Consider the following 72089-nt stretch of genomic DNA (forward strand, 5'->3'; position numbering starts at 1 on the left):
GCTTATATGAGCAAGCATTAAAAAATGGATTTGGCATACATATGAAATAAAAAGAGTTACCATGGTTAATGTACCCAGAAATAGATAATACTTATTATTTGCTATCTTTCTTAGCTATGATGATAATATGGTAAAAATATACTATTTTTCACATTTTATAAATGAGGATATCAAAATTTAAATAATTTTTAAATTAGTTTATAAAAATTATACAGTGAGTAATGAATCCAGGGTGTACCAACATAGAGAAAATACAATAACTCAGTGGAAAATTATTACAAAAGAAATTTACAAAGAAATACATATAGATATGAAACATAACAATTATGTAAAATTAGAAACAATATAATATAATAAGATAATCATTTACCCTCTCTAACAGTTGCAAAATTGAAAAATATATAAAATTTAGGTTTGCCTTTAGAAGCAATCACTGTATATTTAGACAAATTTTATACAACAAAACCTAAAAGTTTATTATTAGATAAATATTATGCAAGTATAAATCACCATAAACATTTTTTAAATTTTTTTAAAGATTTCATTTATTTATTTATTTCTAGAGAGGGAAGGGAGGGAGAGAGAGAGAAAGAGAGAGAGAGAGAGAGAGACATCAATGTGCGGTTGCTGGGGGTTATGGCCTGCAACCCAGGAATATACCCTGGCTGGGAATCGAACCTGGGACACTTTGGTTCCCAGCCCACGCTCAATCCACTGAGCTATGCCAGCCAGGGCTAAATCATCATAAACTTTTCAAAGGGTATGGTGTCACTGCTTTATATATTAAAATATGTCTAACTTTCTTGCATAACAACTTTATTTTTAGAAATGATTCTTTCTGAAATATGCACACAAGTACATAAAGATGTAGGTATAAGAATATCTCATTTTTTAGATAACTATAATAGGAAAAATCTAAAGTAGTCTAAATGTCCATCAAAACTTTGGAGAATGTATCCTAAGAACCCCAAAACACCAATCAGAAATAATATATGCACACGTATGTTCATAGCAGCACTATTTACAATGGCTAAGATCTGGAAACAGCCCAGACGTCTGTCTACCAGTAGATGAATTGACAAAAAATTGGGACGTTTACAAAATGGAATACTAAAATGGAGTTTTATAAAGCTTTTCAAAAAGATTATAAATCTGCATACACTGACACATAAACATGCCTATACCTCTTAAGAAAGAAAGGAGTCAAGTTAAAGTACAAGGTCTATCTGAAAAAAGTCCAACCATTGTTAATATAATGAGAATGAGATCAATTTGTGTGACATCTATATAACCTAGCAGCCAAGGGGAGTAGACTGGAATTTGCATGTGTGAAAAATAACAACTTCACCATCCTAGTCGGTGGAGGCAATAGATTCCACCAAGTGAGCATGTGTACTATGAGGCCATCACATTCAAAATGATGTACGGAGAAGAGCAATGAATCTGCCTCAAATTTTGCATTAAGCTTGAACATTCCTCCTCAGAAACTATTCATTCAGAAGACTGGCAGCAATGGGCAACTAGTGATTGGCAGCTTCATCACAACAATGTACCTGTTCATACATCACATCTAGTGCAGAGCTTGGAAAGGAAACAAGTCACTCATGTGACTCAGCCCCACTACCACCCAGATTTGGTGCCCTGAGACTTCTGGCATTTCTCAAAACTATAATCACCTTTGAAAGGGAAGAGATTTTAGTCTATCATTGAGATTCAGAAAAAAATGATGGGGCAGCTGATGGTGATTGGGAGAACTATGTGAGGACCCAAGGTGCCTACATTAAAGGTGACTGAGGTGCCATTGGTCTATGTACAGCGTTTCTTGTATTTTCTTCAATAAATGTCTATTTTTAATATTGCATGACTAGATACCTTTTGGACAGATCTCATATTAATAGTTTGAATGCTAGAAAACATGATGGTTACATCATTTACAGGATTCCATAAAAAATAATCTCATATCTCATTATCCCAACTTAATGGGGGTAAAATGTACTTAAAATTCATTTCCAGGTTCCAAGGGGGGAAGATGGCTGGTAGGTAGGTGGGAGCCCACTTGCTCATGCACCTAACTGGGATACCTAGCCAATCTTCTAAAGAACAGAGTGAATAGCCAATAGAATCCTAGCTGATATGGAAGCCAAAGGTTGCAGAGGACACTTAAAAATGGATAATAAGATTTTGGAGGCCAACAGGAATGTCCCTGGGCCTTGCACCAGAGACTGTGGCTGCTTCAGGAGCATTAGAGGACAGCTAGGTCAGTGATTGCAACTTCACATTCCCCTCCCCTCCCACAGTAGGCAAGTCACAGACCTGCACCAGGATAGACCTGGATGCTTGAAATTGCTGAGGACATAAAGAGGCAGTAAGAGACACACAGCCAATGACATACCCTGGCTGGATTTGTGGTCCCTGGCTGTGACACAGCCAGAGAAATCTGGGAGCTGGGTGACACCTGAAGCTGGGGGAAGAGATGGGCCATGGCTGACAATGACTCAGATAAACTCTGTACTGGTCAGAGAGTTTGTCTGTATGGAAAGCCAGGTGCTTGTTAGGAATCGCAGGCTGCACCCAAGGGGAATTTTTTTCAAAAAAGGATCTCAATTTCTTTGCAAGGATCTCACATGCACAAAGACATTGCACACACAATGTCCTCATTTGCACAGGGTCCTCGGGTGAGAAGTTGCCTGGCCATAGACGAGGGAGAAGGGTAGGTGTGATTTGCTCCCACTCAAAGCACCTCACAGATTGATTAAAGGGAGGCAAGAAGGGGCTCAGAGAGATAGCATCCAGAAAGACTTCTTTCAATAGGGGAACTGAGCTGCCCTGAAGGGACTTTGAGTGGGCAGAGCACCCAGGCCAACAAACAGGGAGGAGGGGGACACAATTTGTTCCTATTCAATGTTCCTCAGGACTGATAAATGTGGTGCAAAATGAGGTGGATTGTGCGCAGAGTAGACAGTGTGGGCTGCACAGCGCTGAGGACATGGCTGGAAACTGGACACCTGGGATTATTTTAGCCCACAGTGAGCCCCCATTCTCAAGGAACCACAGGAAAGGAGAAAATGGAGCCCAGATCCCTGGGCCTACAGGATCCAGTAAGCCCTTCAAAGTCCATTTTGTGGGTTTCAAGTCAGAAGGGGGCTTCAGACCCCCACCCTCACTGACTCCTCACCAAGAGTAGGACAGTAAGACCTGGAGCTGTGAGAAAGCCAGAGATGGATCAGAAAAAAGGCAGAAGTTGAACACCAATAGCTGAGATAAATTTCACCTTGCTCTTCTTCAGAACTTGCATGTTTTTTATTTCTCTTCTTTCTTTTTAATTAGTTTTTTGTTTGTTTATTTTATTGTTTGATTTGTTTTCTTTATTCCTCCTTTCGCATTGCATTTTAATTTTTCTTCTTTCACTTCACCCATACTCCAATAATACAATAATCTTGTTTATTTACTGTTTATTCTTTTATTCAGATTATATATTTATCACATTATTATTATTCCAAACTCCACATAGCACCCTTTCCTGATCTTAATCCATTTCATCATCTTGCTGAGCTTTATGACTGTTGTAGTTAACTTTATTTTCTCATACACTACGCCAAGGTTCTATCCCTTACTCTCAATATTTCTCCTCCATCTAACCTCGCATAAGTGCTCTGTTTTCCAAAGTCAACTGACATTCTTTTTCCCTTCTAATAGCAGTCTCATCTCTTTTTCACCTATTATAAAAAGTGGCTAGTTCAGTGAACTATCATGGTAACTGATGTAATTTTCCAAAGGACCTCTATTTGTTCACTACTTGTTAGTACTATAAATCCTATAGAAAACTCGCCTGCTGTCTCACTCCATTTCACCTTTGCCCTAGCCCTAATCAGTTGAGTAAGGAATTTCATCTCACTGTTTTCTCTCTCCCTTTTTTTTTTCTTCTTCTTTTTTTTAATCTCTCTTTCTTTTTTCCCCCTCTCTCAACCTGGGCTTTGCATCTTACTCTTATTAGTTAGCTTCCCCCACTTTCTCAAAATAATTTCCCTTTACTGTAGACCTTTCATATTCACTTTTTGCTTTTCTACAGTATTCTTATTTCCATTTCACCCTTATTAAACTCCATTTAAGTGTCATTGCTATTGACCCTGCTGTGGGTTTTCTATAGTTTTGCTCCCATTAGCACCTTTTCAATTTTACTTCAAACCTCATAGTATACTTTTCCCTTTTCTTACCCCATTGTTCCCATTGCCCTTTCATGTTTTATTTACATTGTAAATTTTTCTGTCTGCCTTTCTTCACCTTGATTCTATCACAATTGTTATCATTTCTCATCCCTCTTACCACACAACAATGTTTTACCCTCTTTTAGTCATGTCGTATTCCTTTTGTCATATCAAATAATTTCCACAATGTCTCTTCACCTTTACTAATATTAGTTCTATTGTAGTTGAGACAGCTGATGTGGTGGGGGGTTTCTTTTTCCTGGCATAGGTTTGGTGGTCTGATAATACTGCTTTGTTAATCAAAACCTGTACAACAGCATACAGGAAAAGGTGGGAGTTGTGAATACTGGTAAATCTACTAGAAGGGAGAACCCACCAACAAAGGAGCCACCCAAAGAGTAAAGCCCAAGTACAATAAGAGAGCCCACACAAACAGAAGAAAGGGCAAACCTAGAGCATCCAGACAAGGAGATCAAAAAGACCACACCACTGAGTCCCACAGAACTCCTAATAAAGAGTTCACCCTAGGAAGACAACTGGCAAAGCAGAGCAATAGGAAAAACAGACAAACAAAAAAGATGCACCTAAAATGGAGAGACAAAGAAAGAACCCACAATCAAAAGGAGTGGAAGACTCCTCAGTAAGAGAGGTAAATGAAATAGAGGCAAGCAAACTATCAGACAAAAAATCCAAAAGTATGCTTATAAGGATGCTCAAGGAACTCACTGACAACTGCATGGAACTGAATGGGAATTACAACAGAATGAGAATGGAAGTAGAAACTATAAATGAGAACCAAGAAGAAATGAGGAATACAACATCTGAAATAAAAAAAAAAATACACTAGAAGGAATTACAAGCTGCCTAAATGAAGCAGAGGGACAAATTAGTGAGCTGGAAGACAAGGTAGAAAAAAATACCCAGGTAGAGCATTGGTATAAAAAAAGACTAAAAAATGTGAAGATAGCTTAAGGGAAATGTAAGACAACATGAAAGGCAACTACACTCGAATCATAAAAACACCAGAAAGAGAAGAAAAGAGGAAAGGGATAGAAAACCTGTTTGAAAAAATACTGAAAGAAAATTTCCCAAACCTGGAGAAGGGAAAGCCACACAAGTTCATGAAGCGTAGAGGGTCCCAACAAGATGAACGCAAAGAAACCCACTCCAAGACACATCATAACTAAAATGCGAAATTTTAAGACAAAGAGATAATCTTAAAGGCAGCAAGGGAGAAACAGGAAGTAACATACAAGGGGGCCCTGATAAGACTAGCAGCTGACTTCTCAATGGAAATGCTCCGAGCCAGCAGAGAATGGCAAGAAATATTCCAAGTAATGAAAACCAAAGGCCTTCAACCAAGACTATTCAATCCAGCAAGACTGTCAATTAAAATTGAAGGCTAAAAAAGGAGTTTCCCAGACAAAAGAAGCTTCAAAGAATATACCTCCTCCAAACCAGCTCTGCAAGTTATGCTTAAAGGACTGGTTTAAAAAGAGGAAGAAAAAGAGTGAGAGAGAGAGGAACACAGATACAAATGGGGAAAATCAGTAAGTACCTATCGATAATAACCTTAAATGTTAATGGATTAAATGTTCCAATCAAAAGAGATAGGGTAGATAAATGGATAAGAAAACATGACCTGGGTATATGCTATCTACAAGAGACCCACCCCACAAAAAAAGACCTACACAGACTGAAAGTGAAGGGTTGAAAAAAAATATTCCAGGTAAATGGACAGAAAAAAAAAGCCAGGGTAGCAATGCTCATATCAGACAAAATAGACTTCAAAACAAAAACCATAAAAAGAGACCCAGAAGTCTCAACTCAACACCTCATACTACTCAAGGGAAGAATCCATCAAGAAGACATAAACATTATAAACATACATGTACTCGACACAGCAACACCCAAATTTATAAGGAAATTCTTGGAGGACTTCAAGAAAGATATAGAAAGCAACACACTTACAGTAGGGAATTTTTAACACCCCATTGTCAAAAATGGACAGATCTTCCAAACAAAATATCAGCAAGGTATTGTGGCATTGAAGAATGCCTTAGATCAAATTCACTTAACTGATATATATAGAGCCTTTAATCCCAAAGAAGCAAAATACACATTCTTTTCAAAGGCACATGGAGCATCATCAAAGATAGAGCACATGATAGAAGACAAAACAAGCCTCAACAAATTCAAGAAAACTGAAATCATATATCAAGCATTTTCTTGGACCACAAGGGCCTACAACTAGAAACTGACCTCAAGGAAAAAGCTCAAAAACACTCAAATTCATGGAGATTGAATAGTATACTGTTAAACAATGAATGGGTTAATAATCAGATCAAGGAAGAAATCAGAAGGTTTCTGGAAACAAATGAAAATGGGCACACAACAGTCCAAAATCCATGGGACACAGTGAAGGCAGTTCTGAGAGGGAAGTTCATAGCAATACAGGCCTACCTAAAAAAAGATAGAAACATTTCAAATAAACAACCTAACCCCACATCTACACAAACTAGAAGAACAACAAAAAATAAAACCCGGAGAGAGTAAAAGGAAGGAAAATTCATTTCAAAAAATATTTGCCCTGGTCCAGCAAAGAATTTTTGTTATTTATTGTTTACTTGTATATACAGGGTTATTCATATATTGTATTTGCATTGTTATAAGCACACATAGCTTTATTTGATTTAAATTTGGATCTTTATTTGCCACTTAAAAGTGCTTAAAATGTTCCACTCTGTTCACTATGAGTAAACATTACTATAAAATCATCTACTTAAAATGTTAGACAATAAGACTTAAGTTAATAGATATTACCATATATCTTAGAAAAGCTCAAGTTTCCAATGTTCAGAAATGTTGGGATGGCTATCATTTAAATAACTAACAAAAATTTTTGGTCTGATCTTCAGTATAATAACGTCACTGTTACTAGACAGTTCCTTCAAGGTATAGATAACCATAATCCTGGGTAAAATATCAGTCAAAAAAAGTTTATGACATTGGGCAAGAGACATAATAATAGTATAATTCCTGAGAAGACGGAGGCTTCGGTGATCTCTGTAATTGCCTTTACTCTCTACCTGGGGACAATTTTCCAACTGTGGGCAGAGAATTGAACTTAAGTAGGACCCAGCATTTCTACTAAGATCAAGAAGATCGAGAATTTGAAGGAGCTGAAGGGGCTGGGCAGAGAAGCAAAGAGAAGTGAGTCAGGGGACTGAAGACTGTGTGAGGTTCACTGCAATTTCCTGGATTATGACAGGCTACACACATGTAGAATGAGATTGCTGTTAACAAGGGCTATTATAAATGTGCAAGGATGCAGAAGACTTAAAAACAGATAGAATCATGCTATTTTCCTGACTTGAAGATGGAAAATGGGCACAGGAACTAAGAAATACAAATGGAGTTCAAAACTTGGAGAAGCAAGCTTTTCTCCTGGGGCTTCCAAAAGGAACCCAGCGCTGCTGGCACCTTGGATTTTTCCCAGTGAAAGCCATGACCCGCATGACTATAAGACAATAAATTTGCATTGATTCAAACAAATATGTTTGTGATCATTTATTAGAGGAACAATATTCATTCATTAAACCCAGCAATTCCACTTGTAGGTATATATGCAAGAAAAATAATTATATCCACATGAAGACTTGTACACAAATGGTCATGGAAGCATTATTCAGGATAACCAAAGAGTAGAAACAACTCAAATGCTTATTAAATAATAAATAGATAAACAAAATATGAAATTTGCATATAATGTAATACTATTAGCAATCAAAATAAAGTACTGAAGCTTGTTATAGTATGGATGAAGTTTGAAAACTTTGCACAAAATGAAAGAAAACGTCCACATAGGACCATACTTTATATGATTCCATCTATTAAGTATCCAGAATAGACAAAACCATAGACAGAAAAAGTAAATTAGTAGTGCTGGTGGGTAGTATTGTGGAATGAGGAGTGAATGACTATGGATATGGTGTTCCTTTTTCAGACTTTGAGATGTGCTAAACTGATTCTGTGGTAAGGGTTGCATAATTCTACATTTTCTTTAAAAAATCAAATTGTATGCTTTAAAATCATGAATTATTTAGCTTATAAAGTTTGTGTTAATAAAGATGTTAAAAAAAGTACTTTAAAAATATAAAGAAAAAGTTTGCACAGGCTGGTGTGGCTCAATGGATTGAGCACTGGCCTGTAAACCAAAGGGCCGCTGGTTTGATTCCCAGTCAGGGCACATACATGGGTTGCAGAGAGGGTCTCCAGTGGAGAGTGCGTGAGAGGCAACCACACATTGATATTGCTCTCTCTCTCTCCTTCCCTTCCCCTCTCTCTAAAAATAAATAAATAAAATCTTTAAAAATATGGGAGACCATTCTGTGTAGTGTGGGCCCAGACAGGACCCATGCCAACTGATCGGTTCTCCCATGGGAAACCAGGCATGCATTAGACCTAGACTGCTTTGAGACTTGTTTTTTGCTAAAACTCCCTCACCCTGAATTGAGGCAACAAGTGCTACTGTAACTTCCTAAAGTCTGTGTTAAACCCTCCTAGAATGAACGTAACCAGCTCAGCCACTTTTCCCTTTGCATTTGCAAATATCCTTCTTCTGAGATGTTGTTAGCCGCAACCTCTCCTTTGTTTTCTGTAAAAGGTAACCACCTAAAGTGAACCTGTGCATAGTAAATGAGGACCATCATGCAATGTGCCCAAAAAAGCAATAAAAGCTTGTCAAGGGAAGGGTCAAGGCGCCCTCCCCTTGAGAGTGGCCAAGGTGCTCCAAGGTTTTTTCTCCTCTTGAGAGAGAAGCTGTGCCATCTCTTTTCCTCCACAGGACTTGGTAGTCCATGTGAATTTCTCTCACCTCATCCACAATGCCACAGACCCCATGAGCCGAGGTCCACATTAAAAAATATAAAGAAAAAGTAAATACAGTCTTAACAAGTAAGCAGATATGGAAAGTTAATAGAGGAAAGACAATTACAAGATGATGGAAATTCTCAAACAGAAAATGAAATGAATAATTCACTAAATGTGTTTAATGACATATATAAAAAGACAAGTTTTAGTGGACTTGAAAACAGATCAATAGAAAGTATTCAATCTGAAAAAACATAAGAAAGTATGGATGGATTGAGATACATATGAAACGATTTCACATATATGTAATAGGAGACATAGAAGGAGAGAAAAGAAGGAGGCAGAGGTATATTTGGTAAATAGTGGCTGAAATTTTTAAACAAGCTAAAAAAACATATTTATTTTCAGATTCATGATGCTTAGAAAATAAGTACGATAAGTATGAGAAAAATAGACCTATACACATCATGTCCAAAATATGGAAGAAGAAAGTTAAAGATCAAATTCTGAAAGCTGTAAGGGATAGCAGATGCATTACATATGTGCAAACATATTTGGAAAAACTACTACCATTTTATTAGAAAACATTGGAAAAACACCTTTAAGCACTTACAATTAAAAAAAAAACAAAAAAAAAATATTTTTTTCAGTTTTCCTTGAATTCTGCATCCAGTGCAGATATTCTTAAATACAAGCACAAAATAAAGACATGTGCATTAGTTAGCTAGGGCTGCTGTAACAAGGTACCACAAACTGGGTGGCTTAAACATCAGATAGTTTTGTCTCATAGTTTTAGAGGCTAGGATTCTGAGATCAAGATGTCATCAGGTTTGGTTCCTTCTAAGAATTATGGAAAAAAATCTGTTGCATAGAACATAGAAAAATTTCTTACCTAGATCTGGTGGTTTAATGACAATTTTCAGCTTTCCTCAGCTTATAAAAGAATCACACCAATTACATAATGTTTTCCCTGTGCGTGTGTCTATTTCTTCCCTTGGACTTTTCATCATAAGGATACCAGCCATATATTGGATGAGGAGCCCACCCTATTCCATTATGACCTCCTCTTAATGAATTACATCTGCAACAACCTATTTCCAAATAATACCACATTTTTAAGGTTTGGGGTTACTACTTCAACATTGAACTGGGGGTACACAACTTATTCTATAACAACATGTATAGGGAAACAAAACCAGGGTGCATTTGCTATCAGCAATCTGACCAATAATAAATAAAAGGATGTTCTTTTGGCTGAAGTTAAATCATGCCATACAAAAGGAAAGGAAGGAAAGAAAAACACTAAGAAAGGTAAATGGAAATATACATCTGCCAAGCTATTGTATTTGTTAAATGTGGAGTGGGATGTTAAATGTTTCAAGCAGAAACATGGATTTATGAAGTGCTATATTCATCCCAATTCTCTTAGCCAAGTCTTTAAGACTCTTTTTTATCTTATTTTTATTTTTATTTTTCTATAGCCAGACTATTATATCTCTATATATAGTATTTCAATAAGATTACAAGCTCCAAAGTCAGATTTTTAAAATCAAATACGTCCTTTACCACTGATAAATTGTGTGCCCTTGGACAGCTCATGAAACCTTCCTCCTCTATTTTCTCTTCTGTGAAGTAGGGACAAAAATAATACTTATCTCGTAAGGTTATGGTGAGGATCAAATGAGAATTCCCCACTGAATGTTTTTATCAGTGTAGTAGATTGTTATTAATGCTTGCTTACTGTTATTACCTAATATTAATATAGACATTCATGTTTTTGTGTGAGATTATATCAGTAATATCTTTATAGTTATGACCAAAATATAAACAATTATCAACTTTTAACTATGTGTCAGGCAGTTTAAACACTTTATACAGCTTATCGTATTTCTCACCATAATTTTTTAAAGTTAGACATAGTACCCTTATTTAGACCAACATATTAAAATATTTAAGAGGTTCCCTAGCCCATTTAATATATAAAATAAGATTAAAATCTAAATCTCCTTGACTACAAAATTATTATACCATTTTATTTCCAAGAACAAAATATAGCATCCTGTATTCAAAAAACAAAATTGTGAAGTTATACACTCATCACACTGAACTACAGGAAAAGCAAGTTGGTTTAAGCCTCACCACCTTTAGCTAAAAAAAATTGGCATCTTCTGAGCATTACCTATATTTAAACACTTTCTTAAGTGACCCAGATTACAGTTTTGACATAAAGCATTTCTTTATTGGCCTCACAAATTATGAACACTGGAAAATTCAACTAAACTTCCAAACATTATCTTCTAACATATACTTTCTCTTACACTGAGATATAGCAAAAGGAAAAAAAAAACACAAAAACAACTGCAACAACAATAATATTTTCTCACATTCTGTATTCTTCTTTGGGATCACAACATCTACATTTTGTATACAAAGGTACCCTTTAGAAGAAAGAGGCATAACTTGGGCCAAAATGCTGGCAATAAATATTTTTGGATGATTCAGAAGATGCAAAACGAAATGACCACAGGAAACGCTCATGTCATATCTGTATTGCTTATGTAGTACATATCACCTGAAGTGCAATAGGCCTCCCAGTGCAGTGGGGGAAGACCCCTTCAGCCTGCTCTGTTCTCATTTGCCCTGCTCCCCATCCTCCAGTGGCAAGTCTTTCAAATCCCAAAGTACTTACATTTCCTGAAGACCTTTAGGAAATAACCTTATAATAAGATTTGATTTTAATAAAATTATATGGGATTTGTACATACCTCAGCTATTCCAAAAACCTATTTTCCCCTCAAACTTTAAATACACCATAGCGATGACTATGATGAGTCACTATGTTTTGAACCCTACAGTTTAGAACCATGTCTCATTCCATTTCATTAGCTTAACTTTCTTTCTCTTTTACTCATCTATATATTTTTTCCTTCCAAAATACAATGATGACAACAAAATGTCTGATTAGTACAGAGGGGAGATATTCTTTATGGTCATATTAATATACTGTTTATGGTCATATGGTGATACTATGTCATATTTTTGACATAGGCTTTTTGTACCTTAAAGCAAAAAAGTGGGATTTAACTGAAAATGATAGATTGTATAAAAGAGGACATACAGTGGGTCCAGAGATATATGAAAAGGTGCTGAGTATCACTAGTTATCATAGAGATGCAAATTAAGACCACAATGAGATACCACTTCATACCAGTCAGAATGGCCATCATAAACAAAGCAACAAACAACAAATGTTGGAGAGGATGTGGAGAAAAGAGAACCCTAGTGCACTGTTGGTGGTGTTGCAGACTGGTGCAACCACTATGGAAAACAGTATGGAATTTCCTCAGAAAACTAAAAATGGATCTGTCTTTTGACCCAGAAATTCCACTGCTAGGATTATATCCTAAGAACTCTGAAACACCAATCCAAAAGAACCTATGCACCCCAATGTTCATAGCATCACAATTTATAATAGGCAAGTGCTGGAAGCAACCCAAGTGCCCATCAGTAAATGAATGGATCAAAAAACTATGGTACATTTATACAGTGGAATTCTACACAGCAGAAAGAAGGAGCTCCTACCCTTTGCAACAGCATGGATGGAACTGGAGAGCATTGTGTTGAGTGAAATAAGCCAGGCGGTGAAAGACAAATACCATATGATCTCACCATTAACAGGAACCTAATCAACAAAAGGAACAAATAAGCAAAGTATAGTCAAAGACATTGAGATTCAGAACAGGCTGACAGTGATCAGAGGGAAGAGAGGAGGGGATAATGGGGGAAAATGGTGATGGGTTTACAGGAACAACTATAAAGGACATATGGACAATAACAAGAGGGGTAGAAACAGGAGTGGGAGATGGGGAGGGCTGGGGTTGTGTGGAGGGGTGGAGGGAAAAGGCAGAAAAGTGTACTTGAACAACAATAAAAAATTTAAAAAGTGGAGTAAATAGCAAATAGTAGTTATTTATTTATTTTAAATCAATTATACCTTTTGGAAATTGAAATTGAGTATCTTACACTATTTTTGGCATCCAAAGACCATGGCAGGTCCATCATAGCCAATCATGGACCTGCTTACACATTATTGTTCATTTCAAAGCTTTGATAATCTCATTCTTATGTTTTATGGACACATTCTCTTCTCTGTGGATCAGACATAAACATGCAGCTGCTGTGCACATCTCAGTCTGAATGCATTGTCTCAGCAAATTGTGAGCCTTCAAATTAGGCATTATGGAGCATAAGCAGGCATAAGAGAGCATTTGTTTTTCAAATGTCTACTTCCAGACAGTCTATTTTAATGACTGCATTTTGTCTTTGATTCCATAAGGGAAAGAAAGAAATAAAAGAATAAGAAGGAAGGAAAGAAGGGAGGGAGGGAGGAAATAGTTGGCCACTATTTGAAAAGCAAAATAACTTTTTTTTACATTATTTTTGAAGGTATGGAGCCAGTTTCTTGACAGAATAAAATCATCAAGTCTTTCCCAAGTTTATTCCTATTAAGAGTTTGTTTATCCTTTACCAAATCCCCACTGTCCACTCTAAACTCTCTCCCATGACAGGCACTCCCATTATCATGCCATGCAGCAGCTATCATGATTTCCACAGTCAGGGAGACTTTCTGCATGTCAGGATTATTTATTTAGTTGGTCAGTACTTATTGGAAACTTTCCTCATGTCAGGGTCTCCTAAATATTGGTGATAAAAGATAGAATGTGATTTCTTTGCATTCAAGGGATTCACATTCCAGTAAACCAGATATTCTGTGGTTAATTTGAAAGAGGTAAGAAGTGGTTATCCTACTTTATTTAAATTGTGAAGAACAAAATTAAAAAGTACAATTTTAAAAATAAATTTATATTTAGATCAAATTTCTAAACCTCGAAAAAATAACTTATTGAAACAACATATATGCATTTTAAAGTAAGGGTTGGGTTTGCTTGCTTAATATTGAAAGGTACAAAAACATAGAGAAGCTACATTAAGAGACAATGATGCATCTATTGGTAAGAGAGGGAAAGGTAGTTTGGCTGCACATGGAGCTAAAAGAATAAAAAACCTTTTAAACAAAGGAAGCTACTTTCCTACAACTCTTAGGGTAATGTGATCTCATCTTTATTTCTCTTGGTTTCATTCTTAATTATATGCTTACTGTCCTCTGGGCTCTGCTATGCACTTGGGAAAAATGTTTGCCTCAGCTAGGAAAACATATTTTTTCTATTTTCAGCCACAGGATTGGGGCACAGACAACTGATTTCTAGTCTTAAAGCCCCTTTACAAAATACTGAGACATAAACTGATTAGCTTTAGGGTCTGTACTTTGCCTAAAGTTGATGGTGGTGGCAGCAGGCTAGGGTTTGAGGGCAGAGTCATGGAGCACAGACATGCTTGCTTGTGTGGGCTCGGTGAGAATTACCCAGCACCATGAGGTGGGGCTTGGCAGAGAGATTCTAGCACAGATCTCAGGGAAGATAGGTCTTGCTTTGATGCAGCCCCTTTCTAAAGAGTACAACACAGAAATCACATCATTTCATATACTTGTGATACTTCTTTCATTTCTTAAGGGAAATTTAAAGGCTAATCAAAATCCACAAAGGTGTAAATATATACACAATGATACAGAGGAATAAGTGCTATAAGAGAGGCAGATACAAAGCACAGCCATCAGAGTAACTGAAAAACTGCATTTCACAACACAGATGTACACACTTTTGCAGTTTTATTCTTTGTTTTATCTTTGCTTTATTAATAAAGTTGTGATTAATTCTATGTATGGGGTCCCCTTATTTTTAAGATTTTTAAGAGCCTATACTGACTGACAGCAAAATGTACAAATAGTATGTATAAGGCTAGATGAAGGTTTATGATGAGCACAGCCATGAGAAAAACATTACCAGCACCCTGGAAGTCTCCCTCATGGATCTTCCCTGTTGGTACTCCCTAATCTCCACCTACAGGTAACTACCATTCTGTCTCTTGTCACCAAGATTATGATGCCTGATTTTGAAATTCATATGTAGGTCTGACTTTTTAACATTATGTTTGTGAAAGCTACCCCATGCTCTCTTTTGTAACTGAAGTTTGTGAAATTTTACTGCCATACCATATTTCACTGTTTGACTATACTGCAGCATATTTATCCATTACACTCTTGATGGATATTTGGATGGTTTCTATTTTTGAGGTCATATGATAAATGCTGCTATTAATATTCTTGTATATGCTTATTTTACAAACTATATAGGAATTTGTTTTAGTAATTACAATAGTGTGTAGTAATATCTGGAATTTATTTGATAATAATATCTGATAGTTATTTGAATTTGCATTTTCTGATGACAGATAATATTGAGTAACATGTTGACAAGTTTGTTGGCCAATGCTTATCATTTTTGATGAGATAGTAAGTTTGCCATTTTAAAATATGAGTTGGTTTTCGTTTTCTTCTTCTTTCTTTTTGAGTCTTTATTAACATTAAAAATTTCTATTTACCTATGCACACAACTGTGAGGCTACATATAAGGGTTGGGGTTGACTGAGGGAGCTGGGATAGGGTGGGCAGGGCAGGGGAGAGCAACGAGGGAAAACTGGAACTACTATAACTGAGCAATAATAAATAAAAACACCTTATTATTTAAAATATAAAATCTATTTACCAAAACCTGATTCTTAGTCAAATCTTTAGAATTATGTCTGTTACATAAAATAATAATGCCTCTCTAAAGATATATACAGATTTGCAATGTGATAACAATATTCCATAGAGAAAAATTTGACTCAAAGGCTTGTATTTTCTTTTAACTTACATAAGAGATCAGTAGTTAATATAGTTTGCATATAATATCAAAGATAAAAGTCTTTAAAAACTTTTTCTCTGCCTCCACCTCATCAATTATCTTTTTGATAATTCATAGAAAAAGCGTCCCTCAAGTCTCAGAACCAGAAAGATCTATCCTGGGTAGTTGGCTTTGTTCTCTCCCATAGGCACTGTGGCTTCTGTGGCACATTATGCCCCCTCCTCCTGGCATTGTTTGCCAGAAAATGTTTATCCCACATGTATAAACTACAAAGAATTCTCAATATTTCTCTATACTAATCCTGTCCCTGTCTTGTCTTTGCCATTTTCTGCAGATATTTCTACTACCTTTATATAAAAAGTTAGAAAGAAATAAGAATATTCTGTATATATGTTTGCATGTAAATACACTATATATTTTATACACATATACTAATCTAAACATATATAATGTATATATCTAACTAAATATATATACACATAAGTAAACACATATATACTAAATAAAATATATAAGGCAAATGTATAATATATCATTATATATACATACACACAGGGCAATAAGTTTATATATTTGATCAGACTTATTTTTGTAAGAGAAGCATAAATAATAATTTTACAGTTAATTACCTTAATAAATAATTTCCACTTTTATGTCTCATGGCATAATATTTTTTCTCCAGTCTTCGGTGGCTGCATGCTTGCTTAACTTTTGTTTCATGCTACAAAGTGCAGATTAGTACTTGAATTGAAGCTGCCTAAAGTATTCTGTGTACCATCTTATTTGTTTGCAAAGTTCTTGAACTATGAATAAGGATAAAATTTTAAAGCCAAAGCATGAAAAAGAAGACTGGAGAAAAGCATTTTTATGCTAATGACCATAGCTATGATTATAAAGCAGAGTGCATGCAGAATGCACCATGGAGATGCTAAATAATATTTATGGAGCATATGGGCCTTGCAAAGCAGAAGCAAAAATGTTCTTACATTTGTTTTGCAAAATTACTTTGGACATTAAGGAAAATGCTGAAGTTTCATTTGAACTGTGCACCAAAAACCCTGACCAAGAACAGGGCTGGGTTTTGTGAGATGATATTTTGCTCACAACAATGTCAGACAGGACTTGTGACATGCCAGAGTGATTCCAGATACACTGTCTTTTACTTCTGTAAGGTGCTCTGAAGGCAAAAAGTGGATCAAAAAATAACAGTTTTAGAAATTTTTAAATAGAAAAGTTCACAAAGTTCTTAAGATAGTATGAGTCTAAGGGACTCATATATTTTTATGCAAAAACAAGTACTTTTTATGCAAATTTATTGCTCTTAATTTTATTGCAATAATACAATGCATCAACAGATATTTTTGATAGCTGGAAAACACATTTAAAATGAAAATGCATGGATATCTCATTAGTCATCTCTTACACCATTTATTTCTGGTTAAGTCAGTGTTGGTCAGTGAAGAGTTCATTTAATTTATTTATAGTAAATGAAGATTTCAGATAATAGTAATAAGCAATTTCTAAGTGTCAGGTACTGTGCTGACATTTTTTTTACCTCTAAGCATTGCAAGATAGATTTTACTCCACTGGTTTCATAAATGAGAAGTTTGAGATTCAAAATGTCTAGGAAGCTTGTCCAAAGTCACTAACAGTAGTAAAACTAAGGCTGAGTTCTGCCTAACCAAAAAGACCCTATCCTTTTCAATATACTACTATTTTGTTATAAATATAAAAGAAAAGTAAGAAACAAAACAACAAAAGACCTCCAAAACCAAAATAGATCAGTCTTAGAATAAATCACCAAATTTCATGACAGATTCCAAGAACTTTCTATGAAAAAGCATTGGGAAGATAGAACATCACCCCCAGTTTATATTCTGTTTATAAGAGAAATTTATCAGGATAATTATTGGATGACTGAACTCAGTTTCTAAATATTCCTGAGTATTTCTAAGCCCTTGATCACTTTTAAACTATGGATACTGTAGACCTGGAAGTTTACTGTCCTTGGCTAAAGTCTAAAAGTCTTGGTAATTTTGAATGAGTCTTGGTGAGAAAGCCAGCTCTTCTGCCCCAAACAAATCAGTCTGTGTATAAAACGGCTGACAACTCTGGGTTTTAAATAGTTAAAAATATATAAAATTATACATTCATCAGAGCTTTTACATTTTCAAACATACTTTCCAAGTTTGTGGGACAAAGCACATTTCTTCCTAATCCTAAAAAACCAAGGCAGAATGACAGTTTCCATCAGAAAATATGTAGCTATTTTCTCTTTTGAGGTAAATGAAAAATACCATTGATTCTCTAAACTTCATAATATATCTGACTAAATTTTTAAAACTTTTGAAAAAGATATGTACAGAAGGACATACTCACCAAACTATTCTTTTTATCTGAGATGATTCTTTATTGGGTTTCATTAAGTTAGTTACATGGAAATTCACTCCTACTCCCTGGGAAATTTAAGTCCATAATTTCTGCTAGTGTAAAACCTAATGTAGTCATTCTTTCCTTGATCATGTATATAAAAATAATCGAATACTATGACTTTTATTTGAAGTAAATATTCTTTTTATTAACAATCTGATAAATGTACTACTAAATAAAACATAATTCATTTTTGCCCTATTTGTTGAAAACTTCATAATAATAAATATGTTTTCTCAAAGATAGTTCTGTCTGTTTGTCACTACCAGGTAAAAGAAAGCATATTTTATTTGGAAAAAAATAATTACATTGCTATTGTTCTGAAGACTTTCCCATTCATGCTATAGGTCTAAATTTACACCAAACTTAGCATTGTTCCTGTGCATGCAGTCCTAGTAAAGAAAAACACAAACACAAGCAGTTCATTATTGTAGTAAAATTTTCTAATTGAACTAAAGTAATGCACACATGGAGATGAACTTATATTTATGAGGAAAAGATAATTGAAAGAGCATAGACTTAATAAGCCTGAATAAGAGGAGACATGGTTCAACTTTCCTGGTATTAGTGAAAATATTTACCCTCTGTGGACAACAGCAGTGAGAATTTAATCCCAAGTAGGACTTAACAGAGGAGAAAAGAGACTTCCTTTGACTCTAAGAGTGACTTCCTTTGCTCACTAATACTGAAACTGTGCAGGAAAATTAGAACAAATCTAAGCAGAATACAGCAATATGCTTTTAGCATTTCCAGTTCCCCCTCCCAGGAATGCTTAGGTGCATATCTAACTTTATAAAGTTTTTTTTTCCCCTCAGAATATCTCTGCAGTGTTGTAAACAAAGTAGACTTTTTTCCCCCTGGAGACTCAAAATGCAAGAGCTCTTCAACAATGATAGACAACTAAATAATAAAAAGAGAATGACTAATAGTTATCATTGTAAACAGCAAATTACAGTCTCCATAGCTATTAAACATATATAAATTCATTTTTTATCTTCACAACTAAACTATGTAATAAGTCATGGAGATTTATTGGCCCCATTTTAAAGATGATAGAACAAAGAATAAAAGAAAGGAAAAGAAAGGCAATTAAAACTTGCTTAACTTACCCTGCAAACCAGGAAATGTGCCAAGTATTTTAGATAATTATTTCATTTTTCCTCATTGAATTTCTTGAAGTTGGTATAATTTTCTCCACTTCGGAGGGAAGTGAACTGAGTTTCTAAGAATAAACCACAGATGTTCAAAAAGTTATTCTGGAAGATATCTTTTATTTTCCAACCTGAAAAAAATATTTAGCTTATTTAGGATTATTTATCTATACTTAAGTATTTAGTATTTAGGATTACTATTTATCTTCAAAGGATATAGCTTCTGGAATGATCACTAGGTAATGCACACCCAAGGTGAATATCCATTTCATGAGAATGTGCAGAGACATAGATGTCTGAACCATATGATGACACACAAAACCACCCACATTAGCCTCTGAGTTCCAAAACTTATTTAACTCTGGGTTTAATACAGATCTAATAACAGAAAATCTAAGAAGATGAAGAAAAACAAAGTATTTTCTTGTCCTTAAAAATTTTTGGCAATGTTATCTAGAAGACTATAAAAACTTTCTTTGTGAAACTTCTGAATTCAGATTTTGAGAAACTGCACTTCAGTTGGTCAATTAATCACTCAATGGAAATATAAAACATATATTGTCAACATCTTAAGCCATCTAAACAGATTCCTTTGCTGAATCAAATATATGGTTGCAATCTCTCAAGTTTTAAGTGAATCATTTAATTTAATCTTTTCTTCCCTAATGACTTTGTTCGTGTATCTGAAAGTAGGTATGCCTAAGAAAGTAACGTTAGTATTCAATGGTTTGATAAATATCAATAAGTTTTGTGGATGATTGTAACCAAATTACCTAGAATTCAGTCTTCAAGGTTAGATTGCATGAGTTTGAATCCTTATTCCTATAGTTTATGGCTAATTACCTTCTGCATGTTTACTAATCTCTCTGTTTTATTCCTCCTTAAAATAGGGCTAATAATAACACCAGCATCATCAAGTCGTTGTGAGGCTAATCAGAGGTAATGCTGTGATATACATTGTGTAAGATAGTGCTTAGCCTACAATAAACATTCAACAAATATTCATTATCATTACTTTAGTGTTACTATTACTTAACAAATATTTTAATAAAACATATGGCTATTCTGAGATAGAATCAGAGAATCCCATGCAGCCATATTCTCACTAACCTAATTCAGCATTTGGACTTCACCAATCCCTCCACCAAGCTTGACCTAAATCCCTCGTCACCTCCAAAGTAGGTCCAAAATATTTTCACAGTTAAAGTTCTAAGAGGTTTTTTCCTCATATTGAACTCCAAACTGCCTTCATGAAATTTGCATACATATGGCTGGGTTCTGCCTCCTGAGACTACATGAATACATAGAATGAATCCAATCCCAGAATTAAGAAACCCTCCAAATAATTAAAGACAGATAGCAAGTTCCTTTTGAGATTTCATTACTTTAGGCTGAACATTTTTCATTCTGTTTGTTTTTCTACCAACTGACAAGTTTATATTGACTTCCTCAATATGAACTTGTTCTTGCTTATTATACTAGAATATTTTGTGTCATTATATTAGAAGAGACAGCAAAGTATAGAGTGTAGCTCTCAACCACAGCTTCACATGAGAATATTTGGAGGACCTAACAATACCAATGCAAGTGTCTATATCCAGAGATTCTGATGTAATTGGCTTGGGATGCAGCCAGTCATAGAAAACATTGGTGTAGAAGAAAAAGCACAAAATCTATCATTGGAAACATCTCATGACTGTGTAACATTTTGAGCAATTACTTAACCTTTTTGGGTTTCATAATCCTTTTGTTCATTTAATCCACAAATATTGTTAAATGTTTACTATGGGTCAGTCATTGTGTTAAGCAGATGGAATCCACAGACATAAAATGTACTTGCTGTTTGCTGGTGTCAAGATAGTAATAATCAATGTCACAAATTAGAGTATATTATACATTTAGATGAGTGCTATAAAAAGAGTCATGGTTCTCTGAGACTCAAAAACAAAAACAAAGCTGGTTTAGTCGGTATTACAAAAGGGAAATAGTCTGTGTTAAGTCCAGCAATAAAAAGGCCTTCTGACCAGGGAAAGAGAAGCTTCTGTGATTGAGTCACACAGGTTTATAAGAAGTAAAGGACCTTTCTTCTTAAGAAACAAAAGATCAAAAAGAGATCCCAAGTGGTCCCCTTCATGGAAAACAACTATTTTTTATCTCCTTAAAATTTCAAAAATTTCAGTGATGAATTTTCAGTGATTTTCAGTGATGAAGTCTGCCTGGAGACTGAGCTTTGACATAAAAGTGCTTACAGTGAAGTTTGTCCCTCTCCCTTAGGAAACTTCCAAATGCAAACCTCAGAGTAGGAAACAGGCCAGGTAAGACAGTGAAGCAGCAACTCCTGCCGGAAACATTACCTGGTTTGCTGGCCTCTGACCTTCAAGGGGAAACTAGATGAAAAAATGCCTCCACTGGAAAAGGCATCCTCCATGCTAAAAATATTTGTTATGACTTGGAGAAAAAGTGGACATTAATTAGCTGTTTTCACCCAATTTGGGGAGAACAAGATTTTTAAAGTTAACAGGGTTTCAAACAAGTGCTTTGCAAACTTTAAACTGTGTATCTGTCTTATTAAAAGCATTTTCTGACTTAGTGATTCTGGAGGAAGGTATGCTTGAGATTCTTCATTTACAACCAATTCTCAGGACGTTCATCAGCAGATCATGCTTTGTGTATAAAGGATGAAGCCATTTAATACTCTGCCTCATTTTGCTCATCACAAAGGGTTTGTTCAAAATAATTGTCAAAAGTATCACCTACAGGAATACTAGATTCTGCCTGGTACTCCAGGAATTAAACTGTATGCCCTTCCTGAAAAATCTTTGAAGTATGAACATATGAATCTGCTTTCCCTAACATAGAAATGCATGAATATTCACCTTATACCCCTCTACACCTGAGTCATTTATTTTATTAGTTTAATGGTAATACAATATTTTAGGGGTATCAAACCACTTTAAGAGTTCTAGGCACTCTTTCTATAAATTTACTGGATTGTAAATTGATTGTAAATTGTCAGTTTACTGGTTTTTCTGGATCTTCCTAGATTTTCTGTTATTAAATCTGTATTGAACCCAGAGTTAAATTAGTTTTGGAACTCAGAGGACCATGTAAGTGGTTTTATGTGTGTCATCATATGGTTCAAACATGCATGTCTCCACATGTTCCCATGAAATGGATATTCACCTTGGGTGTGTATTACCTAATGATCATTCCAGAATGTCGTGACCACTGACTGAATATGCTTACCAAATCACTGATCACCAGTTATTCAATGCACTCTGAAAAACTGCAGCAATTATTGTATCTACAGCATACAATTACTTAGCCAGAAATTGATATTGTACTTTTAATGTTCCACAGAACTACTGCTTACTCATCAACTCTGGAGAGGAAACTAGAATTATATTTAGGTACTTAAAATTTGTGTCATATGCTATGTAAATGAAGAAGTTAGAATATTATTTTTTAATCTGGGAGTTCATATAGTAACCATTCTCCCTTTACAGTGTAGGATCCCCCAATTGAATTGCAGAAGTAGCCCTGCTAGGGGGTCAAAGCTCTTAATTTGAATCTGTACCTCTAAATTAAGAAGGCAAGCAACCTTACTAGAATATCTACAGATGCAGTCACAGAATATTAGGACCATAATTAATTTAGAAATTACCTACCTGGCTTCCATATTTGGTATTTCAGATATAAAAGTAATAAAAGGCTGAAGAATTTCTAATACTTGGCCAACACATTAGTGACAGAGCTGGTGCTATCATAAGTTTCCAGATTTATAGTTCTGGTGACTAGAAATACAGAAATAGGAGTTTGATCACTGTTTTTTCACTTGTAACTTGAACATTAAATTATATAAGACCCAATTTAAGTTGAGTATGTTCTGAATGCATAAAAATCAATGTTAAAAGAATAATCATAACTTTTGTGCTTACTCATTTTTACTTTTGGACTGACACCATACAATCTGAGTAGATATTTGAGGAGTAACAGAAAGCTCTCATGAGTCAGTAGGATGAATGCACTGCTACCTGCATATCACTGGATTAATTTTTAATTTCATAATTCAATAGTTCAATTGAAACTGATACTTAATTTAATATTATCATAAATTATGGATCCCATCAGAGATAATGAGTAGTAAATTTATGACAGACAAAAATGTTATCTGAAATATTTACATTAAGTTAATAAAGCCAGAAGTTCTGTTTCCATATACTTTAAATATTTAAAACAAAAAGTATGTTAAAAGTTGTGAGGTATAGACATCTATGATCACCATGTTCATACAATGTCTGTAGATATTTTTTCATTTTATAATACATTATGGTTAAGTCCACATTCATACAGAATTTTTGTGTGTATGTAGGAGACAGAGTTTAGGGAAGTACCTATTTGTTGTTACAAATTCTATTGTGTGCTAAATAAGAGCATTGAAGAATTTCCCAAGATACCAATAATGCATATCTCCCCAGATAAAGCATTTAGGTAACAGATGGGACACAAAAAATCTACTTTCTCCTTTACTCTCTGGACAGGTAAGAAATGTTCAAAGGTATTTTTTCAATGAGGTATAGAGCCATAAGGAAGTGAATATTATTCAGCACAAATCCCCAGACATGTAAACTGCCCAAATGAGAAAAAACAAGCATTCATTTTACTCCCATGGATTGCCTCTTCTGTTTACAATGGGGAAAAATTGATCTTCTTGGAGCTATAAAAACAATATGGTGTCTCATTACCATCCCAGAAGGGAGTCAAGGACTGTTAATCAAAGAGTATGTCTGGAACATTTCTTAACATCCCCAAGTTTGTGATTTCCTATATATCTGTCCATTTCCCCATAGAAGAAATGACCTAAGTATGTGGTTCCCATAGGCATCAAGGAGAGACTGGAAAGATGCTCTCTATATACAGTTAAATATGGAGAATAACCCACAGGGGATATATATGGGTGGTGAGGACAGCAGGGTAAGGAGGAAAAGCATTTGGAATGTTAGAACTTACAGGAATGTTAAGGAAACCATGTGGTTCCCCAGTTTTTATTCCCATATTTTATTCCAAACTGAAAAACTGAGATAAATGCAGAATTTCAGGAGGGACAGCCTTTCAATTATTGAAATGAACTACTTACCTGTCTAGACTCATTAGAAAATTTTCACACTCCACAATGCACCAACAGAGCATCCTTAAAAACAAACTATATCCTGTCTTAATCTCTCTGAGACAAACACTTCAAACTTAATCAATTGGAGAATAAAGATGAAAGTCTTTATTCTTTTCTAGGAGAGGGAAAAAGGAACTCCTACCACTGTCTGATTTTGATAGCATTATTTGTTAGATAAAAGCTCCAGTTTGAAAAGAAAGCCAGTAGTCTGCCTTTGCACATTTACAAACTGGAGGGAATTTATAAAACCATACAACTTGTGGATATGAAAGTGATGTCAATGCCCCAAAGTCTTTGTTGTTATCACTGCTTTATTGTTGTTTCTGCAATGTGACACTAAAAATTATGATCATTAAGGGAGGTGACCTAATCAGGAAGAAAGACCTCAGCAACCAGCTGTCAAAGTGTGTGCCTTGGCGACACACACATTTATATGGAGGCTTCCTGCTGTTTGAAAATTGTCCCCTTCTTTCCAGGTTAGCCTTCTTCATTCTGCTCTCATCCCCCAGTTAGCTTTGCTTTTCAAAACACACTCAATCAGAGAACATTGTTTATCAAAACACTTGAAGAATCTGGATGAAGGCCATAGGGTGTGTTTTGCATACCGATTCAAAAAAAAATGCCATTTTAATCAGCAGAGGATCTTCAATAAGTATGATCCCCACAGGATTCCAAGTGAAGAGGAAATCACGCTCCATGAATTTTATTTACTTCCCAGTGGATTCCATCTTGACAATTAGATTGTTGTCTTGAGTCCATGTGAGTGTGCATGTGTTTGAACCTCTACACCAACTGACAGTCTCTTAAACTTTTATTATTATTTATGAAATAGTGGGTAGAATATTTATTAAGTAACAGAATTTTGGTGAGGATCAGAACAAGAAGGATGAAAAAACTATCTTGTCTTAGTGTGTTGAGGTCATTACACCAAAACACCATAGATTGTGTGGCTTATAAACAAGGAATGGTTTCTTTAAAAGTTCTGAAGATTGGGAAGTTCAAGATAGAAGAACCAGAAAACTTGGTGTCTGGTAAAAGACTGAATCCTGGCTCATAGATAGCTGTCTTCTCTTTGTGTCCTCAAATATTGGGATAGGCAAGGGAGTTTTCTGGGGTTCTATATAAGGACACTAATCCATTCTTGAGGGCTCTACCCTCATACACATAAGAATTCTGGGGGAGCACAGTCTATAGCAGCACTGTTAACATTTAAATCAGATTTTTACTTCAGACTTTTTCCATGCATATTTTCAAGATAAGTAGCATCATGTTATACATTCAAAGTTACAGTGTGTTTTATTTCACTTTAGCATAAACTAAACATTTATTAAGCAAAATATTAAAAATCTAAATTACTTTTTGACTTTAAATATTTTTTTTGGTTTTCAATTGTAGTTAGCATACAATATTAGTTCAAAATGAACAACCCAATAATTAGACATTATATAACTTACTAAGTGATCATTCCCATAAATTTTATACCCATCTGATACCATACATAGTCATTACAACATTATTGACCATATTTCTTATGCTGTATTTTATATCCAGTGACTATTCTTTAACTACAAATTGTACTTCTTAATCCCTTCACCTTTCTTACCCATCTTCTCAACCTCTTCCCATCTGACAACCATCAAATGTTCTCTTACTTATAAGTCTGTTTCTCTTCTGATCATTCATTTATTTATTTTTATTGAATTGTTTCTAAATATGTATTTATTGCCATTTATTATTCACATTTTTTATCTTTTCTTCTTATTAATAAAGAAGACCCTTTAACATTTCATGTAATACTGGTTTGGAGGGGTGCTAAATTCTGTTAGCAACTTCTTGTCTAGAAAATTTTTTCTGTCTTTCCATTCTAAATGATACCTATGCTGGGTAGAGTAATCTTGATTGAAGTTCCTTGCTTTTCATCGCTTTGGATATTTCTTGCCAATCACTTGCAGTCTGCAAAATTTCTGTTGAGAAATCGGCTAACAGTCATATGGGACCTCCCTTGTAGGTGACTAACTTTCCTCTTGCTGCTTTTACTATTCTCTCTTTTTCTTTTTGCATTTTACTTATGTGATGCATCTTGGTGTGGGTCTCTTTGGGTTCATATTGTTCACGACTCTCCACTTCATGGACTTGTAATTCTATTTCCTCCACCAGATCAAGGAAATTTTCTTTCTTTATTTTTTTACATAGATTTTCAATTCATTACTTTATCTCTTCTCCTTCTGGTGTCCCCTTGATATGAAAGTGGTACACTTGAAGTTATCCTATAGGCTACTTACACTACCTTCATTTTGTTTGGGTTAGTTTTTCTTTTTGCTGTTTTTATTGTGTGTTTTCTGCTTTCTTATCTTCCAAATCTCTGATTTGACCCTCTGCCTGATCTGTTCTACTGTTGATTCCCTATAATATATTCTTCATTTCTAACTGGCTCTTTTTTATAATTTCTAATTCCAGTTTTATGTTTTCTATTACTTCATTGAAGTTCTCACTAAGTTCATCTACTCTTCCCCTAAGTACATTGAGCATCTTTTTAACCAGTGTTTTGAACTCAGCATCTAGTAGATTGCTCAACTCCATTTGTTTAGTTGTTTTTCTGGAGTTTTGTTCTGCTCTTTCACTTGGGACATGTTTTTTTGTCTCCTCATTTTGTCAGCCTCCTTGTATTTGTTACTATATATTGGATAGAGCTGCTATATCTCCTGGGCTTGGTAGAGTGACCTAATGTAGCAAGTGTCCTGTAGGATCCAGTGGCACAGCAACCAAACTGGGCATCCCACGTGTGGCTGTGTACACTCTCCTATTGTAGTTGAGACTTAATTGCTGTTGACATGTCATTGGAAATGGTTTATGAACAGTGTTAAGGATTGCAAGGATTGGGTGCCACCCCCATGGGGAATCTTTGCAGGGTCCCATCCTATGGAACATGACTTACTTCAGAGGGACTCTGGTGCCTGCTGAGTCTACCTAATGAGTGTGTTACCTATGGAGGTTGTTGCGTAGTGCTTCAACAAGATCTGAAACTATCTTTTTAGTGTATTATCTCTAAGGCCTCCAGGAAGGTGCAGTCCAAGGTCAGCCACCACCTGTGCTCTACCCAGTTCTTCCTGACATAGCTACAAAGGGATCTGTAGACGCCTGATACATGTGCTGGGATTGGAGGTGCCCAGGAGATGCCAAGCTGTGATATAAGGCAAGATGCTGCTTAGGACCAGCCTAAGTGGCCTTAGGGCCACTTAGCAAGAGGCATGGGGCATCCTGAGGCCAGAAGCTGATTTTCTGAGAAATTTTAGGAAAGTCTAAAGCATAAGCCAAAAGAAACCATTCTAGGAAAAGCACTGGAAACAGTTTGGGTTGGGCCTGCAAGTTGGGTATGACAGGGTCTCAGAGAACAGTGATAGCCAGGTTGGTGAAGACTCAGATGTGGAATCTGCCTGCTGACTCTTTTATGTGAGGGCTCAGAAAAGAAACAATGGCTTCTTCCATCACTTTTATCTAGGAAAAATCTGCCCCTTCAGATCTCATCCTGATGCCAGACAACTCATTTCCTCCTCATGAATCCCTGGTATTTTGTAAGTTGTTGTTTAAATGCTGGAGCTCAGAACAAGTAGCTTTAAGTAAGTCCATTTGAGAGCTCTTTAAAAGGAACACTTAGGTCTCACTCAGCCACAATTCATGCTGGTTTTCACAGCCAGAAATTATGGAGACGTCTCTTCCTGGCACTGGAGCCCTGGTCTGGCAGGCCTGATATGAGGCAGGAATCCCTCACTCCTCAGGAAATTCTCCACAGCCAGGATATACCTCCCTGTTTTTCTCCACCATCCCTGGGTATTGGACCAACTTGTGTTTTCACCCCTCATATCAGTCTTGATGTGGCTTCTTCTTCATATCCTTAGCTGAAGGACTTCAACTCAATTTCAGAAGGTTCTAAATAATTTTTTAAAATAAATTATTAAAACACTAATAATTATGATTATATAAAAATGTAAGAGTAGACATATTATATCACTAAAACATAATACAGGCATAGTTATTATCTAAGATATTTGAAACACAAAAAAACAAATGACTGGAAAATAGAATATTTTAAAAATCAAGAATAAGACAATATAAAATATAGGCAAATAACGCTCACAAAAGAAAATTTGAATGGTCAGTAAACCCAAGTGAAAATGCTGAGTTGGGCCACAATAAACATATTTAAAAACATACACAAAGAAGAATCATTCACACTAGGATATTAACACAAATATTAAAATCTGAAAATTCTAAGTATAAGGTTTTGGTGAAGATGTGGTACAATAGGAAGTCTTCATCACAGCTATCAGAAGTGCAAACTAAATTGTCTATTTTGGAGAAACATTTCTTATTGTGTAAAAGTGTAAAAATTGTACATATTCTAAGACAGCATTTCCACCTTTATATGTGTGTACTCTACAAAAAATGTTATACATGGGATGAAAGAATGAACTAAAGAATATTCATAGCAGCAGTGTCTTTGTAGCAAAAAGGTAAAGTTAAAAATGTTTAATAATACAAGAATCAATAATAAAAGTGTAGAATATTCACATACTATAATACTGTAGTGAATTAACTGGAAATGATTAATAATAGCCATGAGTATTAGCATGAATAAATCTTATAATATAATATTGAGAGCAAAAAGTGAATTAAAGTGAATTATGAAAGAGTGTATACACACACACACATATTAGGGTAACAGTTAAAGATTTAAATTGCAAAATATTATGTACTGCCCATATTCTATATTAATATATATTACATATATTAAATTTGTTGTTCTCCTCTATATATTTATATATAGCATATATATTTCTCTTTCTATATATATGTATATATATATATATATATATATATTATGTCCAGAAGGTATCCAGCCATGTAATATGAAAAATAGAGACATTTGTTGAAAAGATACAAGATATAAAAAACATTGTACATGGGACAATGATGCCCCAGTTCCCTTGAAAGCAGGCACCTTGGGACCTCATACAGTTCTCGCAACTGCCATTAACTGTCCCATCATACATTTATGAATTTCATCAGTGGTTTGAAATCTCTCCCCTTTCAAAGGTGATTTTAGTTTTGGGAAAAGCCATGAGTTGCAGATGCCAAATCTGGGCTCTAGGGAGCACTGAGTCACCTGGGTGATTTGATGTTTTGCCAAAAATCTCTTCCTGAGATGAGGCTGATGAAGCTGACAATCATGAGTTGCCTCTAGTTGCAGCCTTCTGAATCATCTGAGTAGTCTCTGTGGAGGAATGTTCAAACTTAACGTAAAATTTGGTGCAAATTCACCTCTCTCCTCACTCAGTCATTTGGAATGTGGTGGTCAAACAGCACACGTGCTCACTCAGTGGCATCTACCACCCCCACTGATTAGTACAGTGAAGTCATCATTACTCACACATGTGAATTCCAGTCCTTTCTCCTTGGTTGCCAGATTACATTGATGTTGCACAAACAATTCTCTTTATATTACTAATGGCTGGACTTTTTCCAGACAGAGCATAGTGTGTGTGTGTGTGTGTGTATTCAGTTAAAGATAATAGATACTTTTGGAGTGAATGAAAAGGGATTTATAGAAGGAACATTTGATGATTTAACTGTAACTACAAAGTTTTATTTTATTTTTTAAAATATTTTACTTTAAGAGAGGGGAAAGGAGGGGGAAGGGAGACAAACATCAATGTGTGGTTACCTCTAGAGCACGCTCTCTTGGGGTCCTGATCCCTAACCCAGGAAAGTGTCCTGACTGGGAATTGAACCAGTGACTCTTTGGTTCACAGGCTGGTGCTCAAACCACTGAACCACAGCAGCCAGGGCTAAAGTTTTATTGTTTAAGTAAGAATGGAAATACCTACACTGTGCTTCACTAAATGCCAGGCTATCATGTGATTGTTTTACATATGTTAACATAGTATTTATTCCTCTCAATAACTCTAGGGTTTTGTTTCCAAATTTACCCTTATTTTGCAGATTGGATTTTTTTTTGAGAAAAGAGAGGTAAGCAACTTGTCTGAGGTCACTCAGCTAGTACATGGCAGTTGTGCTTCAAATTGAGAACTCAATTCTCAATCCTCTGTTTTCCTTACTGCACACTCTGCCTCAGTCTGTGCTCTTCGGTAACACAGGTGATGTTCAATTATGCACATTAGATTTATAAGAACTTCAATATTATAACTTGTGGCCCATCATTGAAATTTTTGCAGCTTGAGCTCTGAAGCTGCTTACAAGGCATACTTTGCTTTTTTTGGACTCTGAAACTGCCAACAGGGCAGACAGCCCTCCTGTGCTGATTGTACTGTTTGATAAATCACACCCCATGTGTGGTTGATAAGCAATAGACCCCATACAGGAACCGCTTGACCAAAAAGCCTTTGTTCTGTGAGGCTGAACCAAAACTAGGATATTGATAAATGCTTAATTATATTTTACTCATTGTTCTTGCCATTGAAAGTTCAGTTGCTCCCACTAACCAGGAAATGAATGATGTAAGTTTACATCCTTGTTTCAGTAGCATTACTTCTCCATTTAAAAATGCTGTCGTACCTTTCATCTCAGAATAGCTCTTTGGTTCATACCAAGAGCTATGTTTTCTGATTTGGAAATTATATGTGAATAAAATTCACTTTTATTTTATTCTATAATTTTTGTTGACAGGTCCTTCTGTACCTTTGACATGTCTGAACTAGCTCATAATGTGAAATATCCGTAAATGAGATATGGACACTAATATATAAAACTGAATTATTCATTAAGGCCTTCAAATTAATCTATCTCTATCCATGAAAAGGACAGTGTTCTAGAAAAGCAAGGACATGAGGTGGGAGTGAAACTGGGAGTTTTGTGCCCAATTTGAGTACATAAAGTTAGAAAAATTAAACAGTCAATGGTTCTACACGAAGTGTGATAATGAGAATAACTTCCTGGCCTGGATCCTATGAATTCAGTACAGTTTTACAATTAAAGGGAGAGTTAAAATTTGCCTTTTATGAATCAAAATAATCAAAATCAGTTAGGGACAAAATCTGAAATCTATTAACCTTTTCCCATTTGGTTCAGAGGGAGAAGTAGTGTCCAGTGGAGCAGTTTCAGTAAGCATCAAAAGAATGACCATGTTGGGTGCTTTCATATTGCCTGGAGCCTCTGCACGCCAGCCCTCCCATTCACTGCTAAAGGCCACAGGTGTCTGGTGAGTAATCTGTAAGAGGTTGTCAGAATTAGAGCATAAGGAGACATGATGAAATTGTTCTCTTGGGCAGACATAGAAAGGGAGGAGAAGGAAGAAACATTTCCTCATCTACTGTGAATTTTGTGGACAATGAAAAAGATACACTCAAGCAGCATTTCTTTTTGTCATTTGTTCCTTCTTCATCTATGAAGAATCATCTCGTTAAGCCACCATCATTGCAGCACGCTTTTTACTTAAATATTTACTCAGTTGCTTATTATATTTCTTGGTTTATCTTAAATCTGTACTTTTCCACAGGAACCTTCATTTTCACATAAACGTGATTATGTATGATTCCTTCACAGCTATGTGTAATGTCAATTAAATGTTCAGGAAAATTAAAGCATTTTTGAGATTTGCACAAGAAGGGAATGCATGTGCTTGCATACAAATGCCTTTTTCTTTTAGGAAACATTTTCTAAATATCAAAAATGTATTTTGCTGCTGATTTATTCTAGATTTAGAATTAATTCTTTACAACCACTGGCATGATCTTTCATTTAAAACATTATTAAATATTTTAATGCTAAAAACCATTTCACTTTGTTTCTAATTAAAAAATGGAGTTGAATCAAATAGCTACATATCATATTTAAAGTTTATGACTATTCAAGCAGATGAATTATTAACAATATTTTAATTGCGTGCATAATTTATACCAAAAACTGTTAGTGTTTCTGGACATCACATGAATGTTTCCAAACTTTTTAATCTTTCTGCTCAAATGACCATTGCCTGGTTGAACCTATTACTACGAAATGTGGGACTACATTATCTAAACAGATAACACACACTAGAATCAGGGACAAGCCTAAAAGTGTTAGTTACCATTAGAATAAGAAATCACTAAGAATCACTGAAAGTGGTTTGCCATTTACAAGGATTTTTTTTCACAAGTGATTGTTTGGATATGTTTTCCTAATAAGACCAGAATGCTTTCCAAATTCATAACATAGTGCACAGAAAAACTTCCTTCTTCCTGTACCCATCCTGATGGGTTGATATAGGCAACCTGAAACACTCTCAAGAGGGACCTGCATGCCTGGGTCCCAAGGTTGTGTTATTTGTGATGCCCATAGGGGCAGGGAGTGGAGACATTTGTGTGTTTCCAAAAAGTATCCATACACTCATTAAGAAGTTGTTTTTATTTTTATTTTTATTTGTTTTTAATTGCCAAACATATATTTTTACAAAGGACTTGTGAGACTATATATAAAGGGTTTACAAATCAATAATAGCACAAACATCCCAATTAAAATAAAAATATCAAAAATATGAACAGCATTTCACCAGAGAATATATATGAAGGGACAAGAAGCATATGAAAAGATGCTTATCATTAGGGAAAAATGCAACTGAAACTAAATGAGATACCTCTACAAATCTCCGCACTAAAACAAAGAGCAAACCTGACAGTAATACCAAGTTCTTTGAAGTTTTGAGACAATGGAAACCCCCACATTGGAGAACAGATGACTTCTCCCAAAGTTAAATATACACTAGCCATATTACCAAACAATCAAAATCCTAGGCATTTATCTATGAACAATAAAAACATATGTCCATAAAGAGACCTAGACATCAATTTCCATAGCTCTATTTATAATAGCCTCAAATTGAACACAACCCAAATGCTAATTAATGAACAAGCCATGGTGACTCCATACAATGGAATATATTCCTCCATAATAATAGATAACACATGTACTTTCAAACACATGTATCAATTTCAAAAGTATATTAAGTAAAGAAATCAAAATCAATAACTTCAAATAAATTGATTGCATTCATGTGATATATACTCTAGAAAAGCAAACTGAAGGACAGAAAACCTGTGGTAGCCAGGGCAAAGGTAGAAGGGGCATGAGAAACTTTGGGGGATAATGGAAATATTTTATAGTTAGGTCATAATGGTGGGTATGTGACTATATTCACTTGAGAGAATTCATCCAATTGTATAAATTGGAAAGAGTTGTTTTTTAAAGGTAATAATTTTTTTCACAACATGAAGGCACAGGCCTACCCACTGGAATCTAGTCAATGGAAGATAAAATGTCTGCATGTGTCAATGCCAAGAAGAGCTAGTAGGTGGCACAAACATTCATTGTGTTTGGCCAGTATAACTCTAAATAGTGATAGTGGATAATATGCTTCTCTTAAAATTTTCCCTTGCTCTTTTTTTTAGGAATTCACCAGGAGATGAGCGACTTTGGGAGAACGAATGCTGTTAAAAGTCAACCTAAGTATTTTGGTCTGCAGAAGTAGGGATATTTCTTAATTAATAATTTCCCTTAGGAACTTGTGACTGTAATTACTGAGGTTCTAACTTCCAAAGACTGGCCATCTCAAAAAGTATCAACATAATCACATTTTTCATCCAAAAAATCTGAAAGTAACCACATCTGTGATTATCTTATTAGATAAATATACTGAATCATACTCTTCAGCCTCCTCCCTTTATCTTCTCCTAACTGTGGAAGATTAATTTATTTTTCAGGCTAAAAACTGCTTCATCAGAATAATCAATGTAATCATACAAAAAATAACCAAGGTTGAATGCTTCTTATTGACCAAATTCAGTTAATAGGCACCAGTGATTATATAAATTTGAATCTTCCAGAAAATTGTCAATGTGTTATGATACCACATAGATAAGATTCATATACTGTGATATATTAAAAAAAATTATACAAGTACTTGTCACCATTTCACATAATGGGACTCCTGAATTCACTCTCTCTCTTGAACACATTATATGTGTTTCTCCTGAATGTATGATTATACATGTGTTAATCTGAACTTTTGTTCTTGCGTTTGGTACTGAATCTTGATATATATAAGTATCAATTTGCAACCTTGGAAATTTTTAATAATTCTGTTAAGGGCCCTCCTTTGTCTAGCTAAACCGTCTTGAGGCATTTGAAAAGCAAAATTCAATGACTAGAAGCTGCTATGCTTTAATTTGTACCAACACATGGTATCAAATCTTGTGAAAGCGATGTTTTCATCCAATTAAACTTGCTAGAAGCTAATGAAAACTGCCCAGAGAATTTCCCTTTGTAAATTAAAGATACACAACAAAGACTGTCACTTGACTTTTTTTCAGTTGGCTTTGTATAGCACTAATAATCTTGGTTAGCAATAGCTGTGAGGAGTTTGCAAGCCACGGAGGACACAGAGGTTAGCCAGAATTCAGCTAAACCACTACCAGAGTTTCAATGTTTATTCCAGTCATCTTCAAACTCATTAGGTATACAAAAATGAGTTGCAAATCTCTGGAGTTCATGCTTTATTAAGAGATGGATGGAATTTCCCTTTTCCAGTTGGACAGAAGCCCTGTGAGGATTCCATTTTTCCCTGGGATAATGTTGGCACATCTGTCGATAGCCCATACCAGAATCAAGAGTCCATCTGAGTGTGAAATAATGTATTAATACAAATATTATCTTTGAACTTCATAGTCTTGGACATTTTCTAAAATTTGAATCTAGCAATCTGTTAACTTTAGACATCTCTCATTTAGAGGAACTCTTTCAAAGAGCTGGAGCCATTTTTGGCACAGTGTCAAAGATCTCCCAGCCTTGGCATTTTACAGTTTAGCCCATTGTTCCCCTCTCAATAAGCATAAGTTTCAGCACTGATGCATTCATTGCGACACAGCAGTCACTAGGAAGAGGTGTGCAATATTTTTCTTTATACATCTTAGCTTAGGGTTGAGACCAAAAAAAAAAAAGTCCAGAAAACATTAGCTTCTCATATCTTGGCTTACACAGGGTTAAGGCAGACAGAGAGGTCTAGAAAATACTAGATAGGGAGGACAAAGTCCCTGAAGCAGCTCGGCTTAGAGCCATGGAGTCCAGGCCTGAGGCAGGTCAGATGCCAGGATTTCAAAGGTCATGTAAAGATCAGCCAAAAACAAATTCCAATAGAAGCTAGTTCAGGTGTCAGCAGATTTCACACAGAGAGAACTGGGAATGCTTTGTTCTGGTAACTTGTCTGTCTCAGAGTTGTTCACATTAAAAGAGGAAAAGGGCCAAAATCTTGTTGCACAATACTGTTCATGTACAAGGAAAATATAAAGGCATTTTAAAAATCCTCATGTCACAACAGTGAGGAGGAAAAAACACAAATCTCAAACAATTTCTCTAAAATAAAAAAATCGAAACAGTTATCTTGAGGATAAAAATAATTTATGATCAAATACTTGTATATTGTATTACCTACAAAATACCTTTGAGCATATGTTTTAGGTGATGCTGTTAATCTATATAAATTCAGAATTTTTATAACTAGGCAATTTGTATATGTGAAATCAATACTCATTTGAAAGAAACTCAACTGTATTTCAAACAATGTACTTCAATATGGCTCAATGAAATCTGCTGAGAATATTTTAATATACCCCTCGAAACCTCCATATCCTAGGGACATAGGTGTCTAAACTCTACAATATTATCAGTGGGGCAAGCAGTAATATGCCCAAAATGTAGTGGCAAAAGAAACAACACAAAAAAGAAAAAACAAAATTGTCCAAAACCCCTAAATTGTGAAGCTGGCTGGAACAAGGATGACATAGGAAAAAACCACCAGTTCATGACCTCATGACCTTGTGCAAATGATGAAACATTCTAAACATTGATTTTGTTATCTCTAGGAAGACTATTTGTTATAAATTGGTTTTATTTATTTCTTAAAAGTGCTGTCTTCATAGAGAAAGACTGGAAAATATCTACTTGTTTGTTCCTAGTTTTATTTTTTTAACATTCCCATTTCAAACATAGGTCACTGGTCTAATACCAATTTATTTAATGATACAAAGCTAATCATTGTCTGTGTTCCAATAGCTATTAGTAAAACTCATAATTTCTTAGTCCTGATTAGGCTTGCTCCTGAATGAAATATGCAACATGCCCTGTATCTTGGAATCTTTAAATTTCCTTTTATACTTAGTAACCTCAAAATTTATTTGGTACAACACAGTCATAACACATTGTTACTTTTTGTATTAGTGAAGACCAACAACATCTTAATTATACAATTAAAAGTATGACAAGTACAAATAATAAATGATGGCAGAAAATGAAAACATTTACCAAAAGTGTAGACAGAAATATGTGCCTCAGGAAAACAAAACAAAAGCCATTGATGAATATTTCATATAAACCAAATTATAATTTGCAGAAAGCTTTCATTTTTATCTCCTGACAGGGGAAAAGATCTTAAAGTGATCTTTTAGACTAGATAGGCTGGAGTTCTGTGACTGTCCAGCTTCACTATGGTCTAGTTACAACAGTTCCTTCATCCCAATCATGGGATTGTGAATCTGTTCAAATTTTGAGGCTGTGCTCCTTAAAGAGAAGTAAATGCCAGAGGCAATGGTGAAACTTTAAGAATATTTTATCTTAAGTCTCTAAAAGAGGTCCATGATCACCTGAATATTTCATTTGTTTTGTATTTAATATACATGTAATAAAAATGAAAGTGATAGATTGATTTCATACTTTTCAAAGTAGCCAGTGTACTCAAAAATATAAAAAAGCACTATACTAAAGCATTATGGAAGGTTAATGAGAGGAGGCAAGTTTGCATCAGGATTGCTCTGTGATGGACATTTTAAGTACTAGGTCTGTCCAGAATGTATCAGCTATGTAATATGAAAAACAGACATTTCTTTAAAAAGATACAGAAACATTGGACATAGGACAATGATGCCTCAGTCCCCTTCAAAGTAGGCACCTTAGGATCTCACACAGTTCTCCTAATTGCTAACAGCTGCCCCATAGTATTTTCCTGATTTCATTGTCTGTCTGAAATCTCTTCCTTTTCAAAGGTGATTTTTTGGGAAAAGCCAGAAGTCCTTAGGGCATGAAATCTAGGCTTTAAGAGGGCAGAGTCACCTGGGAGACTTGATGTATCTCCAAAAACTGTGCATGAAATGTGATGCATGAGCGGGAGCATTGTGGTGATGAAGCTACCAATCACCAGTTACCCATAGCTGCAGCCTTCTGAATCATCTGAATAGTTTCTGAAGGGGAATGTTCAAGCTTAACTCAAATTGTGATTTGGGTTCATTGCTCTCCTAGCCCAGTCATTTTGAATGCCACTGACACAGAGTACACTGGCTGACTCAATGGCATCTACCATCTCTACTCACTAGTATAGTGAAGTCGTCATTGTTCACACATGTGCATTCCAGTTTGATCTCTTTGGCTAACAGGTTACATTGATGTTGTGCAAACCATTCTCCTCACATTAACAATGGCTGGACTTTTTTTCTGGACAGACCTCATATATCATTTCCATTAATCTTGACTATAATTATATAAAATAGGTATTTATTCCCATAGTGCAGATTATGAAATTAAAGCTCTGAAGTCAAGAAAGTCACCAGTCCATGCTACATAGTTAGAAAGCTGTAGGTTCAGAAATTTAGCTTCAGTTTAGAAAGGAAATTCAGTATCTTTCTAGTAGCATTATTTCCTTAAAAGCCAAAGATCAATTCCCTAGACATTTTGTAGTAATGACAACATGACTTCATTTTTAACAGTCTTTATTAAAGACTTTTAAATTTTCAACAGGTTAGAAATTGACCTTTATAGTTCAAACAAAATGAACTTTATAATACTAATTACTACAATAAAGTCATATAAAAGAGAGGGAAGACTTAAAGAGCCATTTTTTCATATTTTTCATGTTTTATTATTTGTTCTATTACAGTTGTCTGAATTTTATACCCTTCACCCCTCTCAGCTCAACCCGCACTCCACTTCCACAGCCAATCTGCACACCATTATCCATGTACATGGGTCCATATATGTTTTTTTATTAATCCCTTCACATTTAAACACAGCCCCAACCTCCCACCTGACCTCTTACAGCTTTAAGTCTGTTCCAAAATTCTATGTCTCTAATTCTATATTGCTCATTAGTTTATTTTGTTCATAAGATTCCTCTTATAAGTAAGATCAGATGGTATTTTTCTTCCACCAACTGGCTTATTTCACTTAGCATAATAGTCTCAAGTTTCATGCATTCTGTTGCAAAAGGTAAGAAACCCTTCTTTTTTCTACTGCATAGTATTCCATTGCATAAATGTGCCACTGAATTTTAATCCACCCATCTACTGATGGGCATTTAGGCTATTTTAAAATCTTGGCTATTGTAAATAATGCTGCTATGAATATACAAGTGCATAAGTTCTTTTGAATTCATGTTTCATAATTCTTAGTGTATATCCCCTGTAGCGGAATTGCTGGGTCAATAGGCAGTTTCATTTTTAATTTTTTGAGGAAATTCCAAACTGTTTTCCACAGTGGCTACACCAGTCTGTGTTCCCATATTCAGTGCATAATGGTCTGTTTTCTCTACTTCCTTGCCAACACTTGTTGATTGTTGAATTTATTAGTGAGTCATTTTAAGATGTGAGATGGTACCTCATTGTAGTTTTAATTTGCATCTCTCTGATGGCTAATAATGTTGAACATCTTTTCATATGTCTACAGGCCATCTGTATGTCCTATTTGGAGAAGTATCTATTCAGGTCCTTTGCCCATTTTTTAATTGGATTGTTTGTCTTCCTGGTGTTGAGTCATATGAGTTTTTTGCATATTTTGGAGATTAAACCTTTGTTCAATGTATCATTGGCAAATGTTTTCCCATACAGTCAGTTCTGTTTTCATTTTGAAGATGGTTTCTTTAGCCACGAAGAAGCTTTGTAATTTGATGTAGTCCCATTTGTTTATTTTTTCCTTTATTTTCCATGCCCTAGGAGATATATCAGAAAAATATTACTACATGAGATATCTGAAATTTCACTGCCTATGTTTTCCACTAGGACTTTTGTGCTATCAAACCTTATATTTAACTCTTTTATCCATTCTGAGTTTATATTTTGGTGTATGGTGTAAGTTGGTATTCTAGTTCCATGTTTTTGTTTGTACCAGTTCAGTTCTTCCAACACCCTTTATTGAAGAAACTATCTTTACACCACTGTATGCTCATGCCCCCTTGGTCAAATATTAATTGACCATAGAGACTTGAGTTTATTTCTGGGTTGTCTATTCTGTTCCATTGATCTATGTGTGTATTCTTATGCTAGCTCCAGACTGTTTCGATTACAGTGGCCTTGTAGTATAGTTTGAAGTCAGATATGATCCCTCTATTTGTTGTTCTTTCTCAAGATTGCTGAGGCTATTTGGGGTTATTTTGGTTTCATATACATTTTTGAAATATTTGTTCCAGATCTGTGAAATATGCCATTAGTATTTAATGGGGACTGAGTTGAATTTATAGATTGCTTTAATAGTATGGACATTCTAATGATGTTAATTCTTCCAATCCATAAACATGCTATATCCTTGCATCTATTTGTATCTTTCTCTACTTCTTTCTTCAGCGTTTTATAGTTATCTGAGTATAGGTCTTTTACTTCTTTGGTTAAATTTATTACTAAGTACTTTTTATTTTTGCTGCTATATTAAATGGGCTTGCTTTCTTAGTTTCCATTTCTGATAATTCATTGCTGATGTGCAAAAATGTCATCAATTTCTGAATATTGACTTTGTGTCCTGCTACTTTGCCAAATTCATTTATTAGGTCAAGTAGTTTATTAGTGGATCTTTTAGGGTCTTCTATGTATACTGTCATGTTGTCTAAGAATGATGACAATTTTACTTCTTCCTTTCAAATTTGGATGTGTTTTATTCTTTTCCGATTGTTGTGGCTAGGACTTTCAATATTGTGTTGAAAAGAGTGACGAAAGCAAACACTTTTGTCTTGTTCTTGATCTTAAGGGAAATACTTTTCGTTTTGCCCATTGAACATGATGTTGGCAATTCATTTTTTGTATGTAGCCTATATTATGTTGTAGCATGCATCCTCTATTCCCACTTTGCTGAATATTTTTAATCATCAGTGGGTGCTGGATTTTATCAAATGTTTTTTCTGAATCTATCGATATGATCGTATGATTTTTGCCCTTCATTTTATGTGATGTATCAGGTTTATGATTTGAAAATATTGTACATCTTTGCATCCATGGAATAAATCCCATTCAGTCATGGTGTATGACCTTTTTAATGTATTTCTACTCCAGAATGTCAATATTTTATTGTGGATTTTAGCATCTATGTTCATCAGACATATTGGCCTATAATTTTCATTCTTTGTTGTATCTTTATCAGGTTATGAAATTAGGATAATACTGGCCTCATAAAAAGAATTAGAAAGTATTCCCTCTTGAATTTTTTGGAATAGTTTGAAAAGGGTTGATGTTAATTCTTCTTTGAATATTTAGTAAAATTGATCTGTAAAGCCATTGGGTCCAGGGCTTTTGTGTTCAGGGAGGTTTTTATTATGGTTTTGAATTCACTAATTGTTATGGGTCTATTTCAGTTTTCTGCTTTTACCTTATTTAGTTATGGAAGATTATATGGTTCTAGAAATTTATAAATTTCACTCAGGTTATCTAATTTCTTGGCATAGTAATTTCATTGTTCATAGTAATTTTTTAACAATCCTTTGTATTTCTGTGGTATCAGTTGTTACTTCTCATTTTTATTTCTGATTTTATTATTGGATCCTCACTCTTTTTTTCTTGAAGAATCTTGTTAAAGGTTTGTCAATTTTGTTTATCATTTCAAAGAACCAGCTCCTGGATTCATTGATATTTTGAACTGTTTTAGTGTCTATGTCATTTAATTCTGCTCTGATCTTGATGATTCCCTTCCTTCTACTCACCCTGGGCTTTGTTCATTGTTGTTCCACTAATATTTTTAGTTGTAGGACTAGGTGGTTTATTTCAAATTTCTACCTTCTTTAGGTAGGCCAGCAATGCTATGAATGTCCATCTCAGAACTGCCTTTGCTGTGTCCCATAAGTTTTGTGTTGTTGTGTGTCTTATTTTCATTTGTTTCCAGATACTTTTTGATTTCTTTCTTGATTTCATTGTTAATTCATTCATTATTTAATAACATATTATTAAGCCTCTATGTATTATAATGTTTTTGAGTTGTTTCTTCAGGTTGGTTTCTCATTTCAAGATATTGTGATCTATGAAGATGTACGATATGATTTTAGGTCCCAATAATTTGTTAAGGCTTGTTTTGTGTCTCACCATGCACTTTGTCTTTGAAAATGATCCATGTGTATTTGAGAAGAATGCATGTTTTGCTTCACTGGGGTGAAATGTTCTGTAAATATCAATTAGGTCCATTTGATCTATAGTGTTGTATAATTTCATTATTCCCTTGTTTTTTTGTAAGGAGTATCTACCCGTTGTTGACAGTGCAGTGTTAAAATTCCCTACAATAACTCTTTTTCTGATGGTCTCATTCATAAAGTCCCCCAGGATTTTCTTTATATATTTAGGTGCTCCTATATTGGGTGCATATATGTTTACAAGACTTATATCCTCTTGTTGGACTGCTCCCTTAAGTTCTATGTAGTGCCTTTCTTTGTCTCATGGTATAGCCTTTGTTTTGAAGCCAATGTATATGTAGCGTGTTTTCTTATCCATTCAGCTACCCTTTGATTTTTTTGATTGGAGACTTAACCCATTTATATTTAAGGTTATTATTGATAAGCACTTATCCATTGTTATTTTTTCTTTGTACCTGTGTTCCTCTCTCTTGTTCTAATTCTTCTTCTCTTAAAGCCACTCCTTCTGCATCTCTTGCAATGCTGTTTTGGTGTTAATGAACTCATTTAACTGTTTTCATTTTTTAGTCTGGGAAGCTCTTTATTTTGCCTTCCATTTTAAATGACAGCCTTGCTTGGATAGAGTAGCCTTGATTGTAGGTCCTTGCTTTTCATTACTTGGGATATTCTGTGCCAGTCCCTTCTGGCATGTAGTATTTCTGCTGACAAATCAGGTGATAGCTTTATCAGAGCTCTCATGTATGTTACTAGCTATTTCTCCTTTGCTGTTTTTAAGATTCTCTCTTTGTCTTTAAATTTTGCCATTTTAATTGTGATGTATTTTGTAGTGAACGTCCTCAGGTTAATCTTGATTGGGATTCTCTGCAATTCCTAAACTTGCATGATTTTTTCCTTCACTAAGTTAAAGAAGTACCATGTTTTTCAGACTATAACATGCACTTTCCTCTCCAAATTTTGGAGGAAAAGGGGGGTGCATCTTATAGGCCAAATGTAGCTTACCTGGCTCACTGTGGGGGGTGCGGCAAAGGTGGAGTGGGGGTCACTGGTTACTAAATATTTTATCACATTTTTGCTTCAAATTTTTTCCTACTTTCCTCCTTTGAAATGTAGGTGTGTCTTATGGTCGAGTACATCTTATAGTCCTAAAAATACAGTGTTTTTCATTATTTTTCCAAACCAGTTCTATCCCTTTCTCTTTTTCTTATATTTCTGGTATCCCAATGATGTGAATATTGTCATGTTTCATGTTGTCCAAAGCTCACTTAAACTATCTTCATTATTTTTAAACTTTTTAAATGTTGTTTTTCTGACTGTATGCTTGTTCTACCTTGTGTTCCAACATGTTGATTCAGTCCTCTGCTTCATCTAGCCTGATTTTATTCCTTCTAGTGTATTCTTCATTTCAGATATCATATTATTTATTTCCACTTGGTTCTTATTAATAGTTTCTATGTCCTTCTTAATGCTGATATAGTTCCCACTAAGTTCCTTGTAGCTCTAAGTTCCTTGAGCATCCTTATAAACATTACTTTGAACTCTGATAAATTGCTTGCCTCAATTTCATTTAACTATTTTTCTGGGGATTCCTCCTTTCCTTTTGATTAGGGTTGTTTCTTTGTTTCCTCATTTTAGCTGATTTATTTTTATTGTTTCTACATATTAGATTAATAAGCTTTGACTCCTTGACTTCATGGGGTGGACTTCTATGATATAATTCCTGTGGGACTCAGTGGTACAGCCTCCTTGATCTCATGAGCTCATTGCTCTAGGGATGCCCTTTATGCAGTTTATGTGCATTATTGTATTGGGTTTGATTGTTGTTGGCCCCTTTAGTGGTGGGTTCTCCCTTCAGGCTGGCTGATTGAGAGTCTCAACCCCCACCAAGTTTTGTATCCTACTGTACAGATGCTGACTGAACACAACAAAATAACACCAAAAATAAAACCCACCCAAACAAAAATATCCTCCAACAACAACAGCAATATCAACAAAAAATGAGCAAAGATTAATGAAGGTAGAAGTAAAATAAAAATATTATTTAAAAGAAAAAAATAATATGAGAAAACTGAAGGAAAGAAAAATGACTGTGAAAGGATAGAGGGAGGAGAAATAATAAGAATAAATATTAGAAGTGAGGAATCACCACAAAACATAGAAGGAGGATAAAGATTAAAATTTAAAATGAAAATAAGAAAGGGAAGGAAGAAAGTGAAATGAAGCAAGAAAAAAGAAGAGTAAAATATGAGATTTGAAGTTAAAAAATAGTAAAAAATAAGAATTGAAGAAAATGTTTAAAAAACTGTATGAAAGAAAAAGATCACCCAAATATTAAAAAAGAATGAAATGGAATTTGTCTCAGCTGAGTTTGATGCTTGCCTTCTGGGTTTCCTTCTGGACATGATTTTGGTGTTTTCTGAAGCTGGTATAAACCAATGTCAGATACTGTCATTACGTTATACTGGTATAGCTCTAGGCTGCATGCTTAAAGCTACTACCAATCCACAGTTTGTGGCTGTCTCTTTCAAGCTTGGTCATATCTGGGATGGTCCTCATCACTCTACACTCTTGCTTTTTATCAGCACAAAGCCCAAGAGTGGGTCAACTAACAACTGAAAGTACAGGTATCATCTCCACTTGCCTCTGTCTGTGATCTTGCCATTAGTCTTAGTCTAGTTATTGACTCATCTGTTTCTGAGAGGGCTTTGAGTGGAATTGGGAGGATGGGGCCCCTGGATGTCCTGTGGGTGGTGCTGTTCAAACTTTAGGGAAGGTGGTAGGTCTTTTCACACATCTGAGTCTTTCCCAGTTTACTTCCCTGAACTAGGCAGGGTGAAGGCCCTAGTAGGGTAGTAGGTGGGCCTTCCAGAGCATAGAGTTTGTATTTGCCAGCCAAGAGGTTGTTCCCAGGCTCTCCAGTGAAAAGGAAGCAACTGTCTGGTTCCCAGAAAAGTATATGGAATGGCCATGCCTTAAACCCATCTCTAATACTGCTTATGTTACTGTCTCCTCAGCAGGGGATGAAATATAGATTGGGGGGAAGAACAAAAGAAAACAATTTTTTTTTCACTTAAAAAGATGCATGGTGGGGCAAACAGGATTTCAAAGGGTGTAGCAAGTGGGATTCGGAGCTAGGAAGCTTTCTGAAGCTGTGACGAGCAGTTTTCCCACAGGGTGGAGTAATTGTTTTGCCCTGGGAGGGGCTTGCTCTTCTCAGGAAAAATGGCTCCTCCAGTACAGTGTTATATCCTACCTAGCACTGGGAACCAAGCAGCCATTCCCCCATACCTCTCCCTCGAGCCTCCCACTGCAGACTCTCCTCAATTGACTACAGACCCTGCTTCCCTCCCTTTGCCTGAGCCAAAGGTGAATGACTGGGAATGAGAAACCTGTATGTTGGCCCCTTAGAACAAAAGAAAGGGAAAAAGATGGCTTTGTCTCTAGGAAGCTCCATCTTTTCCCAGTGGGCAAAAAATCCTGTGGCATTTCAGTGTTGGATGCAACATGGGCAGGTAATCCCAACACTGGAGCTCTGTGCTTGAGAACCCTGTATGAGGTCCAGGCTTTACTCCTGTCCAGGGGATGGTCCCATAGCCATGTGGCCACTGGTGAAAATGGTGCTGGCCCCTTCTGTACCCCTGTTCTTTCTACCATCATGAGGTGGTTCCTGCCCATCCTTTGTTAAGTATCTCCCTTCAGGTAATTTTTAGTTGTTTATTTTGGGAGGATGGTCCCGTCTTTATTTTTATTTTCAGCTTGGTTCTGGGAGGTGGTGTGAGATAAACTCTTACTCCACTGACATCTTTCCCCTCTACAAGAGGCATTCTCAATAGTAACTTCAATTTAGTAAGTACCTAGGAGCAAGTATTTCTCTCTTGATTCATATTCATTCTTTTTTCATTCTCTCTCTCTCTCTCTCTCTCTCTCTCTCTCTCTCTCTCTCTCCCTCCCTCCCTGTCTCTCTCTCCTTATCACAAAATTCTGTAAGGAAACATGTAAGATATTCATCATGAAATGTTTCTGTGAATAGACTGAACAGTTACTTAAATTGTAGGAAACAAACTAGATAGAAAGACAGCAACATGGACAGATTTTTTAAACACAGTACAGAGTAAATTATGTAAAACAAAAGTAGCACAAATTTAAATCAAAATATGCAGACCCCAAAACCTCACTACATAGTTACAATATTATATACCAATTCAAGGACCTATATTTACATACCTCAACCATTGTCCATAAGGTATAGAAAGGAATCAAGGGTGTGGTTAAAAGAAAAAAATGGAACATGATAAGCAATTCACAAAGACCAATGTTGCTGTGATGCTATGAACTGAGGAGCTCTTTATTTGATGTTAATTTTTATGTAAATATAATATTCATGTGTTCATGCTTTTTCAACATTTATGAGTTTGGTCATTCTAATTTTTAAATTGTATTTTCCTATCAATCCATGGTGACTTATTTTTCTTATGATTTTAGTGAGTTCTGAATGTGAGCTATATTCTTTAGAACTTCGTATAAAGATTTTGAGATGTGGATTTAAAATGAGTTCCTCCATGAATAATGCTGCAATTATCTTGAGAATAATGTGCTAAGTGAGATAAGTCAAACCAAAAAAAATAAGAATCACATGACTTCACTCATATGCGGGATATAAAACTGAAAGCAACAAATGAACAAGCAAGAAAAACAAACAAGTCCTGGCTGGTGTGGCTCAGTGGATTGAGTACCAACCTGAGAATCAAGGGGTTGCCAATTGGATTCCCATTCAGGGTACATGCTGGGTTGTGGGCCAGGTCCCCAGTAGGAGGCATGTGAGAGGCAACCACACAATATTTCTCTCCCTTTTTTTCTCTTTCCCTTCCCCTCTCTCTAAAAATAAATAAATAAAATCTTAAAAAGAACCACAAAACTCATAGACACAGACACCTGTATGGTGGTTACAAGAGGAAAGGGGGTTAACGGGTAGTAAAAGGGACAGAGGGTCAAATATATGGTGATGGAAAATTTGATTTTGGGTAGTCAACACACAATGGAATATATAGATGATGTATCATAGAATTGTACACTCGAAACTTTTATAATCTTATTAACCAATGGCACACCAAAAATTTAATTAAAAATAAATAAATTTACCAAATAGAGTTCCTCTGTGGCAGGCTTATGATTCCTTTGTCAGGTTTTATGGAACACTACTAATCACTACCACTAACACTGACTAAAAGCTGGGACCAGCTTTTAAGTCACATTAACCCTTATTTTTTCTGCATTCTGGTTAGAATTGTCAGAGCAAACCTTATACAAGAGGACCATGTATGTTTAGAGTCTCCCTTCATAGATTTCATAGGGGTATCAGTGTGTGGTTGCAGTGGGTTTAGGGTTAAAGGACGGGTACATATCTCTCTGAGAATGTTGTCTCTTGGGAATCCTGGGTTCTGGCTTTATGTATGGTATTTTTTAATAGGTTATTCTGATATAGTTCCAGGTTCTGTTTTGTGCCTGCTGCTTAGACACACCTTTAAATATATTTAAGCCCGAATCTACCAAAGCTATCACCAAATACCTTTAGGACAATCTTCAGCTACAATGCTTACTTTATTTCCTATTGTTCTGAAAATTTCCCCTGTAGTAAGCAGATCAGCCATATGTTAAAATATATGTTTTTATATTTATCTACTATTTTACATGTTCTCCTCGAGTGGATGAAAATGAATGCAGGCATAGAGAATGTCATTATATAAGTGTAGCTCATCTGCCAGATCTTTATTAATAAAATTCACACTAAGGTTAAAGAAAGGACGTTTTTCCAGGTCAAATTTACATGGAAAAAAGTATCTATAACAGATTTTTGTTAAGGGATCATAAACTAACCAATGCTATTTATGATTATGTGCTCTATGAGTGATTTGCTTCTGATATGGGCAGTTGATGTTTAATGTAAGCATTTACATTGCATCAGCATTTTAGAATATGATATCATATAACCAACTACCTATTTCTGAGTAATTCAAGCTAAGAATCATTTATTTTAGTCTTGGGTATAGATTATGGCATTTTGTTTTATCCTGAAATATATTGGGAGGTGTAAAACTACCTTTTGCAAACTTTTTCTAAAAGATTTTTAAAAATATGAAATGTATTATAAACTAGGATTGATGTAATCATCAGGTGAAAAAATGTGATATGATCCACTTGACTCAGTAACAGCAGTGGAGCCCACTCTATCTGATTTCGTCATTACCTAATGACTAAAAGAAGTAGTTTCCATGTAGTAGATGTTCAAAATATGCCATACATTGTGTTAGCCCCTTCATAAATATTGAATTAGCACAGCATCTTGTACAGGGAAAACACCCTAATTTTATTATGAGGAAAATTATGGTCTGTAAATTTAGTACATTTGCTTTGCCATGCAATACTGACACATTATAAAAAACCCAAGGGAAACATAAAATGCTGACAGAACTAATACATAATTACAGTAAATGCATAAATAGATAAATTTTGGGTTATATTTTGCCAGTCTCTCCTTTCCTTGAGATTCTAAATGTTTATTTAATTATTTTATATTTATTTTTCGCCCTGGCTGGCATAGCTCAGTGGATTGAGCGTGGGCTGTGAACCAGGCATCGCAGGTTTGATTCCCAGTCAGGGCACATGCCTAGGTTGCAGGCCATGGCCCCCAGCAACCACACATTGATCTCACTCTCTCTCTCCCCCACTTCCCTCTCAAAAATAAATAAATAAAACCTAAAAAAATTTCATGTTTAATTATTTTATATTTATTTTTAAGCTATAGAATTTCAACCTTTTCTCTTATCAGTAAGGTGATATATCTTGGCTTCAAGTATGAGCTCTATATTAAGATTACCTGAGATTAAATACTGGCAACATCATTTTTAGCTGTGTGACTTGGGTTAAGTTATATCACCTTTGTGACCTGAGGTTTATCATCTCTAAAATTAAAATACATAATAATTTATGGTAATAATTCATAAAATAATTCTATTTCATGGTTGTGGTGCAGTACGTAGGGAAATAAATGCCAAATAGTAAGTGCTCAATAAGTATTAATATACTAATGTTATAAAATGATCTGCCTCCAGCATTCATTTACATGCAATTACTTTTAATGTTGCCTAAATTGAAAATCTGTATTTTGTTTGTTAGAGTAGGTATTAATGTGTGCATTTTGCAAGAACTCTCTTTTCTTCACAGAAGATATTTTACTTGTTTCTTTCCCCCTCCCCCCACACACATTAATGTGTTTGAATAACTGAAAATGACCAAACTGTGAATTCTGCAGTCTGTAAAGTAATTGTATATTGTAGTTTTTGTCCTTAAAAATGCCATTTTATATTTTTACTCTTCAGACTTACAAAAGCAAAAGGAAAAAATGGTTTGCCACCCTTTTTATAACTTTATGCCCTAGGAGCTATACAAAGTAAAAATATGCCACCAAGGCTGTGAAAAGAGAGGACACAGTTCTAAACCTGAGCTGTCCCATTGTCACACATTGATGCTTGACAGGCTCACGATACACTGGCTCAGTGTATTAGTTGTGAGATCCACAAAATGTCAACATTCATGGATTTAGTGGCTGAGTAAGACAGACCACTTTGTTTTGTATGGGAAGCCAAGTTTTCTCACACTTGCAAAAACTTTGATGAACTTGCTTCCTAGTGATTATTACAGCATCATCCTTAAATGAGGGGTAACAGGAATCAACATAAGTCAATATCATTCTGTGGCTTGCTCTTTCAATACCAAGTATACTAACTTTTCTTTTTTACAGTGTAAAATATTTAAGGACAAGAAGCCAAAATAAATTAACTTCCCTTCCCTGCTTCCAAATATAAATATTCAGAAGATGTCAACATGGACATCTTCAACTTTGTCTAAGTCTTAGGAAAATTTAATTTCTTTCTTTTTCTTCCCTAGATAATACCATGTAATACTTTAAATTAAATGGACATTAGGGATAATGGGATCCACTGCTCTTCATTTTACAGACCACAAAGCTGGACGCCAGAGCCACCCACTTTTATGTAGCTTATGGCAAAGGCTAAACAAACTGTTCCACTCATTTTATTGCACCTCCATTATGCCATTTATGAAAATATTTTTCATTTTTAATCATTTCACTCATACTTTATTTTTATTTCCTGAAGGACTAGTGATTACATTAATCTTGGGGACAATGTAAATAAAAATATCTAGTATGGATTTGGTGATATAGAATATAATTAGAAAAGGAAAAGCACTTCCACTCAAGAATTTTACTCACATGTCAAATCCTTATGATTATATAATATCACAAGATACACCAATTAAAATGCTGTGGACTAAATTTGCCCTCATTTTTATAGTTACAAAATTATTTGTAGTAAAGGATGAAGGTTAGAAGATGGCTGGAGGCAGAGTGAGTGATCCTAGATCTTTTCTTCTTTTTTTTTATGTTCACCTGAGGACATGTTTATTGATTTTTGAGACAGGGGAAGGATGAGGGAAGAGATAGAAAGACAGAGAAAAGGAGAGGGAGAGGGAGAAGGAGAGTGAGAGAGACAGTGGGAGAGACATTGATTAGTTGCTTCTCACATGCACCCTGACTGGGGACCAAACCTGTCACCCATGCATGTGCCCTGACCACATCCCTTCAGTTTATGGGACAATGCTCTAAACAACTGAGCCACACCAGCTAGGGTCCCTTTGTTTTGAAGAATGATAAAAGCAAGGTCAAATAGCTTATTTTCCATGGTTGTGTCTCTGATACTTAGCGAGATAATGCATGCTAAATACTAAGCACAATACTTGAAACACAATAAGAACTCAATATACATTAGTAATTCATATCTTTATTATGATTATTAAAGGAATTAGAGAACTGAATGGAATAATTCACCAGGTCCCAAAGTTCATTTTCTTTTAGGTTTTAGTGGATTCCACGGGATTTGGATTGCATCTGTTTTTGTTAAGTAGAAATAAGATTGTGAACCTCAAAGTATATAAAATGTGTCCTCTTTGGGGAAAAAAGTGATTTAGAGATGGAGGTCCCAGCAACATGCTCTTGTCTTTTAAATTCTCAGTATTTAGATGAAAAATTAAACTAAGCACAACCTCTAATAGAAAAGTAACCAGCATATGTTGAAATACAGAATAGTTATATACAGTAAGGTTAATGCCAGCAAATAGTTCCTGGAAATTGGTAGGCATTTTGCATTCTAATTCTTGCAATGCCTGTCTTACTTTTAGGAAATTAAATTATTTTATGATATTTCTGAATTACATTTAAATTCATCCATGTAGCGAAAACAATTCTTATGTGATATTCTATCATGATAATCTTGCAAACTTGTCCAAAGTGTCTTAAGATCTGCTGAAGGAGAGGAGATAAGAATGCTAATTTTACTTATTTTTATACCTGTTTACCTCTTATAGAGAATTGGTTTGGCTTTTTTGAAGCTAATTATTGTCCTGCATTTTTATGCCTGATACTACATTCAGGTCTGAATTGTTTTTGAAAGCAAGAACTAAATATTAAATGAATCCAAAGGGGTAACTACCATCAGAGACACCTGCAGTTTAAATTTTTTTCCTGGTAAAGAGCTGAAAGGAGAAAGTCTCTAAGATAAATTTATTTCTCAATCAATATTCTAATATCATTTATTTAATAAATACTTATTAGACACCTAACATGTACCAGAGACTGTTGATACCACAATGAATGAAAAACCTTTCCCTTTTTAAGAATAGCAGTTGGCCCCTTTTGATAGTGCAGTTGCAGAATAGTGGAAGGAGAACAAATTAGAAGTGACTCAACCTGAATTATGAAGTCAGATAGCAGGTATCACCTTTTATGAAGTCTGAAGTTTGACACCAAACAAAGTACAAGAGATTTTACTTTTTCTTTTTTTTTTTTTAGTTGAAAGCAAAGTCTCAGGTATATTTCATCTTGTATTTCAACATAAATTCCCCACACCTAACCACTTGACATTTTTGTTAAAAGCAAAAATAATACATAAGACAGACAATTTTAATCAAAGTTAACTTTATATTTTGAACAAAACACTAAGTTTTGTTGCAAAAGTAATGAGGTTACAGAAAAAATAATTTCCACCTATCATATTGGGGTCCATTAAGAGTTAGATTTGTTTGCTTGTTTTTAAATCAGAATTTGCTGTTTCTCATTTGCTCTCTCTTCTGTTAACTGGACCACCACTTTTTTTCTCTGGGCAACACACTTTCCACCCATTGTTGGAGAAATGGAGCAGGTGTCCTGGGCTTAGACCCATCTTAGCATTCCATTAATTATTCATAGAGACAAGCATTGAATTCATCAGAACCACTGAAACAGGGTACTACTGTTGATGGAGAGAGCATTCTGCTAAGTGAAGTAAGCCAGGTGGTGAAACATAAATACCATATGATCTCATCTATAAGTGGAATCTAATTAACAAAACAAATAAGCAAGCAAAATATAACTAGAGACATTGAAATTTAAAAACAAACTGACAGTAACAAGCCAAAGGGGGGTAGGTATCCAGGGTGGGAGGTGGAGGTAGGTGGAAGTGGGAGCACTGGGGGGATACTGGAGACAACTGTACTTGAACAATTAAAAAAAAAGAAGAAAATCAAAACCTATGGACAACTAATTCCAGTTCGAACTAGGCTTTACTGTAGTTAGTCACATACTTCCCTTGTTTGCTTCTCCCTGCTCCCTGCACACATCTTTTCCCTAGTTCCTGCTTCAGGAACATTTGAAACAACTTCCATTTGGCACTGCTGGATTTGAGTCAATCTTTGCTCAGATAAACTCTTAACATTTTTAATATGCTTCAGTTTACTTTTTAACATATGACTATTTTAGATAGTAAAAATAATGAATCTGTACCACATAGTTGAGATAATTCTAAATTATCCAGTGGCCTAATCTTCATTTTTTATACAAATACAGACAACATTAGGGCAACCTCTTGAATTGGTCTTACATTAAGAGACACTTAGACTACTATTGTATAATTTTTCTAAAACTTTTAAAAGTAACTATAAAATTTCATGTTCTGTGAAAATTGATGTCAACATAGGTATCCTTCAGTGGTTCTAATTCAGGTTAAGTAGTTTTATTAAGAATGTAAACATCATCTCTATACATTCTGATTAATTCAGTTGGTCCATGTCATTGTGAAAGATATAGAAGTAAAAAAACAAAATTTACTACCCTCAGGAGATTTCATTATAGTTTTAATTACACATAAAACTCCTTCTCTGAAAACCAAAATATCCAAGAATTATAGAGATAATTAAACACATATGATAAAAAAAAACACTCATCATAACTAATTTAGATCTTAAAATTTTCTTTGGCTGAAATTTTTCAGATAACAGTTTGGTTTGTTATTTCCTTTCACCTGTATAGTCATAACCTAAATGATTTGCCCTAAACATACTTATGCACTAAATTAAAATTAATAGAATAATTATTGAGGTTAAATAGATATTTTGATGATTTCTGAAAAAACACATAAATATATAAAGCAATGTTTAGTATGCAGTTATAAACACTCAACAAACATTAATAATCTATTATTTAATAAATGTAATTAAATTTCATGGGGATCTAGTTATAAAAGACATGACTTATCCTTAACTGATAATTATTAAAACATATTTTGGGGACCTAAGCTCTACAACAATTAATAATAACATGCTTACTGATCAATTACCTGTGATGAGTGTTATGTAAACTTATATTAATGAGTGTTATATGAAATTAAATTAATTCATTTTAAAATTAATACCATGTGGAATTTGTTCAAACTATGTTTGTATTCTTCATCTACATTTATATAATCTATTATACATACTGAAGTTGACAAAAGTAGGCTTACAGTTTTGAGTATGCAAAACAGTTTATTCTTGTATTATTATTTATAAATTATTGTATAATTTATTTGTGTTAAAACTGTAAACCTACTTCTTCCCATCCTTGCTTGCATTTTACTTGGACTTCATACTGATATTTGAATATACTGCTGTATCATCATGTATGACAAAGGGCACACCCTTAGAGATGGAATATTTTGAAAATGATATCACAAACAAGCAAAGGGCACTGATAAATGTATGAATAAATATATATGATATGATATGATACCAACAAAATAAAGATCTCTGAAATTCCCAAATAACTAGAAGCTAAATAACATACTATTTAAATAATCAGTGTATCAAAGAAGAAATCAGAAAAGAAATTAGAGAGTATATTAACCTAAATGAAAAAGCTATGATGACAGAAACTTTTTGATCTGTGGCTGCTTACAGGAAAGTGGCAAGGGCAGATGCAACAAGAATGGGAGATTACAATGCAGCATACACAGGCATTGGGTTGGTGATTGTTTTGTTCATTATCCTGATTGTCATGATATTTCAGTTTTATTTGTCAAAAACTTATTAAATTGTACACCTTAAATGTGTACAGTTTGTATCAATTATTTCTTAATACTTCTGGTTTAAAAAAATTAAAAAATGACAAAGTCAGGGAGATCCATAGACAATAAAGGGGAAGGGATTGCATACAAAAAGAGGAAGTTGTATAAAGTTAAGAGAATTTGCATATCACGTAGAGGAAGTTCCCCACTATTCTTAGTTTGAGGGATTTTCATCTGAGGGAATACTGAGTTTTGTCAAATAGTTTTTCTACATCTATTCACATGATCACATGGTTTCTCTCTCTCTTTTTTAAGTATTCTCTTTTTCTCAATTCTTTTTGATTAATTGATATTTTTGTTGGCTTGTTATTGATAACTTTTTGTTTTATTATTTTAGTGGTTTATGTCAAATTTACAATATACACCTTAATTTATCATAAGTATCCTTAAGTGATTTTATACTTCCTTATGCATATATAATAAATTTACAATATTATGCCTCCATTTCTCCCCTCTGAACCTTTGCACTATATTTGTCATACCATTTACCTTTATATATGTTATAATACTAATGCTACATTCTTATTTACTAGTTTCCTCTTGCTGATACAATAAATTACCACAAAATTAGTGGCTTAAAACAAAAACAAATTTATTATCTTACATTTCTGTGAGTCAGAACTCTATCTCAGGTCTCACTGGTCTAAGCAATCCCCATCCTATTTGAATTACATCCACAGAGTGAACAGAGAACTTTGGAAAGGAAAATGTTTATTTTAGAATTGCTTCAATCCATTTTTCTATATTTTTGTTTTATTATGTATTAATTTTAAAATTAGAAAAATGCATATTTTATATATTATGTATATATTGACTATATAAAGTATTTAAGATTTATTTCAATATTTGCCATCCACTACTTTTTGGAATAAGTTAGTATGGTAATATAGTGTAAATTAATTTGAATGTTTTTCAGTTCAAACACGCAAAGTAAAAATGCGTCATCATATTGTGGTAAGATATATATTTAAACATGATCTAATAATTTAAAATGAAAACTGAAACTTTAATGCTTTTTAAGATATACCCATCGCTTCCTATGTACTTGTACATAAAACATTTTCAATTTTCCCCTTGAATTTAATTAAAGATACTTGACTGGTTATTCTATCTTGATTGAAACCTAAAAGAGCTATTTTGTATAAATTTACATTTGGAAGCATTCTATGTATAACTGTCCCCTCAAGAATTTCCAATGCTTACCTTAACCTTCATAGCCTACTTTGAAACCAAGAAGATCTCATTCATCTCAGTTCATGAAATGGTATGATATAGCAAACGAACTTGGCAAAAAAGTTCTACTCTTAACAATACATAATGTAGCGGTGCAGTGTTCATTAGATAGTATTCAAAAGTGGCACTAAAATGTATTGACTACACAGAATTCATGAACCACGTACAGTGGATTGAGAATTGTTATGTCCAGTGGTGTCTACCCCTCTGTTTATTAGAAATGGCTGGGAATATTGAAAACAGAAAAATTAAGGAAGGGGAAGGAGAACAAGAAGAAGAAGGAGAATAAAAAGAAAGATAAAAAGCTTGGGAGCCACGCCATTTCCTGACTTTGAACATACTACTCCCAGTTGCTGTTGAGCACCAGCTGACCGCTTTAGACACCAAAGCATTTGTATCCTCTCCATAAGTACAGGCTATGTGGCGTCATTTGTATTCACCTCGGGCAGACACAGAGCCTCTGCTCATTTCATCAAAGAACTATTTATGAGGCTGTAAAAAAGATGAGTTTCACCGAATAGTCTCCAAATTAAACTTTTTAAAGTTTAATGCTGGCACACAAGAATAATTACAGTTATAAACCATTAAACATTTAGAGGAAATTTATAGGATTGGAGGAAAAAAATTTACAGCTGTGGCCTAATACAATAAATTTCCTCTGTAAAAGCAGAACCACAGAAACATTTCTATTCTGGAGTCCAGAAAAAGAAAGCACTTTATTAACATTACCCAAACATGGAAGCACTATATCCAAACATGATTTATATGAAAAATGAATACCTTTAAAAATACAATTAATTAAACTTATGAGCAAAGTCAATTTTTTTAACATCAGTAAATAGAGCATATTAAACTTATTTGGAGGATTCAACTATAAATATACTCTCTTTTACTAAAAGACAATTGAGTGCTTTAGAGTTTGTTTCTTTTGGAGTTGTTATACATCAATTATTACATTTCTGGATGGGTGGTGGTTGTTGTTTGGGATCTCTATGAAGTTCTATCATGATATTAAAAAAAAATGCTCAACCCCACACTGTAAAATATAGGTCAGTTTCCACAGAGAAGTCTCTCTGAAATTCTAATATATTTATTTATTTGTTTGCTCTAATAAGGGCTGCATTCTAATGGCCTATTAGTAGAGATGTCAGGCAACCACATTGTTCTTGGTCACTGCAAAAGAATGGCTATTAGTTAACAAATTACCCCACTGATTAGCTCAGTTTTATCTGCCATGCAACTTCAGCCAAAAACACCCTTATGTTTGTTCAAGTCCTTTTTTGTGACCTTTAGTAGCATTTAAAATTGCTCTTCAAAGAGATACTATACATTTTTAATTAATTCCTAGGCATTTTCCTTTTGTTTTCTTTTTTGCTTGTATAAATAAAATGATTTCATTAATTTCATTATTTCCCTGGTTGTTTTGTCCATCTTTTTATTAAATTATCTCATCACTTCTAAGTTTAATTAATTTTCTTAAATATTCAAGGTAAATAGTAATATCATCTACAATAAGAATAATTTTACTTCCTCCTATAAATTTTTGTGCCTTGTATCTTTTACATACTTTTAGAGGAGTTTTAAATGATTGTGATGATAAAGAATGTCTTTATGTTATTCCTTGATGATAAATCAAATTATGATTATAAAACATTTTTTATGAGGAAGTGGCTTAATGAAACTTTTAGAAAGAGTTTTATCACTCAGTTTTTAGAATCTAAGCAGATAATCATATACATAAAAAATTTTGGTCTCTTGATATTGTGAATTATATTAATAGATACATTAGTAAAAGTAAATTCTTATTTTCTTGGAATAAACCACATTGATCATTGATATCATTTGGAATAAACCACATTGATATCATTTTAATATGCTTCTGGATTATTTGATAACATAATATTAAATTATAAGAATATTTTACTTCTTTTAGGAATGATGACTCAGTAATGAATTATGAAAATAATAATAATATAAATTAAAACAAAAATAAAAACATAGGTATTCTTTGTTAAACTTCCATGGTAGATGAAAACTGATAATTGGTGGGTTGATTAGTTATCTGTGTAACCTATATATTTGTGCTTTTACAAAGCCTATAACAACCATTATATTACATGTAAGTTTTAGCAAGCAACTATCTTTGTTACTCCATTTTTGAAACTGATAATCATGTGGTTTAAAAAGATTGGTCTGTTAGTATAATGAATATGTTAACAAAGCATTGCATCTTGTAATAAACCCTACTAGTACTTATAGAACAGTGGAGTAAAGAGTTTGACATTGCCAACAACAACAACAAAAACTTAAATGGACATAAAAATAACAAAAAATATATTACAGTCTCTGGATATTGTCCTAAGTATACATAATGAATAGAGAAACACTCATTCAATAAAATCTTCTAAGCCTTAGTAAGAATAGCAACAGTGTGGCATTTAAACCACGACCCATTTCCATGCCACTCCCCAGCTATCCCAATGGAAATTTAAGGGCAAAAGAGGAGGCTCCCTTTCCACCTAGCTCCCAGTCTAGGCCTGTGATTTCACTTCAGAGGGTCACCAGTGTATCTTGTTCTCCCCAGCCTCATGTTGCGGAAACACTTTTCTGGGTGAATACTGCCAACAAGACTGATGTTCCCTTCATTGTCAAAAACAATGAACATCTTGGAAAGAACATTTAAGAAGGTCTTGCAGCTCCATAATACTGACAGCACAGAAAGAAACAACAGAGAAGACAGAAATTTAATAGAGTAATGGAGAAAGATACAAGAAGAACCTTCTTGAGATCACACTCAACCCTGAGAAGCAGAGAGATTGTGCACATTCACTAGGCTGCGTTCAATGTTGGAACAGGATGTGGAATGTACTTAAACACAATCCCCAAGTCAAGCACAGATCCATTAAGAGAGGGAAAAAAAAAAAACAACTTGCACAGGGACTTAATTGATCAAGCTACTTTAAGCTACTCTAACCAAGGGACAAGTTCTAAGAAGTTTATTTAGTTAAAAATAAAATAACATGTACCCCTGGAAGTCTGAGAAACTGTGTTTATATCCAAGGTTGTGCACTTTCAAAAGTAACTGAAGTGGGAACTTCCAAACCATTAGGTTATGGCTGAATTGTTTCCCCAAAACAAACTGTAGTAACATCTCACAAGCCACTCAGGTATACAACAATAAAGAATAGGGAGCTTAGGTTTAAACTACTCTTGATCAATAAGTGGCTCATGCTGACCAAGGGGCAACTGTTGGTAGGCAGGCTAATATATTAAAACAAGAGAAAAACCTAAGCAGGAAAAAACTGCAGGAAAAATAAACTTCACAGAATCCATTCAACCAAGTCACCAAACACACAGACAAATGATCAATCCAACAACAAAACAAAAGCTACTCCTTATATTTGTTTGCGGGTGGGACTCAGTCTCCATAGTTTTGACAACATATTATTTCAAGATACAGTTTTCAACCAAGAATAATGAGACATGGAAAGTTCTGGAAAGTGTACTTCATACAAGTGGAAAAAGCAAATAGAATAGAAACTGTTTTCATGGTACCCATTTTGTACTTAACAGACTTCTAAGCAGCAGAAATTAACTTGTTCCAAGAACTAAAGCAAACCACATGTAAAGAATTAAGGGGAATGATGAAAGTATCACAACAAACAGTGAATATCAAAAATGAAATAGGAAGTATAATGAAGAAATAAATAAAATTCTAAAGTTAATTAAAATAGAAAATAACTAAATGGTCAACAGTAGATATGTTCAGGCAAAACAAAGATTCAGCAAACTTGAAGACAAATTTTAAAGATTATCAATCTAATGAACAGAGATAAAAATAAATGAAGCAATATGAACAGAGCCTCAGAAAGATGTGAGGAATCAGTAAGTTAAATTATCATATGCATGATGCCAAAAAAGAGAGGAAAGAAACAAAGGGACAAAAATATATTTTAAGAGGTAATGGTTAAAAATATTTTAAATTTGAGCCCTGGCTGGCATAGCTCAGTGGATTGAGCGCGGGCTTCGAACCAAAGTGTCGCAGGTTCAATTCCCAGTCAGGGCACATGCCTGGGTTGCAGGCCATGGTCCCCAGCAACCACACATTGATGTTTCTCTTTCTCTCTCTCTCTCTCTCTCTCTCTCTCTCTCTCTCTCTCTCTCTCTCTCTGCCTCCCCCCACCTCCCTTCCCTCTCTAAAAAATAAAATAAATAAAATCTTTAAGAAAAAAATATTTTAAATTTGATGAAAAAATGTTAATGTACATATCCAAAATTCATAATTAACTCCAAATAAGATAAACACAAAGAACTCTGCATTCAGTTACATCACAGTTAAATGTTGAAAACCAGAGATAAAATGTTTCTAAAGCAGAATGATAAAAACAACTCATTAGACTTGAGACAAACATAGTGAGATTAATCACTGACTTCACATTGGAAACAATATAGACCATAAGGCACTGAACATCAAAGTTCAAAGTTCTAAAGGTAAAAAAACAAGAATCTTTTAAAAATAAAAATGGAATAGAGATCATTTGTTGCTCTCTACATATAATAAATAATAAAAGAAAATTCTCCTGATGAAAATAAAATAAAGATCATTTTGTTATTTATGTTATAAGAAATAATGAAAGAAAATTATTCAGATTGAAAGCAACAAAGGGGACAAATGAAATTATGCAGGTAGTTATAAAAGAGAGAGTGACTGCATATTTCTTCTCCTTTCTCTTAACTGATTAAAAATTAAATATGTATATAATTGTGTTTTGGGAGTATTAATGCACATATAATTTGCATAGTATTGAACACTACAAATATATTATACAATAGCAACACAAAGGAAACAAAGGAATAAAGGTGGGAATAAAGATGTATTAAAGAAAAAAAAGCAAAACCAGGTGGTAATGCAAGTCTACAGGAATAAATGAAGAGAATCAAATAGGGTGATAAAAATGTTCTATATTAGATTTTGATAGTGGTTGTTCCACTCTGTAACTTTACTTAAAAAAATGAATTGGATGTTTTAAATGGGTTTCTGGAGAAAGTGTCATTTGACATATGTTGGTAGAGAGAGTCCTCACAGACAGAACATAATACACAAGACATGAAATACTGTACTTATTGTGGAAGGTTTTTACGGCTTAATGTGTGGTATGGAGGATGATGGTGTTTGTGACCAGGATGAAAGACAAGCAAAGTCAGCCAATGAAAAGTTTTGTTTAAACATGCTACAACACCAGGGTTTCTTAATCTAATTGAATCTTAATTTGAAAAGATAAAGTTTACTTTAAAAGAACTCATTGTATACAAATATTCATTCATTAGTTCATTCCACAATATTTATTTTGTATATATTAAGTAAAAGCACTTTTACAAAGTTGTTCAGTTTGTCTAAGAGATTAAAGGAAACCCTAATAACACTAAGATTAAAACTGAGCCTTTAAAAAACTGTCTTAGGTTGAATTGTGTACAGTGAACACATAGATATCAAAGCTCAGAATAGCCCCGAGTAGAGCATTGTTAAGCCATAGTATACACATTAACAGATAAGAGATAAAGCAGCAGGATTGAGGAAAAAAAAGTCCTATCTAATTCAGTACATTGAGAATACTTAGTCTTTCAGAGAGGGGGAAGAAAAAACAAAGAGAAGGGTAATAAAAAGAGAAGAATAGGCAGATAAATATGTTTATACTAAGAATAAAATCATATCCAGACTAATATTTAGTAAATTTACATTACATGGGATGAGGTTGTTTTTTTTGTTTTTTGTTTTTGTTTTTGTTTTTAAGAACTCTTGATTTAGTTCTTAGGAAGTGGTATATTAACAGACTTTTTAAAATTATATATTTTCTTCTTACTCTGTGTATTGGTTACTGTTTGAAATAGAAGAAGGAAAATGGTAGAAATTTGAAGTGATTAGAATCAGAGAAAAAGATAAAGATTTCTTTAGCACTTAAGGCTTGTGCTAGTTCTTATTTCACTATTTTCCTGCCCAGGATTTGTTGACTGGTGTAATCAAGTGAAGGAGCACTGGTGATTGATGTCAGATGATTATAATTTCTGTGTTGTTGTTCCAGCCATCACAAGTCTGAAATATTTTCAGAAGCCTGCAGCTGCAACTGATGCCATTTTTGAGCAGTGATCATAACAATTTGCAAATACACATGGATTAGCAGGGGACACATGTGAGGCCTGGAAACCGGAGCACTGTGCAGCTGTCTGCACACAGGAGATGGGTGTCCAGTTCTGCGAGACTGATGCCTGTGTGCCAAGATGAGGCTGACCCACAGTGTGCATAATGGTATGCATATAAATTACAAATGAAATACATACCTGGAAAGAATATTATCTTTTTTTGCAAACCAAAAGTCAAAAAATTGAAAATGAAGATTCTATCTATGGACCATCTTTCTCTGTAAAGTATGTTCATGAAACTCTAAACTGATTAGCCTATGATTGAGCTAAAGTAACAATAATGATTAAGGCATTTAAAAAGTATATGTATTTAAGTTAAAAAACTTACGAGAAATTGGTTTCCCCCAAAATTTAATTTTTACTCTAGAATAGAGCTTCATCTATGTAGTCTTTTAAGACTTTTTTTCCCCGATAAAATTTACAAAATGATTTGTGGCTCTTCCCATAGGAAAGCAAAACAAAGACAAACAGGATAAATCCATCAACCCCTCAATTATATTTTGTTTAAGTTTCTGCCTTTTTAAAAATAAAAACTATATGATCTTTAGGGAGAACAAAATGATATACATTGATTTTTTTTAAAAAATCTCAGCTTTGAAATAGGCCTATTTTAAATGATTTAAAATTAATTTGCTGTTCAGCATATAAAGTGCTTTCACTATACAAACTGTACAAACATACCACTTATGACACTGTTACCGGACAGGAACCTTCCCGGATTGAATCTGCCTCAGGGAGGCCTATAGTGTATGGGGGTTTTTATTTCATGTAGAAAGCTTTCACGATGTGAGTCCAGGTGATTTTCAGAGTATGTTTATTAAGTCTGAGGACTGTGAAATGAAGAAAAGATTTAGGGTAGAAGAAGTAACAGGAGAGAGCCTAGGTGGTGCTCTGTTTTGGCTCCCTAGAAATGTTATAGGGAAGGAGTGAGCCAAGGCTGGGCTGCTGTCAGCTCACCAGGAAGTGAAGGTCACAGAGGCAGAGGTGAGGCAAGGTAGGGCTGCTTTTAGCTCACTGGGAAGTAACAGAAAAAAGGGGCCCTGGAGACAGAATCAAGGGGTAAGGGTAAGCTTAGGTCAAGCTGCCACTACCCAATGTTCCCCTGGTTGCAAGTCTCCTGGGGACCCTTAGAGTTTAAGAGGAAATAAAAAGTTCATTGCCTTGGAAGGGGCATGGGCAAGCTCTAGAGCAAGCCTGCCCTGAGTCTTGTCCTGAGGTTTTTTTTTTTTTTTTTTCTATGGGTGAGAATCTCAGGGGGACAGTTTCAGCAGAATACTCATCAGCTTTCCAGATGCATTTTTAATATGCTGATGTGCCAGAATGAGTACTTAGTGAGGGGGGGGGGGTATTTTTTGGTCTGCTGTACTATTTTACTTTATCTTGGGTCTGTCTGACTTTTAATGTTTTTTTGTTATTGCTCCCCTCACTTTGGCACAACAATCTGTCCTTGTGTTTAGCTGACACAAATCGCATTAATTTGGCCTCTGTTCTTTATTCCCCAGAATCGGGAGATTTAGGCTATGTGTTTTATGACTACTGGGGAGAAATATAAAGCATTGTCTCTCAAGTGTTTGTGGTTAGGGGAGATAAGGTTTACAACTCACCAGCTGGCTGTAAGTTGCTTAAACTGTTTGGCCTTATTTAATTTTCTTCTTTCAGTTCCCCATTCCACTTGCCCAGGAATTTTCATAGCTTCTTACTGTTATCCTGTATGAGACCATCAGAGGTTCTTTCTTTTGATGTTTTCTTTTTGTGGTATTCTAAATGTTAGTCACAAGGAAGGTGTATGCAGACACAGAAGTACCTCTACTTACCCTAATAACATCTTGTCAGTGAATATAAAGAGTATGAAAATATTTGATGAATTGTAGAATGTTTTCCTTTTGGTGCTCATTAACATTAAAATAAAGTGAAAAGTAATGTTTGTGTACTAGGTCTAAGCCCAGATGCCCCCAGTCTACAGTATGCATAAGAATTAGTGAGGCTGCATCTAGAAAGTATTGGGCCTCACTCTGTTATTCCCAGACCCATGGTAGGACAAAGGAGTCCATGTTTCAAAAGGCTTTCAGGTTCGCCAAAGAACCACAGAATAAGAACTACTGCACTAGTACAAGATTCAAAAAAAAATAAATTAAATAATGCTTATTTCCTGTTATACACATAATACAATGCTTGAGACTGTTAAAGATTAAAAAAAAAGAAATCAAAGTCATGGCTATTAGTTTAAAGGAGTTAATGATATAGTTTGGGAAAAATTAAAAATGCACAAGACAAATAACAATGTAAAATGGGTAATCGAATAAAGAGTATTTGCTGAGGGATGATAGGATTGAAGGAGATCGGTGAAAACCAGAATTATCAGACAATATGTCATAAAGATGATAAAATATAAGTCTTGGTTGATTCTTTAAAAATGAGAACAATTTAAATACTCAGAGATGAGTAGATAGGATCTTTCAGTCAAAACTGTGTATGTGCAAGTAATAGAGGTAGTATTAGGTTAGAATACTGTAAGCATGTTGATGAGAACTGAGAAAGTGTACTAAGCTGTGTGACATTAGATTATGAAGAAAATTGGAAATCAGGCCAATTAGCAGGTTCTGCACTGATTACTATGAGACTCTGTCTCTTGCATTGTCAGAATACTTATACTGTTTTATGTGATACAAGGTGACCCTGATAAAACTTGAATAAACATGTGATTAAAACATTGTTTTATGAAATCAAGAATGAGAATATGGAAGAAATTATTGTTGCATATTTAACCATGTATTTTAATCTTAATACACCATATAGAATAGGACACATATTAATATTAAACCTAGAATTAGAAAAAGCCACAAAATATTTCCAATCCATTTACTGCATTTTTTTTTTAAACTTTTTTATACTTGTTCAAGTACAGTTTTTGGCCTTTTCCCCTCACCCCTCTCCACCATCCCAGCCCTCCCAGCCTCCCTCCCCCATTCCTACCCCCCCTTATTGTCCATTCATCCTTCATAATTGTTCCCGTAAACCCTTTACCCTTTTCTCCTATTATCCCCTCCCCTCTTCCCTCTGGTCACTGTCAGCCTGTTCTCAATTTCAATGTCATAGGCTATACTTTGTTTCCTTGTTCATTTTGTTGATTAAGTTCCTGTTGATGGTGAGATCATATGGTATCTGTCTTTCACTGCCTGGCTTATTTCGCTTAGCATAATGCTTTCCAGCTCCATCCAAGCTGTTGCAAAGGGTAGGAGCTCCTTCTTACTTTCTGCTGTGTAGAATTCCATTGTATAAATGTACCATAGTTTTTTATCCATTCATTTACTGATTGGCATTTGGGTTGCTTCCAGCACTTGGCTATTGTAAGTGCTGCTATGAACATTGGGGTGCATAGGTTCTTTGGGATTGGTGTTTCAGAGTTCTTAGGATATAATCCTAGCAGTGGAATTTCTGGATCAAAAGGCAGTTCCATTTTTAGTTTTCTGAGGAAATTCCATGCTGTTTTCCATAGTGGTTGCACCAGTCTGCAATACCACCAACATTGCACTAGGGTTCCCTTTTCTCCACAACCGCTCCAACAATTGTTGTTTGTTGCTTTGTTTATGATGGCCATTCTGACCATTATGAAGTGGTATCTCATTGTTGTTTTAATTTGCATCTCTCTGATGGCTAGTGATACTGAGCATTGTTTCATATGGCTCTGGACCATCTGTATGTTCTCCTTGTAGAAGTGTCTGTTCAAGTCTTTTGTCCATTTTTTAATTGGGTTGCTTGTCTTTTTAGAGTGGAGTTGTGTGAGTTTTTTATATATTATGGAGATAAACCCTTGTCTGACGTATCATTGGCAAACATATTTTCCCATATGGTTGGTTCTCTCTTCATTTTAATGCTGTTTTCTTTGGCTGTGCAGAAGCTTTTTATTTTGATGAGATCCCATTTGTTTATTCTTTCCTTTATGCCCCTTGCTCTAGGGGATATATCAGTGAAAATATTGCTACATGAAATATCTGAGCTTTTCCTGCCTATGTTCTCTTCTAGGACTTTAATGGTGTCATGACGTATATTTAAATCCACCTTGAATTTATTTTTGTGTATGGTATAAATTGGTGGTCGAATTTCCTTTTTTTGCATGTGGCTGTCCAGCTCTCCCAATACCATTTGTTGAAGAGGTTATCTTTGCTCCATTTTATGCTGCTTTTTCCTTTGTTGAATATTAATTGACCATAGGGATTGGGTTTATTTCTGGGCTCTCTATTCTGTTCCACTGGTCCATGTGTCTCTTCTTATGCCAGTACCAGGCTGTTTTGATTACAGTGGCCTTATAGTACATTTTGATATCAGGTATTGTGATTCCTCCTACTTTGCTCTTTTTTCTCAAAATTGCTTCAGCTATTGGGGTTGTTTATAGTTCCATATAATTTTTTTTCTAACAGTTTTATTCATTTTAGAGAGACGGAGAAGGGAGGGAGAAAGAGAAGGAGTGAAACATCAATGTGTGGTTGCCTCTAGCACACCCCATACTGGGGATATGGCCTGCAACCCAGGCATGTGCCGTGACTGGGAATCAAACTGGTAGTGCTTTGGTTCACAGGCCTGTGCTCAATTCAGTGAGCCACACCAACCAGGGACTGGTTCCATATAAATTTCTGAAGTGTTTGCTCTATATCTGTGAAATATGCCATTGGTACCTTAATAGGGATTGTATTGAATCTATAAATTGCTTTGGATAATATGGTCATTTTGATGATGTTAATTCTTGTGATTCATGAACACAAGTATTCATGGAATTCATGGAAACGGTATATGTTTCCATTTGTTTGTATCTTCCTTGATTTCTTTGTTCAGTGTTGTGTAGTTTTCTGAGTACAAGTCTTTTACCTCCTTGGTTAGGTTTATTCGTAGGTATTTTTTTTCTTTTTGCTATATCAAATGGATTTTTTTCCTGATTTCTTTTTCTGATATTCCATTGTTGGTATAAAAAATGCCTTTGATTTCTGGATATTGACTTTGTATCCTGCTGCTTTGCCAAATTAACTTATTAGGTTGAGAAATTTTTCTGTGGAGTCTATAAGATTTTCTATGTACACTATCATGTCATCTCTAAACAATGACAGTTTTGTTTCCACTTTTCTGATTTGGATGACTTTTATTTCTTTTTCTTGTCTGATTGCTGTGGCTAAAACTTCCAGTACTATGTTGAATAGAAGTGGTGAAAGTGGACAACCTTGTCTTGTTCCTGATCTTAGTGGGAAAGTTTTTAGTTTTTGCCCATTGAGTATGATATTGGCTGTAGGTCTCTCATACATGGCCTTTATTATGTTGAGGAATGCTCCTTCTATTCCCACTTTGCTGAGTGTTTTTATCATAAATGGGTGCTGTCCCTTATCAAATGCTTTTCTGCATGTATTGGTAGGATAATGTGATTGTTGTCTTTCCTTTTGTTTATGTGATGTATTACATTAATTGATTTGCAAATAGTGTACCATCATTGCATCCCTGGGATGAATCCCACCTGGTCATGGTGTATAATCTTTTTAATGTACTTTTACTACATTTTCTAAATGCACTGTTTGGATGGTAGATGGCATAATACCCAATTATTTTTTTAATATATCATATGTAATATGTTGAAAAAGACTAATGTGATGACATGTTGATGTCTATAAGGTGTTGAGTTATGGTTACATTACTTTAGAACATGCAATTAAATTTTTTTAAAGATTTTTATTTATTTATTTTCAGAGAGGGAAGGGAGGGAGATAGAGAGAGAGAGAGAGAAACATCAATGTGCGGTTGCTGGGGGTTATGGCCTGCAACCCAGGAATGTACCCTGGCTGGGAATCGAACCTGGGACACTTTGGTTCCCAGCCCGAGCTCAATCCACTGAGCTATGCCAGCCAGGGCTCAATTAAATTTTTTAAAAAATTTGTCTAAAAATATTTCTATAAGCGTAATATCAATAATATTGAGTTTTCTCCTGTATTCAGTGGCTTTGATATGAAAGATTTTATTTCTTAATTAGTGCTACATACTTTTTTTATACATGTATGAGATCAGTGTTTCCTATAAATACTAGATGTAAATAAACATGATCAAGAACATAAAAAGGATTTACCCTAAATAATATAAGATCACTTCTTCTTCAATAAAAAGAATAAGAGAATGGGTTGAAATTTGAGAATTAGAAGCAGATACAAGGGACTGATTGTAGAAGATTTTACTGTAAAAGACAAATTTGTCCCAGTCAAAAGAGAGCAGCAGGCTCAAAATTTGAGAATTGAAGGGATTTGAGTTCTGTTATAATCACCAGGAGAAATAGGAAATGAATGTAACTTGATTAAATGTTTTGAATTAACCTTTACTTTTGTGTCTAATACTAGATGTTCTATAGCCCCAGCTAGAAGTGCTAAGATAAATAAGGCATGATCTCTTCATCACCTAGCCTGACTATGGTGGTGAAAAGGTGACTTAGAAAACATGGGTTTGTTGAGGCCAATTACTATATTTATGTTTTTTTCCTTTGCATAATATTAACAACTACCAGAAATATAAATAAAAAGGGTAGTGACAATTTACTTAGATTGTAAATTGACAGTTGGGAGGAAGTGAAAGTGAAACTAAATGGGGAAAAAAGTGACAAAGGTCAGAGTGTATTAGCAAGAGTAATATAGGGTTTTATTGGGGAAGACAATTTCTAAACTAATTTTCTTATTAGGAAAATGAAGATCATTGAATTTTATAGGATAATTGTATACATAAAATGACACTATACATATGAAAGCACATTGAAAGAGAATACTCATTACATATTATACCACTTTAGAAAAGTTTGAGGAGAAATAATTCCCTTGTTTTATACATGTTATATTTTGCATGTTTTATAAGGTAAATGATAAATTAATAAACAGAATGATGAAAGATTTCATGCTTCCTAATTTGTTATATTATGCTCACTGAGTTGTGTGGAAATGTATATTTATTCACAAACAGTTCCTGATCTACGATCAACAGTGGTTACCAGGCAATCAAGTTTATTGACCTATGGGAAAAAGTGAATAGCCTTAAGCTCTCTATAAAGGGTACAATCACTCTAGTAGCTGTGTAATTAACTTATAATTATGTAAGCTATGAAGGCATGATGATAACATTATTAATATGTTAAAATTATAAGAAATTTTCTGGCATTTAATTAACATTTATCAAGGCAGGATACAGCAAATTAAATATCAATTAATAAAAAAGTGACATTTATTTAGATATTCTGAGTTGTCACAATTATTAACTTGTTATTTCTGGCTTTAAAAATTCCGATTAAGTGCCCAAATATTCTGTACAGTTTTTATGTGTGAAAAAGCTAATTATATTAGTGTCCTGTAATTTAAAATTGATTACACAGCATCTCATAATAAATCTCAATAACCTCTTAATTGTTAATTGATGTATAATTGACATGTATTAAATTTTAAAGCCAGCCCTGTCTGGCGTAGCTCAGTGGATTGAGCGCGGGCTGCGGACCAAAGTGTCACAGGTTCGATTCCCAGTCAGGGTACATGCCTGAGTTGCAGGCCATGACCCCCAGCAACCGCACATTGATGTTTCTCTCTCTCTCTCTCTTTCTCCCTCCCTTCACTTTCTAAGAAATAACTAAATAAAATCTTTTTAAAAATTTTAAGGCCAAATAAACACTTCCATAGGAACTAAGCAATCTCAAAAATTCTCCCCTTCTGTAAGGTATACAATCTTATAAATCTCAAATTAAAAAATAACAAAAAAAACATTGTATTAAACCTATGGGGGCATTTATATCTAGCATGAAACACTAGGTGTGGTCCCCTTATAGTTTTTCCATGAGTTAGCCTCAAATCCCTGATTTATAATATATTTTTTTCAGACATATAGTTGGCTGCCTAAGGTATACCTATGTAAATTTAGCTTATCTCTTCTAATCTTAATTATATGTGCATCACTGAGAAACTTACAGATATAATATTGACTAGGCAACCACTGACTCTTATGGCCAGTACACCTAAAAGCATGTCTTGTTGGAAGCCCTAGCATGTTTGCCTCAGTGGATTTGTGTGCTGGCCTGTGAACCAAAGGGTGGCTGGTTAGATTCCCAATTAGGACATATCACTTGGTTGTGGGCCAGGTCCCCAGTTGGGGGTTAGAGATAGAACCACACATTGATGTTTCTCTCCCTCTCTTTCTCCCTCCCTTCCCCTTTCTAAAAATAAATAAATAGATAGATAGATAGATAGATAGATAAATAAGTAAATAAGTAAATAAAATCTTTAAAAATGTTAAAAGCAGTCTAGTTGGTAATGGTAAAAGATATCTTAACTAATATAAAACACTTATCATAGCCATATTAATCTCAAACTCTCATGATTCAGTTTTATTCCACAACTTTCCAAGTACCAAGATGAGAAGTTTGAAAAGTATACTAATAGATAAGCCAACATCTTTAAAAAATACAAGGGTGGGTAAAAGTAGGTTTACAATTATGAGTATGTGAAACACAGAGCTTATTCTTGTATCATTATATATTAATTTTGTTCATTTGTTTGTTTGTTTTTTAGAGAAAGGAAGGGGGAAAGAAGAGAAAGAGACCTGTCCCACAAGCCAGGCATGTGTCCTGGCTGGGAATCCGACTGGTGACCTTTTGGTTCACAGGGTGGTGTTCAATCCACTGAGCCACACCAACCAGGGCAAGTTTTTTTTTTTTTTTAAAGATTTTATTTATTTATTTTTAGAGGGGGAAGGGAGGGAGGGAGAGAGAGAGAGAGAGAGAGAGAGAGAGAGAGAGACATCAATGTGCGGTTGCTGGGGGTTATGGCCTGCAACCCAGGAATGTACCCTGGCTGGGAATCAAACCTGGGACACTTTGGTTCCTAGCCCACGCTCAATCCACTGAGCTACGCCAGCCAGGGCGTAGGGCAAGTTTTTAAAATTATATTTTATTGATTATGCTACTGCAGTTGTCCTTATTTCCCTCCTTTGCCCCCATCTACTCAGTGCCCACCACTCTCTCAGGCAATCCCCACACCATTGTTCATGTCCATGGGTCATACATATAAGTTCTATGGCTACCCCAATTACTGTACATTACTTACCCATGGCTATTCTGTAACTACCTATTTGTACCTTTTAATCTCCTCACCTGTTCACCCATTCCCTCACACCCCTCCCCCATCTAATAACCATCAAAACCTTCTCTGTTTCCATGATTTTTGTGTCTGTTCTTCTTGTTTGCTTAGTTTAGATTTTTTTAGATTCAATTATAGATAGATATGTATTTTTTGCCATTTTATTGTTCATAATTTTGATCACCTTTTTCGTAAAATAAGTACCTTTAACATTTCATATAATAATGGTTTGGTGATGATGAACTCGTTTTGTTTTTTTCTTGTCTGGGAAGCTCTTTATCTGCCCTTCTATTCTAAATGATAGTTCTGCTGCATAGAGCAATCTTGGCTGTAAATCCCTGCTTTTCATGAATTTGAATACTTCTTGCCAATCCCTTCAAGCTGCAAAGTTTCTTTTGAGAAATCAGCTGACATTCTCATGAGAACTTCTCTGTAAGTAACTAACTTCTTTTCTCTCCTGTTTTTAAGATTCTCTATCTTTAACCTTTGGCATTTTAATTATGATGTATCTTGAAGTGGGCTTCTTTGCATCCATCTTCTTTGGGACTCTCTGTGCATCCTGGGCTTGCATGTCTTCACCAAATTAGAGAAGTTATCTTTCATTATTTTTCAAACACCTTTGCAATTTCTTGTTTTTTTCTCTTCTCTTTCTGTCACCACTGTGACGCAAATGTCGGAGCTCTTGAAGTTGTCCCAGAAGCTACTTACACTATCCTTATTTGTTTGGATTGTTTTCTTCTTATTGTTCTGATTGGTTGTTTTTTGCTTTTTATATTCCACATTATTGATTTTATTCTCAGGTTCATTCACTCTACTGTTGTTTCCCTGTAAATTATTTTTACTTCAATTAGCATATCTTTAATTTCTCATTGGATTTTTATTATGCTGTTATCCTCACTAAGTTCCTTGAGCATCCTTATAACCAGTGTTTTGAACTCTGCATCTGATAAATTGCTTATCTCCATTTCATTTAGCTCTTTTTCTGGAGTTTTGAT

At 34.7% G+C, this 72089-nt stretch overlaps 1 long non-coding RNA gene across 1 annotated transcript; it reads right to left on the reverse strand.

Moving 5' to 3' along the window:
- Positions 1 to 30006: 30006 nt before the first annotated feature.
- On the reverse strand, positions 30007 to 38179 carry LOC118499342. The gene is made up of 3 exons (XR_004901859.1): positions 38138 to 38179; positions 36053 to 36058; positions 30007 to 30123 (listed from the first exon to the last, which is right to left on the reverse strand). It is a non-coding gene; the product is annotated as an uncharacterized LOC118499342 (long non-coding RNA).
- Positions 38180 to 72089: the final 33910 nt, after the last annotated feature.

The sequence above is a fragment of the Phyllostomus discolor genome, chromosome 3, assembly GCF_004126475.2.
Source record: "Phyllostomus discolor isolate MPI-MPIP mPhyDis1 chromosome 3, mPhyDis1.pri.v3, whole genome shotgun sequence".
In the NCBI taxonomy this organism is placed as follows: domain Eukaryota; kingdom Metazoa; phylum Chordata; class Mammalia; order Chiroptera; family Phyllostomidae; genus Phyllostomus; species Phyllostomus discolor.